This window comes from Miniopterus schreibersii (genome assembly GCF_964146895.1).
Source record: "Miniopterus schreibersii genome assembly, chromosome: 18".
In the NCBI taxonomy this organism is placed as follows: Eukaryota; Metazoa; Chordata; class Mammalia; order Chiroptera; family Miniopteridae; genus Miniopterus; species Miniopterus schreibersii.
Genome location: NC_138121.1, coordinates 19,406,853 through 19,477,010, shown reverse-complemented (window position 1 = coordinate 19,477,010; position 70,158 = coordinate 19,406,853). Strand labels below are relative to the sequence as shown.

General features: G+C 43.3%; 5 protein-coding genes across 8 annotated transcripts; 3 read left to right on the top strand and 2 right to left on the bottom strand.

Annotated features, from left to right (window-relative positions):
- Positions 1–4,209: 4,209 nt before the first annotated feature.
- Positions 4,210–15,819, bottom strand: GABARAPL2 (GABA type A receptor associated protein like 2). Its single transcript, XM_081119381.1, has 4 exons — positions 15,662–15,819; positions 15,278–15,333; positions 13,702–13,874; positions 4,210–4,821 (listed from the first exon to the last, which is right to left on the bottom strand). Exons 1-4 carry the CDS (start codon positions 15,693–15,695, stop codon positions 4,731–4,733), a joined length of 354 nt encoding a protein of 117 aa, XP_080975507.1. The 5' UTR covers positions 15,696–15,819; the 3' UTR covers positions 4,210–4,730.
- Positions 15,820–20,362: 4,543 nt separating this feature from the next.
- TMEM231 (transmembrane protein 231) lies at positions 20,363–40,205 on the top strand. Its single transcript, XM_081119379.1, has 7 exons — positions 20,363–20,594; positions 20,707–20,876; positions 28,579–28,707; positions 29,337–29,480; positions 36,331–36,412; positions 37,855–37,960; positions 38,350–40,205. Exons 1-7 carry the CDS (start codon positions 20,456–20,458, stop codon positions 38,528–38,530), a joined length of 951 nt encoding a protein of 316 aa, XP_080975505.1. The 5' UTR covers positions 20,363–20,455; the 3' UTR covers positions 38,531–40,205.
- On the bottom strand, positions 33,139–35,296 carry LOC308548207 (protein phosphatase inhibitor 2-like; the record flags this gene model as incomplete). The annotated part of the gene is made up of 2 exons (XM_081119380.1): positions 33,462–35,296; positions 33,139–33,350 (listed from the first exon to the last, which is right to left on the bottom strand). Exons 1-2 carry the CDS (start codon positions 33,874–33,876, stop codon positions 33,139–33,141), a joined length of 627 nt encoding a protein of 208 aa, XP_080975506.1. The 5' UTR covers positions 33,877–35,296.
- A 1,042-nt stretch (positions 40,206–41,247) lies between the features above and the next one.
- CHST6 (carbohydrate sulfotransferase 6) lies at positions 41,248–56,941 on the top strand. 3 transcript variants are annotated; one of them, XM_081119377.1, is made up of 4 exons: positions 41,248–41,330; positions 42,036–42,228; positions 52,002–52,077; positions 52,775–56,941. In XM_081119377.1, the coding sequence occupies exon 4, from the start codon at positions 52,790–52,792 to the stop codon at positions 53,975–53,977; it is 1,188 nt and encodes a 395-aa protein (XP_080975503.1). In that variant the 5' UTR covers positions 41,248–41,330; positions 42,036–42,228; positions 52,002–52,077; positions 52,775–52,789; the 3' UTR covers positions 53,978–56,941. The 3 variants fall into 3 exon arrangements, with proteins under 3 accessions (XP_080975503.1, XP_080975502.1, XP_080975504.1); XM_081119376.1 differs by lacking the exon at positions 41,248–41,330 and adding an exon at positions 41,793–41,891; XM_081119378.1 differs by lacking the exon at positions 41,248–41,330 and having other exon boundaries at positions 42,136–42,254.
- Positions 56,942–57,489: 548 nt separating this feature from the next.
- TMEM170A (transmembrane protein 170A) lies at positions 57,490–69,550 on the top strand. Of its 2 annotated transcripts, none has more exons than XM_081119248.1 (3): positions 57,490–57,777; positions 64,106–64,276; positions 66,364–69,550. In XM_081119248.1, exons 1-3 carry the CDS (start codon positions 57,645–57,647, stop codon positions 66,492–66,494), a joined length of 435 nt encoding a protein of 144 aa, XP_080975374.1. In that variant the 5' UTR covers positions 57,490–57,644; the 3' UTR covers positions 66,495–69,550. The 2 variants fall into 2 exon arrangements, with proteins under 2 accessions (XP_080975374.1, XP_080975375.1); XM_081119249.1 differs by having other exon boundaries at positions 57,497–57,777; positions 64,106–64,207.
- The last annotated feature ends 608 nt before the right edge of the window (positions 69,551–70,158 follow it).

Here is a 70,158-nt window from a genome sequence, read left to right as displayed (position 1 = left end):
CAATTTAATGAGTGTGAAATGATATCCCGTAGTTTTATTTCCTTGGCATTTTCTCAGGGCCACCAACTATATAGTGTTTGTATCTTTTAGTGTAGAGTTTGTGCACTGCACAACTTTAGAGGGCACTGTTCATAATGTAGTGTTTGTGAACCACACACTAGAGTTGGTACAATGTACAGCATATACAGTGGCTTTGAGTGAAGTTAAAGATTTTGTGTTATCTTTTGCCCATTGTTCTCTTGGGTTGTCTTATTGGAAGAGTTATTTATTCTGGATATTCTTTTTTTTAAATATCTGTTACATTTCTGCCCAATCTGTGGCTTTCAATAATTTTGTTTATAGCACTTTTTTAATGTAATTTTTTACTTTTAACATTTTTAAATTTTAATGTACTTAAATTTATCAATCTTTTCCTTTACCTTTTGTATTTTTTATCTCTTTTGTATTTTTGTATTTTTTGTCTTTTTTAAGAACTCCCCGCTACTCCAAGGTCACAGATATTCTAATTCTTTAAAATTTTATTTTGAGAGTACATTTGTTAAAGCTGGGACAGTGAAACAAGGAAGGGCCTAGGATAGAAGAAACAACACGAGAGAGCCTAGACTGGTGGGCTCTCTAGAAATGTTATGGGAAAGAAATGAGCCAAGGTGGGGCTGCTGTCAGCTCACTGGAAAGTCAGAGTAAAGCGGGTGTTTGGATACAGGTTTAAGGGGTTAGCCCCAAACGAGCTGCCACTGCCCATTGCTCCCCTGGTTGCAAGTCTCATGGGGACCCTTAGAGTTTAAGAGAAAGAAAATTCACTTGAAAAGGAAATTCAAGTGGGCATACCCGAAGGAGGGTGCATCTTTCTAGATTTTTTTAAGTTTTGCTTTTCCACATTTGGACTTTAATTCACCTTGAATTTATTTTAGGCATGATGTAATATAGGAATTTTTTTTTCATATATATATCCAATTACAGAATCATGGATTAACTAGTTCATCATTTCCCCTTTGATTTTCACTGTTATATTTTAGCATGGGTCTGTTTCTGGGTTTCTGTCGTGTTCCCCAGTTTATTTATCTCTATGCCATATGGCACAGTCTTAATTACTGCAAATACATGTCTCTCCAGCTCGTTTTTCTTAACACTTGGTTATTCTTGGTCTTTTGCTCTTCTAGATGGATTTTAGCATCATCGGATCCTTGCATTAAATTCTGATTAATCTGAGCAATATGCCATCTTTCCAATATTGGTTGTTCTCATCCCTGAATATAGCATATTAGTATATCTCTCCTTTTATCTAGGTCTTCTTTTATGTCCTTCAACGTTTTGTTATTTTCTCCTTTAGCGTCTTGCATATCTTATATTAAATTTATTCCTATATGCTTCTAGACTTTTATCCTATTAAGAATGAGATCTATGGCTGTGACCCGGTAGCTCAGTTGGTTGGAGCATCGTCCTGATTCGCCAAGGTTCTGGGTTCGATCCCATGTCAGGACACATACAAGAATTAACCAGTGAATGCATAAGTAAGTGGACCAACAAATTGATGTTTCTCTCTCTCTAAAATCAATTTTTTAAAAAATGAGATCTTTATTCTTATTATATTCCCCAGTTGATTACAACTGGTATGTAGAAACATCAGTATTTGTAACTGATTTGGTATCCAGCAACCATGCTGAACTTAATCTAATTTTTACAGATTATCTTGGATTTTTTCTATGTAGACTATCACTGTCTGCATATAAGTACATTTACTCTTCCTTTCTGATTTTTATGCTTCTTACTTTTGCTATTTTATTGTATTGGTTTTATTCCAGAAATGTTAAGTAAAAACAGTGCTAGATTTTAACAGCTTTATTGAGATATAATTCACACACAGTAAACTTTACCCTTCAGACTTCCTTCTTTAGTTCCTATTTTAAAAATAGGAAACTAATGGGAATGCCTCTAAAATTTTACTGTAGAAGTAACCAATTGTCACAGTACCATTTATATTTGTTGACTGGTTCATTATTTCCCTACTGATTTGTCATGCCACCTCTGACTTTTTTTAAGTAGATTTTTTTTTTTAATTTAGAAGAAAGGTGGGAGGGAAGGGAGGGGAGAGAGAGACTTGTTCTTATTCATGCATTCATTGGTTGATTCTTGTGTGCGCCCTGACCAAGGGTCAAATCCACAACCTTGCCATTTCCAGATGATGCTCTAACAGAGCTACCTGGCCAGGGCTCTCCTCTGTGATGTTTTATACACAGGTTTATTTCTGGATTTTGTTCCATTAGTGGATTTGTCTGTCCCAATGTCAGTACCACACTGCCTATTAACCATAGCTTTATATAATAATGTATATATTTGCTGTAGATTTTAAAATGAATTCCCTTTATGAAGTTAAAGAAGTTCTACTCTTGATTTGTTGAGGTGTTTTAAAAATTATGAATGGGTTTTGAGTTATTTCAGGTACTTTTCCTTCATCTATGATATCATATATACTCCTTTGTTAATTTGGTATAGTGTATTAATAGACATAATGATGAACTATATAACCCACTCTTGGTCGAAAGTCTAGCTGGGGCTGATTGTTTAAGTATACTGCTGAATTTTACTTACTAATATAACTTTTAAAACCATTACTCAGATGTTGCATTTTAAAGGCAAGGTTGACAAATCCATTTTTATTGATTGACGTTACAGACAAGGCTGCTTTCTTCAGTAGTTTCTATAGGTAATAGTTATTCTGTCCTCTGTTCCAGTATTTTCCACTGTAGCACTTACAGCATTGCTTTGTAATTATTGATGTATTGGTTTACCACCAGACCATAAGTTCCTGGAGGAGGGGGTAATACTCAAGCTATGCCTGAAGCCAGTGAACCATCCTTTTTTGATAGTTGAAATAATAAATTGCTTTTAGAGTTTAAGCCAGTCTGAGTTGGGTGTTATGTCACTGCCAACAAGATTCCTTATAACACAGAACTTGTTCCTTCCCCTGTACCTTGCTCACTCAGACATCAGGTTGTTTCTAGTTTGATATTACCAGCAAAGAGGACCTCAGATTTTATTGGGTCAGATTTGGGAAAGACCAACAAAATGCTTATGACAAGAATGTTTCTTCTGATCCTAATTGGGAAGCTGACATCAATGCGGAGCTTTGACAGGTTGCTTATATAATTTGGTAAAGATGAAGTTAAAGATCTTTGTTTCTTACCCAGTAGAAACCTGACAGCCATTTTAATACATGTTCTTAGATTGCTGGGTGATGCCTGGTTTCTTTATTCTAATGATCTATGTAGGGCTCTAGCCTCCAACAGTCTGTCTGAGGAAGATTTAGGAACTAAGTAAGCATTTCCTTAGTAAATCATGAAACTCACAGGCCTGGAAAAAACTAAATCTTGATTTTTAGAAAGAAGGGTTTGAAGAGCAGCACCTTAACAAGCACAGGTACATATAAAGGCTTTATATGTATAGTTATCATTCCAACACTGTATGTAACAGTAAAAGATTGCAAACAACCCAAATGTCATTCATAGCAAACTAGTTAATAACCATATATCCACACAGTGCAATACTATTTGCTGTAAAAATGAATAAAAGGCTATGGACTGATATGGAAAGATCACCAGGATATATTGTTAAGTGAAAAAAGCAACATATATAGTGTTTTCTTTTGTATAAGAAAAAGAAAATAAGGATATATGTTCATATTTAATTATAATTCCTAAAACAAATACAAAAAAGAAGCAAGAGGCCAATAAAAGAAGTTTCCGATAGGCAGAGGATTAGAGTAGTCAGAAGACAGTAGTAGGAGCTCTCAATGTATATATATATATTTTAAATATGTTTTTATTGATTTGAGAAGAGAGGAAGGGAAAGGGATAGAGACAGAAACATCGATGGCAGAGAGAAACATCGACCAGCTGCTGCTTGCATGAACCTGCAACCTGGGCATGTGCCCTAACCGGAATCAAACCAGCAACCTCTTGATTCGTGGGTTGACGCTTAACCACTGAGCCAGCCAGGCTCAATGTATACCTTTTTATACAGGCTTGATATCTGAACCATGTGAACACATTAACCACTTCAAAAAGTCCCTCCTTATGACACAGGCCACTGCTTCCTGTTCCCAGCTATGCTGCCATGGCCCCACAAACCCTCCCCCGGCCCAGCAGATGTAGGAGCTACTTCTCTGACCCATCTAAAAGACGCTGAATAAAGGACATGGTCACACCACAATGCCTTTATAACAGGAAGTTTTATTGTTAATTATTTACCTTAATAGTTTCAGAAAGAGGAACAGATTAGCTTAGTCCACCATGATTGGCAGTTGGCAAAATCTAGTAAAGCAAGTGTTCTGATTGCTAAGGATTTAATTTGGACGCTTTTAATACTTAGCCATCTAACACTTCAAATACAATCCAGAATAAATGCATCATCATCTCCCTCCCTTTCACTTTAATGCCCCACCTACCTCACTTCAATATGGAATATCTTCATTAAATATGATCCCCAGAAGAACAAGTTCTCTGGAGAGTATAGCCATCAGGACAGTGCACAAAAAAAAAAACCTCAAAATAAAAACTCTGTATAATTTACTAATCTAAGGAAACAAAACCCTTCCAATATATTAAGAAATCAATCCAGTTACAAATGCACTAAAAGGTCTATGTGAAGAGGTTCTGGTAGAGTAACTGAAAACGGCCGGCTATTTACAAGATACACAAGCAGGTACGGTGCACCTAGCCCAGCGCTGGCCCTTAGAAGCCAAACGTGTTCTCTCCACTGTAGGCCACGTACAAGAATCCATCTTCATCTTTTTCCTTCTCATAAAGTTGTCCCATAGTTAGGCTTGAAAGACAAAAACAAAAACCAACATTGATCATGTATACATAGGCTCTCCCCATCTTTTCAGCATGCGTTAATGAACTTTGCATTGAAACATTACAACACTGTTTTGCTGCACCAACTTTATAAACTTTAACAGTACAATGAGTGATATTTTTCAAAGGTTAATTTCTCAAGGTTCCTGCTGCCTGCTTTAGCAGCATTTGATGGAGGATCTTTTATATACATTTGTAATAGATGAAAAGTAAACCAGATTGCAAATACTTTCTTTTTAAATGCTTAAACCATGTATCAAACTTTTGGTCCAAATTATGTAAAATAAGTTAAACTGCATTCTATTAACCACTATGAGTGTACTTCTGTCAGCTTACTTGTGTTGAAATAAAGTTTTAAAACAACACTGAAAATTGGGTTTGCTTATTGAGTCTAGGTGTTGGAAGAAAGATAACTTGTGGATAAGGAACTTGACTACTTAAACTAGCTACTCTCTCCCACACCTTTGGTGGTAGGTGGTAAAAAGAAATTCAGATCCCAGCAGTGCTACATTCCTGTTGTAAAGAAGGTAAATGGAGCCACAAAAGATGAAGGTAAATTAGGCCTCTGGGAATTACAAGACTAGAATCAAATCTCCATTCTCCTGCTCCAAGGCAAGGCCATTTGCACTCCTCCTCACACAAAGTAAATCCTTCAGAAGCCAGCTCTATCTAGCTCCTTGAGTGGGCTTGGCAGGTTAGTACTAGTTAATACATTTAGAATGCTTTCTGAAAGCATGGAACAGACTGAGGGGTCTCAGAGGGAAGGCGGGGGCAGGAGAGTGGGTGGGGAGAGATTAATCAAAGAACTTATATGCATAAATGCATAACCCATGGACACTGACAATGGTATGGGGAAGGCCTGGGGGTGGGGTGGATGTGGGGTGGAGGGGGTCAACGGGGGGAAAAAGGGGACATCTTTCAACAATACTTTCAACAATAAAGATACATTTAAAAAAACAATTTAATGGGGGAAAAAAAGAATGCTTTCTGAATGCCTAGGGCAAGGGGAGAAACTAAGCAAAATCAAGAGCCCACGAGGCCCGTTCCTGTAAGGAAAGAAGACGACATGGAGCTCGCTTCTGCTTTCGGCTGGCTTATTGGGGATTTCTAATTTTACCTAACATGCAAGTACAAGTGGGTTCATTCTCGTTGAAGCTCTCCCACCAAAAACCCTGTGCCCCAGAGACCTGTGTCAGTGTCATCAAAGAGAAGTTATTTTCCTTACATGTAATGTAAACACCTCTCAGACTGTATCTGGGATCCAAAGAAGCCCTGCCTGACCTTCCTAAGAATCCTCCAGAAATAGATACTGCTCAAACATGTGGGTGGCAAAGCTGGCTTTCCCTAAGCCATAAACCAGACTGCAGTAGAGGAGGCTGAATCTAGTTCTCTGCCATGAAACCGAGCTGTACCAGCTCCAGAGTAAGACTAGAAACAGCTGGAACCCCAGAGGAGCTCTGGCCACGTGACTGTACTATTAGAGATGAGCAATAGTTGAAGACATGTACTAAACATCAGTGCAACGATGAGTGGTGAGGTCAGCCACAACCAGCAGCACGGTAGCAGTCAGAGCCAGCTGGAGGCATTAGGGGTCACTAGCCTGGACAGGTCACAACAGATGCTAAATGCAGGACACAGTAAAACAAGGGCCACTGGGGTGGGTAATGAGGGGTCCAGGGCCTCAAGCTGGTGAAGCAGTGGCTGCCACATTCTGCTGCTGTGCTCCTGGCGGGCCGTGTGGGACCTCCACGTAAAGAGGGACATGGGCTATGTTTGTTAAAGGGAGTTTTTTCCTTTCTTATTCTTCCTACCCATTTTCAAGCTCAGCCTGTTTGGCTGTGTGGGTGGATGAGAATCATTGAGGAACAAAGTGGGAGTGGATGAGTATGAACACAAAATGGCCTGTTACCAGCATGTTGTGCAATGGAACAGTGCTCCTTGTGAGGATCTCTTAACCTGGAATTTGTAAAATAAGGACTCCCTGGAACAGCAACATCTGCTAGAAATTTCTGCTATGATAGAAATGCCCTATATTTTTACTGTCCAATATAGTAGCCACTAACTACATTCAGCACTTGAAATGTGGCTCGTCTGAACTGGGCTGTTGCCCTGGCTGGGTAGCTCAGTTGGTTAGAGCGTTGTCCCAATACGCCAAGGTTGCAGATTCGATCCCCGATGAGGGCACATACAAGAATCTACCAGTGAATGCATAAATAAGTGAAACAACAAATTGATGCCTCTCCCTCCCCATCCCCTTCCTCTCTCCCCTAAAATCAATTTTTAAAAAAAAAGCTGCCTCTGAACTGGAATGTGCTGTTAGTATATAAAACATACGCAAGATTTCAAAGACCTAGTATGAAAAAAAGGATGTAAAATATCTCAATTTTGATTACATGTTGAAATGTGACATTTTGGATATACTGGATAAATAAGATATATTATTAAAATTAATTTCACATGTTTCTTTTTCTTTGTTAATGTAACTTTTAGAAAATTTAAAATTACAAATGTAGCTCACATGCCACTCCTATCTGACAATACTGCCCTGGAACATGTGAGGACTTGGGGAGCAGTGGATAGAGGGAGGAAGCTCTGCTTATGAGAACACCCAGAGTGGTGGGTCTCAACCTTGGCTGCACATCAGAAACAATGGAGAGCTTTAAAAACATCTCCATGCATAAGCCCCACCCAGGACCAATTAAATCAGAAGAACCTCTGGGGGTGCAGGACCCAGGCATCAATAGGAACATCAATGTTTTAAAATGCCAAAGATGATCGCCTGGGCGACCGTGGCTCAGAGGTTGAGCATCGACCTAGGAGACCTAGGATCCAGGCGATCGGGGTTCAACTCCCGGTCAGGGCACATGCCCGGGTTGTGGGCTCGATCCCCAGTCGGGGGCGTGCAGGAGGCAGCCGATCAATGACTCTCTCATCACTGATGTTTCTATCTCTCTCTCTCCCTCTCCTTTCCTCTCTCTGAAATCAATGAAGATATATATTTTTAAAAAATAATAAAATAAAATGCCAAAGATGATTCCATGTGCATCCAGGTTGAGAATGAGGCCCTCTGCCAAAGGAAGACAGATGTGCGTCCTTTTTTTTTTTTAGATGCTTAAAAGCCATGTGATCTTTAAGAGCCATGTGATCAGGAAGCAGAGTGACAGAACAGGAAGTGGAGAAAGGAGCCAGCAGCTAGCTAGCAAAGGGCTTGAGCAAGTAGCTGAGTCTCTCAAGGCCTTTACACTGGTGGTTGAATGCCCCAAGGAACTCTGCTTTTCTCTGAGCCTCCTCAGAATGAGGCTAAGGGGAAAACAGCTACAGCTATTGCCACAACTCCCTTTGCCCCATTTGGTCCAAGTGTCCAGGGTGACCTTGATGAGAACTGTCTCTACCATCTCCCCACTACTGTTACCACAGGAGTTTAGACACAGAAGTAACAGACATTGTGTGGAACACTCAAAGGCAGCCACCCCATGGTGCCTTTGTCAAGTTTGCTTCCATCTGACAGACTAAGTTCTGCTCTTTTCCTAGGAAGTTGGAAGCCCTGCTGAATTAGAAATATTTGAGTAGCTTTATAAACATCAGTGTCCCACCCTAGACTCTCTGCATACTGTCTACAGTGAATGATGACCACTGGAACCACTACTGTCTAAGGCAGGCTCTGAGACTCTAAGGTGGGGATACCATGGGGCTTTCTGTTTTTAGATTCCATTGTCTTTTAAGTAAAACTTGGTTTTTTAATTTGCTTAACCAGTGCTCTAGCAGCTACAGAGGCTAATCATAAACATCCTAACTATAACAGCAAACACTTACATGCCAAGCACTGTTCTAAATCCATTACATACATTAACTCTATCCTCACAACAACCTTATGAGGCAGGTACTATCATAATCCATAGTTCATAGGTAAATTTACCCCAGGTCACAAAGCCAAGAGACACTCTTACCACCAAACTGTGCTGCCTCCAAGTGCACACAGAGCTAGATCTAATGCCCCAATGTCAGCATCCCTGTACCTTCCTTAGCACAGCACTTCTCACACAAACATGCCTACAAATCACCAGAAGGTCAGGGTGGGGCCTGTGACTCTTCATGTCTAATAAGTTCCCAAGTAAGACCACTGCTGCCAGCCTCTGCCTCACACACTGAGTAGCCCGGTCTCGGCGCTCTCTCCTTCAGATCCTGTAATTTGACAACAAGATGGCTATGCCTAATGGCTTTAAGAGTCCTCTCACTGTTCACCTTTTCTGCCATGCAGCCTCGTGTGGAAACTTTATTTAGTTGGCAGTAGCACTGTATCCTTATACTCAGAGTACCCACTGGGCAGGAACTTGAAAACTGACAATGCTCAACACTAGGAGCTAAACACTCCGTTCAGGAGCCCGTGACTGAACGCCTGATTTCAAGGCTTCCCTGGGTACCTGGGAAAGAAGACTGGCACGTCTGTACAGCATGATTTGAAAACAGCACTGTAGTACCAGGCCACAGAGTCAGAGTAACTTGGGATGGAGCCAAAAAGAACTGGGCCACAAATACAGTTTTTAAAAAAAAAAAATGTTTGTAAGTCCCATTAAAAGAATAGTCAGATGGAAGTGCAGGATGCAAAACATGACCGTAGTCAGTAGGCAATCTATGGCAGAAGGCAGCTGTGTCAGTTAAGACAACTTCTGTAAGTCTCCAAGAAGATGACCTTCCTCCTAAGAATTCGAGGAGCCAAGCCACACAGCACTGAGCAACCCACTGCTGGAACACCTGAGGATCCTAACATAGAGGCAGCTCCGATGTGTGCGTCTGGCTAAGCTGCACAGGCTTGCTGGATGACCCGACAACTCACAAACAGCACAACTCCAAGGCTTCCTGCCTAAGTTACTGGTTGCAGAAAACACCCAAAAGTGGCCTCCAGTCTAGCAAGTATTATGTGCACTCATCCAAGAAGGATGCTGTTGAGGACAAGGGGTACTGTCACCTTCCAAACTCTGAGTCTGACGAGGAAAGACATGGGAAAAACCAATGGCAGATTTAAGCTATGGAGCCAATCTAAGGTATGGTGAGACTCTGAATTACTGAATGGAATGAGCCTAAACTGCCCCCTAAAACCTCATCTCCCATTGCTCCATTCAGGGTACCAGACCCAAATAAAATAACTAACAGCCTTTTAGAAGGATCCATATCCAGAAATGGCCATGCTGCTGACAGCAAACACTAGTTTTAAGCTACTCAACAGCCTATGAATCAGGAGGCTGACCTACAATTGTGTGGATGCTCATTCCCTGCAGAACCTCCCCTTGTCCCTGAACCAAGGTCAGGTCACAGAGGCTGTGGGATCCAGCCTGACTCATGAATTAGCTGGACTGATCGACACACCTGGCCACCCATCTGCTTTGAAGCACACATGCTTCCACTGGACCTGCGTTTATCTCTTTTCTAGCAGGGAGTGGGTGGGTGGGGTGAGGTGGGAGGACAATGGCCACTGCTGTGGATCCTGGAAAGACACTGGCCTCAAAGTGAAAGACTCTGAGGGTTCCCCGAGATTCTAAAAAAATAAAAATTAACTACTGCTTGTTCCTTTTATCAGATTTTTCTCTGATATAAATAAACCTTGTTCAGTGGCTGAAATAAACCCCGTTATTGAAGATTTATTTACCCAGAAATTATCAAAAGTGCTTGATTTAAGCAGGTTTCTAAGTAAAGTTTGAATGGACTATATGACATCACAACTTTCTTTTACTTAACACCTCATTTAAGATCCAGAAGCAACTAAGCACCATAATCTTAAACAGCACAGGTTTACCAATGTAACACTCCCAAATTATCACATTTTGGAGACATTTTATTTAATAATATAATCCTATTTGTATTTAAAACATGGGATTAACAAGACTCTTGTCTGGGTTCTGAACACAGACCAAAAGGTAGACACCACTGCCAGGTCTGGGTTCTCCTCCAATGCCATGACTGGGAATTTGTACACTGACGTGCTTTCTCAGGTCCTGTCTGCACCAACCCACAGTTCTCTTTTCATTTTTGGCCTGATTGTGATGCAGGCACCTAGGCAGAGAGTTCAGCTTTCCAATGCTAAATGCAAGAAGGCAACTGAGATCTCCCTTTTTTAAAAACTGAACTCAAAAAGAATTTAGGAAGTAAAACTCTTAGGGATTTGTCTCTGTCTCTCTTTCTAGAATCAACACTTAATACTAACTGCTCTAAATAATCATGACATTCTACACAGTGATAGACTGTTTAGAAGACTCTCCCAAAGTTCTGCTCCTAGGCAGGTATATGAGTCACTATTGCTCAGCCTCAGGCATAAGTAAGTGATCCTTGTGCAGACCAGTCTGTTACTGGATGGGGGAGGGCTCCTGTAGGGTTGGATTCATCTTTCTCAACTCATTTCCCCAGCCTCTCAGAAGGCAACAAGCACTGGCTGAAGGTTAAGAGAGGCTCTGGGCTTCCCTAAGGAGTCTGGAAAGAGCTGAGAAAAAGGCTCTTAACTGCCTTGGGGAAGGAGATGGAGGAGCTGAGTCACACACCAGCTTTTAGGAAGGAGACCCTGTGACAATTTTGTTTGTGCTATCAGGTGATTAGCATTTGCATAAAGCCCCATGAAGTCACATACCTCTTATTTGTAAACAAATGTGTTTTTAAGAACAAAAACCCCAAACAAACAAAACACTGTCACTTTAAGTGTGGGGCAGGAACTGGGGCCAAAGGCACTGAGGGCATGGGCAAAGGGGCCCTCATTAGTGACTCTCAAATCCTCACTTGGACCACGGTATAAATCTGCTTTAGGGTAGAATCTCACCAGGTTGGAAACACAAATGAGACTCGAGAGAAAATGGCCCTGAAACAGCCTCTGCTGCCCTGAGAATCACTTTTCATTTCCAATTCTATTTATATCTCAGGGATAATGGGGGGAGGATGGGTAATTGCTAAAATTTGCAGCCATTTTAATTGTGAGATTAAGATGGAGCCACCAGAGTAATCTTAATGGCCTCAGAAGCCTGCTTCATTTCCTTTAAGTATCAGAGGATCAGAATTCCAGGAAATAAACTCAATGTCATAGTCACCTACTTCCTTCCACTAAGAAGCCACCCAGAGGAAGGAGGAAACGGAGTGGCCAAGGTTCAGAAGCTGCAGGTGAAATGAAGATTTACCCCCCTTACCACCTTAAGGGAAGCTGAGTAACCACCATGGGTGGGGCTTCCTCCCCTGATGAACAGTGTCCCGATCACCACACTGCCCAGAGGCCTATGAAGGCAGGCTGGAAGAGCCCAACTCTGGCTTGACACCCCTGGCAAAACAACAGCTCCCTGAGCAATAGCTGCAGCAGACCAAGGGCATGGCCTTCTCCTCAGGCAGGACATAGGCCTCTGGACAAAAAAGAGGTTCTATGGAAAGCAACTTCACAGGATGTCTGATCACAAATTCTTAACTAGGCAGGTCATGAAGGCTAGTCACACCCCAGGCATATAACTTTTTTAGTAAAAGGTTTATTTTTGCCTTAAACAAGCCCTGTCCATAGTTCTTGTGCATCTAGGTTAATATACATTTGAAGTAAGTATAACACTCCCCCCCTCCCCAAGAAAGTACATCATCTTGGTAACTATCCTATAATCCCCACCTTGCTTCCTCCCACCTTCATGTAATCTTCCTTATGTTACTTCCTTAATTTCAAATGCATAAAAGAAACTGCAAAACATCACTCTCCCAAGCATTTGCGATTTTGCCTCCCAGCAATTGTGTCGTCAGTTCAGGTACAAATAAACTTATAAAAATTCTCTACATATTTGGGCATTTATGTTGACAAACCTTAGGGAAGAACCTTACATTTCTCCCCTATCCTGCTTCCCTGCCTAACACCAGGAAGTGGAGGTGGTGAAGATTGTGAAAGAGCAAATCAGACCAAAAAATACCATTTCTGCATTCTGGTTTTTAAGACCAAATAAGAGCTTTCTACCTTTCATGGGAAAAGGACTAGAATATGGCCAAGGTCTCTTCTGGAGCTTTCAAGGATTTTCAAAAGGAACATATTTTTGGCCACACTGGGCTTGTTTTACCAGGGCTTCTGAAAACCTTAGCTTTTAGAAGTACTACTTTGGGGTGGGGTGGGGGGGTGGTCAACGAATGAAACTTAGTTTAGGTTGCAAAGATGAGATGCAGCCAGGAACTCACACTCAAGGGGAGAGGGGGCCAGCATCTGGCACAGGGCCTAGAAATATTCAATCAGTAACAAGAAAGGACTAACTAGGGAATTAGACGGAGCCAGTCCATTTTCCTCTATCCATAGTCAGACTCTGACAGTGAGAACAGGTGGTAGTAAGGGAGGCTTAAGTGTGTATTGAGACCTCAGAGCCCTTTGCTGGACAGCAGCCATTTTAGCAAACTGAAGATTGGGTACAGCTAGAGACTCTCACAGTTGCAGAGTTGACTGAGTTTGGAGAGCAAGCGAGCAGGGTGATTAACTAAAGCTGAGCCTCAGCAAGGCCCGCAAGCTCCTAGTGTAGAATGACAGGACTTCTTTCACGAATCATTTGGAAAAAAACATTTCACGCTTCAGTCCTACTGGTGGCTTAAGCCTAAGAAAGTTCTCAACTGTTTCAAAGAATTCTTGGGGGCCTAAGGCTGGATTTTGGATTTCATCTTTTTAAAAAAAGCCCAGGTCTTGTTTTATTTTCTTAACCCAAAGTACACTCCCATGTATTGTAGCCCATATTTTCCTTGAGTTCCTGATGTCAGGAAGCACAAAATCCAGATTTCCAGTCAGGACCTCTATGAGTTTTCAGACCTCCAAAATTCTGAGTTCTGTAAGCAGCCAAGCAAGTGGCCAGTACCAGTAAACATCTCTCACCTGGACTGTGGGACTGTCTTATCCACAAACAGGAAGATTGCCTTTTCAGAAGGAAGCTGGATCCTTTTCCTGACGATCCACATGAACTGAGCCACAGTGATGTCAGATGGAACCAGATACTTCCGTTTGTCAATGTCAACAATCTGAGAGCCTGAGACTTTTTCCACAATCACCTGGGAAAGCAAAGGGAGGTCAGGACTAGATTTCTCACGTGAGGCTCTGGCCCTGCATTGTCAGGAAGCTGATGAATAACAGTGTGTGGGCAAGGAGGTGGGTGGGGAACTGTATAACATGAAGAAATATGCCCCTGACTTAATAAACCACACACTCTGGAGGTTAAGAACCGACATAAATGTGTTATAGAGAAACAGTAAGTGCTTTCCTGTGGTCAATTATTATATTTCTCATTCCTGATCTCTGCATGCATAAAAGAAACACAGCCTTTAATACAAAGCTTTTCAACATTTTGTCTGGGCAGATCCAAGAATATCTGGTGGGAGTTTCATCTGCAGCCTGTTATTCCAGGACCCCAGAACAGATCTGCCTTCACACTACAGGGGAATCAAGATCTCAAAGAACACAGGAAATGAGAATGGATGGACTAATGGGCAATCCCAGGCAGCCAAGAACCAAGCTCTTCATTTGGCCTGTTGCTTCTCTCTGAACTAGGTTTCAAATCTGTCCCCCTGCCCCCTCTCCAAAGGAAGTGTTCACAAGCAATGAGCTACAATAAAAGGCCTGATGTCCTTTAAAAATCAATAAGGATTACAGAAACCATCTCCCCTACCATGGAAGAAATATAGGATCATATGTATTATTGATTAAGGGAAAATCACGGGAAAAAGGGTTTTTAGCATGGCTTCTCGGGTTTTTAAATTTTTTTTTAATCCTCACTCAAGGATATTTTTTTCATTGCTTTTCAGAGAGAGTGGAAGGGAGAGAGAGATAGAAACATCGATGTGAGAAAGACACATCCATTGGTTGCCTTCCACACACACCCACAACCAGGACCAGAGATGGAGCCTGCAACCCAGATAGGTGCTCTTGACCTGAATCCAACCGGAGACACTCTACCCAGAGTCAAACTGGCTAGGGCTCATTTTTTTTTTTTTGGTCAGGAAAGGGTGACAAGGTCAGGATGAGAAAAGGGAGCTAGAAGTCAGGTGAAGGAAGCTAGAAGATGAGGGCTCAGAGTTAAAGATGAGAATGTCCTGAAACTAAAGTACCACTTCCAAGGCCAAAGTGACAGTCTTCCTCTACCACCGTTCCCCAAAGTGGCAGTGACCTGTTGCCCTGTCCTAGAATATCGTTCCTTACATAATTGGCGAGGGAGCCCAGAGACTGCAGGCAGCTCACTGGCCTAGATCGGGAGATTCAGCACTGAAGCACCCCTAAACAGCATCAGCTGGAGCCCCCTCACGCTCGGGCCCCGGAAGGCCCCTAACCCATCTGGCCTGTCGGCTACAGTATGCGGGAATGGAACCTCAACTTGTCAACTGCTGAATGGTCTGGGACCCATCACGAGTCCTAGAAGACAGAGGTGACAATGAGGTGAAGGGGCGGGGAGTCCACTCACCGGAACCCGGTCGGGATATTTCGCTCGGATCTTCGCGGATTCCACGCATCTGTGTTCTGTGGGAGAAACACACTAGGCTGACTGTCGCGCCTGCCAGCCCGCCAGTTCCAGGGCCCCCAGCCCTCCTCCCCCGCGACCTACGCAAGCCCCGAGCCCTCGTTCGGGCGTCTCGGCGGCCTCGATCCTTGCCCTCCTGGCTCCCGGGAGGGTCTCCCGAAGGCGGCACAGATCGGTGGGCAGCCGGTCTGGGGACCGGGGCCTCGGAGTCACTAGCCCAAAGAGCGACTACCGCCCATCCCGGCCCAGCCCAGGGCGGCCCGAGTGGGGGAGGGGGCCCACCCGCCGCGCCGGCCCCCACGGCCGGGCCAGCGTCCCGACGCTTACCCAGCGAGTGGTCCTCCTTAAACATCCACTTCATGGCGGCGGCGGGGAAGGGACGCAGCGGGCTCTCGCAGCCGCGGAGCTCAAAGTACCAACCACAACAACGACAGCGGCGGCGGCGGCGGCTGTGACTACACGACAGGCGGGACTTCCGGCTGCCGAAGCCTAGCAACCGGCCGGGTAGGGGCTTCCGGCAGGGAAAGCGGTGACGCCAAGCCAAGGGGCGGGGCCGTACGCCAAGGGGCGGGGCAGGGGAGGGCGCGGGCGGCGGGGGGGCGGTAAGCCCCGGAGTGGAGTTGAGGACATTGGCGCCAGGGACTTAGGTGAGGGGCGTTGGCGACGTGGGAGGAGATGTTCGGGAATTGGTAACAGGACTAGGTCTCGGTGGACGCTGCTAACCCGAAGGAGAATTTGATGGTCTGGCTGATAAGATAGGGCTCTTATAGAGGACTGTTCATGACGGACGCCTGGGGCGTTAGTGACGAGCGGGATTTTGGACGTGTGAATGACAGGAGTCTGGTGGTTAGTGATGGCGGGGAGGGGGCTTCTGCTTAGGGCTTTGACAGTTTGGGGAGTATTGTGTGGAGTAACAGGTTGGGGGCTCCATACGGGACTGTGTGCGGAGGAATACTGATGACAGCCCAGGGGTTCAGTATTAAGGACAGCCATAATAGGTTGTCTCGGACCTAGAAATGGAATTTAAACAAATCCAATTTCCTTCCTTTATTCATGCACAAGTGTTTGAATGAATAAACACTTAAGAAAAGTTATCAAAAATATGCATCCGAGGACTGTAACGTCACACTAATCACAAAGAGACCCCTTAACCTTAACAGGCAGAGGAGTTAGAGGTGACTATCAGACACTGAGAATTCCCCTGATAGCTGATCATGAGATGGGTTTCTTTGGCAGTCAGCATGAGATTCGGCAATCACAGCACAAGCTCTATGTGCATGTGTCATCTGCCTGAGCCTTCAGGATCTCCAGTGATGTCATCCCTTTTTTCCTTGCAAAGTCATCAGGGCAGTCTACTCTAGATCGTCGTATGTTTATGAGCTGGTGAATATGCAACAAGAATACTTGCTTAATTGGGCAGATGATCCTTGCCACATGCCTATAATTCTGATGCATCTGAAAGGCCTATATGTTTGAACATTGTCATTCATCATTTCCTACCGTTGAAATTCCTGATGGATGCTGTGGAATCTAACTTCATTCTAAAATTATTTTTGTTATTTTTAAATTGTGTGAGCAACCCAAATAGTTTTTTGTTTGCATGCTTGTTTTTAATGAAGTGAAAAATCCTTTGAATTTCATACCAAAAATTATTGTTGTTGTGTATAAGAACATGTTCTAGATGCTGGGAAAAACAGTGAACAGAACAGACACCTCTGCTCTCATGGAGTTTGTATTCTAGTGAAACAAGACAAAAAATAAATGTCAGGTATGATAGGTGCTGTTCAGAACAATAAAACAGGGTTGTGACTAGAGAGTGATGGCATGATAGAATGCTAATTAGATAAAATGGTTGCCAGATCTAGGAGCAGGAAAGAAACCCTTATGACTGGAGCTGAATAAACAAGGGGGAGTGTGTTAGGAGATGAGATAAAATAGACCTAGACTATAACAGTTTTGACTTTTGAATTCCATGTTAAGCAGAGGTGTGATGTGATATGACTTTCCTTTTTAAGTGACCAGGCTAGCTTCAGTGTAGACAGTAGACTATAGGGGCTTTGAGGATGGGAGCAAGGGGAAGAGTTAAGAGGCTATTGTGATAATCCAGGTGAAAGACGATAGCTTAGACCAAGATGGTGCCTGTGCAGTTGTACTCTAAATATATTTTGAAGATAACTGACAAAAGTTGCTGATAGAGCAGATATGATCTGTGACGGACAAGTCAAAGTCAAGACTTTTGGAAGGATGGAATTGCCATTTACTGAAATAGGTGGCTTCAGCTTGGGGGATGAGAATGAAGAGTTTTGTTTTTGCTATATTAAGATGTCCAAGAGACACATCCAAGTGAAGATGTAGAATAGGTGAATGGATCTATGAGTCTCAAATTCAGGAGAGAAGTATTTAAAGCTATTGAACTAGATGAAATTAGCTAGAGAATGAGTGAAATATGTAAATATCTGTTTTTAAAATATATCTTTGTTGATTTCAGAGAGAGGGAGAGAGAGAAAGAGAAGCATCAATGGTGAGTCATGGATTGGCTGCCTCCTGCATGGCCCCTGATGGGGATCCAGCTGGAAACCCCGGCATGTGCCCTGACCAGGAATTAAACCTCGATCTTCTGAGTCATAGGTCCATGCTCAACAGCTGAGCCACACCAGCTGAGCTGTAAATATCTTTTTTGCACATAGAATCAAACACTGAGGAATGAAGATGGTTGTTCACCATCTGATTGTGAGGCAGTGGAGGAGTTAAAAATTGGACTTGAAAACCCTGCTTCCCTTTACAGAGCTGGTCATTGTGTCCTAGTTGAAGGCACTTGTATGCCTCCTTTCACATGGAAGAGCTTAGTACACTTCTCAAGGGAACGATCCACCACCCACTAATCCATAGGCATGACACCTGATGATCTCAGTGATGTGCAATGTCTTTCTGTTTTCTATCTTTACCTGTTTTCATGATGTCTCTTTCCAATTCACCATTCTAAATGACTAATCTGCCTTGATGATATACACCACCTTATTTACCTATTGGGCAATTATATTTGGCCTATTGAATGCTGTATGGACACTGGATGCCTTCCTTGAGGGGGTGGTTAGTTGAAGAGGTGAGTCAGAAGAAGAAATAGGATACTGAGTATATGCAATTATACATTAGCAGACATTTAAAACAGACTAAATTTCAAATGTTGGAGAGGTGTGTGAACATGGATACTGAGGGATGGCTTAGGGCACTGGGGCTGACACAAAGCCAAGTGAGGCTTATCCAGAAAGATTTCAGAGAAAATGTGAATCTTATGTTTTTGGAATGGTACATTTTTAAAGGATAAACTTTCCTTAACACATAGAAACAAAACCTGTAGTTGGAAGAGGAAACTGAAAAGCTAAAGTTTCAGTGATATAGGTAAATACCGAGGTGAAAGAGTTGGAAAGCCTTGAAGCAAACATTCAGGAGTTCTAAACTGATTCAAAAGATCCTGAATGGGAGCTTCTAGAAAGGAACAGAACATAACTAAAATGTGTAGTTTTAAGAGAATGACTCTTTTTTTTTTTATCCTTGGAGGTGTCCTTGCAGTTATGGATATGGAAACCGAAAAGTTTGAATGCGTGAAAATGACACAATATACACAGATCTTTAGCATTAAAAAAAAAATCTAATGTTTTGTCTTAAAGAATTGAAATAGAAGCACAAAAACTAGCTTCCTCAAATCATGGCATCAAAAAGTAAATATTCGTATCCATTATTGTTAAGTAGTTTTGCAAAGCTCATGGCATCTCAGGGGAGGCTAAAGCACTTCATACACCTAAATTCTTAGCAGTCACCTCCCTGTTTAAGCAGTAACTAAGCTAACACTAGCTACAATATGTGTTTCCTTCTGCTGAAAGAAGGAGCTTTGAGGCAAACACCTCCTTCCTCAGAGCAGAGCCACCCTCCGAAGATGACACTGAAACCATCTATTCTAGAATCTTATTTTAAAGGTTATTTAAATAAAGGAAAGTCATCTACTTAATGCATAGATACAACATAATGTCAGAATGGTAAGATTTAAGAAATACAATTACTGTATTTAAGAGTTGTGTGGCCACCCCAGAAAAGCTTTAAAGCAAGAATGAGTAGTACTGGACCCGATGCCTAATGACACTGCCATCCTGGACTGTGGTAAGGACCCTGGATAGTTCTTCCAGATGGGCAGGTCTTGACCTCTCTCTGTTTGTGTTAGAATCTTGGCTGTTCTCTTCATCTAAAAGCCAGTTTTAGGTTGCCTTCAAAATATGGGCATCAACTACTGGACTCCATTATGAGCACAAACCTCACACCGTCTTGGCACTGTAATGTGATCCTTCAAGGCCTTTTGATGAACTTGGATGTGAACCATGCTTTAAAAAAAGAGAGAGAAAATCCATCTGCCATGTTGGAAATACTGGTTTGGGGCAGGGGGTGGGAGCATTCAATTCAGTGATAAGCCAATGTTACCTTTGGGGAGGACCAGAGCTTCCCCTAAAACCGGCAGACCAGCTTGTACCCAATACAGGATAACAATAACAGAGAACTGTGTAATAATTATTCTTTATCCCACTAAGAACCAGTAGATTTGTGTCCTGTTTCCGTGTCTATGCTGCTATGGAGTATAGTGAAAGCAATAGAAAATCTGGAGACCAAGGGACCTGAGTTTGGTCTTAGCCCAGGACCAGATCCAAGACCACGTACACATATATGTTGTGTATTTTCCTTCAATGTAGGATGTGCTGGGACTGGTTGGACATAAAAACTGTTGATTCATACTTAACGAAAGACACAGAAATATCTACTTTGAGTCAACTTTCGTGAAAATCTTACTTTACACAAATATTAACACAACAGCTACGATTTGGGCGCTCAGAAACCTAATACCTACCCCTCCGCCTTCTGGAAAACATGGAGAGCGAGGTCGACCGTCCCCGTGGACACCGCCCCTCCTTAGCTCCACCCCTACCAAGGCCGCGCGTCCTTGTTATTGGTTCCCTTCCTTGCGCCGTCGGTTGCCCTGGAGACCAAGGCTATGGCAACCAGGAGAAGCCAAACTTGCTCATCCCTACCCAACCGCGAAGGGGTCGGGGGCGTGCGGACGCCCTCCGCGCAGTGCTCATGGCGCTTTACGAGCTCTTCTCTCAACCAGTCGAGCGTGGCTACCGCGCGGGGCTCTGCTCCAAGGCCGCGCTGTTCCTGCTGCTGGCCACCGCGCTCACGTACATCCCGCCGCTGCTGGTGGCCTTCCGGAGCCACGGTGAGCCTTCCCCCGGTCGGTGCGCGCCACAGGCCCCCTCACCCGCTGCTGCCGCATCTCAGCCGGCCTCCCTGACCTCTTCCCCTCCACCTTCCCGCCTTTTTTACCTCAGGGTTTTGGCTGAAGCGGAGCAGCTACGAGGAGCAGCCGACCGTGCGCTTCCAGCACCAGGTGCTGCTCCTGGCCCTGCTGGGACCCGAGCGCGGCGGGTTCCTCGCCTGGAGCACGTTCCCCGCCTTCAACCGGCTGCAGGGGGATCACCTGCGCATCCCGCTCGTCTCGGTGCGTGGTTCCTGACGGGGCCTCGCTGCCCACCGGCCGGGGCGCGGGGAGGGGCATGGGGGAGGGGGCGAGCGGCACGGCCCCGGGGGAGCCCAGCTTCGGTCTCAAGGGTTCTCGAACCCACGGTGAGTTGTGTACACAGGCTCAGCGGCCTGAACGTATGTTTAACTTCCTGGGGAATAAATCTTGTTTCATTCGACTTCCCCAGACTGCCCACATCCCCGAGAAAGTTAGCCGCTGCCGTCCGCGTGCTCCCGGACCCGGAGTCCAGAAGCCCGCGGCGGCCTGTTTCTAGCCCCGTCATTTCCGTGGGCCTGGCCTGATGGAAGGTGGTCGCCAAAGTCCCTTTATGAGTCATGAAGGACGAGCGGTGTTCTCGTTACCACCCCGTCGTGTAGCAGCGATTGTGCACCCGAACACTAGGGACGGGAAGAGCGGGCATTTTTACGCAGACTCGGCCGCGGGAAGCCGGGACCCTGATTGGTAAGCGGCCCGCCCAGACCGGCCCTCCCGCCTCCCGGGGCTTGTCTCAGATGCCGCTCCATCCTGCAGCTTCCAGGATGAAAATGAAGCATTTACTGCCAGTAACTTCGTGTTTGGTTCAGGTTCCTTTACAGGCACCCCCTTTCCGCTCATTTTATGAAAACATTTTCCTTTAGAAGCATTGAAAATTCTGGTTGTCCTTCTCCCAAAGTTGAATCTCTGTAAACATTTCTGAGGTGATTGGTCTGCAAGCCAAACGTCTGTAGCTGAAAAAAAATTCAGACTTTTTTCCAGCAACTAAATAAAATGGGGGGAAACATTAAATCTGATTAGTTATATGAAAAACTACAGACAAAATAGGATTCAGATTACTTTTTTTCTGATTACTTTAAATTTTCTTTTATATTTCCGGTTATAAAAATGCATGCTTATTGTAAAATATTAAAGAGCTACCGTTATATATAATGATATAAAATTAAAGGCTCAGTTTCCTACATGTATCAATACTTGTTAATCAGCCTTATTTATTCTTTTGAAGATCTGCAAGGTCTTTCATGATATAGAACAACTGTAATGGATTTAACCAGTTCCCTGTTGGTGGATAGGTGATCCGTTTTCACCTTTTCACTGTTACAGTATTGCAGTGAACAAGATTTTGAATAAATATCAAATTGTGAGGGATTTCAATAGAATATTAAAAGCGTGTAGGTACGTAGAAAACTAAGCACGCAAATAAAATAATTATTAACTCCAGAGAAATAAAAAGTAAGGAAAAAGTGAGAAAGGTCATCAGAGTTGTGAATAGGATTTACATAGTCAAATGAGAGTAACTATTGGTGGGATGGGAAGAGGTGTGTGTGTGTGAGTCTGCTCACATGTGTGCATCCCGTGCTGGTGGGTGATGGGTGGAAGAAAACAAAATCTCTATCACTTCTCTTGGGAAGTCAACAGAGAATGCCTGAAATGAGATGAAACCATTTGCCATGGGGGTGGAAGCCCACTGGGTTTTGTAAGAAACATTGTTGAAGTCTTTGAGTCTTTAAATAACAAGGACTTTTAAATTGGTTTTAAAAATAGAACTGGAGTAGGAGACAAATGTCTTTCAACAGCTCCTCACTAATTATGACATGTCTACTTTTATTCTTATTTGAGATTATAATGCTTCTGAGGAAGGGTGTCTGTCTGTTGATGAGAGGCTAGTATGGAGATATGCTTACCTCCCATGTGCAGGTTTCCTTTCTGGAAGTGAAAACAAAAGGTGTGTTTTTTCCAAACAAACATTTAACTTGTTAGTTGTACTTCAGATTAGCATTCCCTGTCTCTTAAATTTTGAGTAGCAGTTTTGTTTTTTACATTTGTATGTTCCTCTCTATCATACTCTTCTGGTTACTTAAGTCTAAGAAGTAATCATGAAAAACGGAAAATAATCCTGAAAACAAGTATGTAGCATTAGGTTTCCTTTACTTGTTCTTTTCACTTGTTCATCTGCCACAACTGGTTGACTCCCCAGTTGGACCGCTAGATAGCCTCTTATCTCTGTAACCAGAAACTACTCCCTTGAGAGCACTGCCCGTATTCCCCCTGCTTCTGTTGTGTGTGAATGTATTCCAATTTTACGCCTGCAAAACTACCTCTTATTTCTATGGTGCCCAGAAATATTAATCCTCTTCAGTATTGGGTAATTTTTATGCTGTAAAACACAAAACCAAAGCTGCTAATTTTTCTGTCTTGCCCCGCCCCCCTCCATTCTAGGCCAGTGTCCATAAGTAATTTATGACCTTGTCCTCTACAGTCTTTCTCAGTAACTGATTTGCTTCCTTCCTGGCTGAGCTTAAGGATTTCTTATTCCATATCTTATACCCTTAACCCTTATTGCAACAAAATACTTTACTTTTCTAGCTCTGAACATAAACCTAGACTGACTACAGCCCATCCAAGAAGCTGCCCAGGAAGCCAAGGAAGCAGTGGTTTTAGATGAAGGTTTGATCAAAGTCTGGGAGGTGATTTTTCCCTTGCTCATTTGGGAAAATGCCTCAGAAGTCAGAAATGACCTTGTTTCTTGTTTTGGACAGCGTCTCTCAAGTTTCTATGTGTGTTTTTTTATTTGTTTGCTTGCTCGTTTTTGTTTTTAACTATTTCCTGAAAGTCCGTGTTTTTAATGCTTTAAAAGTTGAGTTTCTTGTTTCAAATGAAAGAAAAAAAAGCACAGATAGACCTTTTCCCTCACTGAGCCTGATGTGGCTCTTCAAGGCATCTGTAGACCCAGAGAATGTGGGGGCTGAAGGCTATAGGAGGACTCAGGAAGATGAGTGGAGAATCCATGCATCTGAGGCACCTTATTTTTTTACATATCCGAAATCAGAGCGTGTCTTCCTGTCTGTGGTATCATACAGTGGCTGTTGGCCAGGGAACAGGCTTGATGTAGTCCTCATTGCCTACGCATGTGCAAACGTCAAAAATGCCAGCGCTGAACGTTGCAGAATGGACATCGGCAATGTGAAAGAAAACCCAAGAAGCAGTAGTAAAACACTGTTGTTGTTGTTTTCAGCTTTATTGAGATATAAATGACAAAATAGGAAGATAGTAAAACATTTTTTTAACCCCTAAGAGCCACATGGAGTGGGTAGAGGGAAGATTCAAGAGGCATTTCAAAATAGGCTAGGTCCATGGGATTTTAAAGCTTATGCAAGAGCCCAGACCAATGGATTTTAGTTCCCTATATGAGTTGTTTTTAAAGTGCTTTATCACCATTGTGCGTGATGGTGCAAAGGATGAAATTGCATAGGAAAGTATCATTGAGTCAATAGTGATTCGAAAGAATCATGACATGAAGTTTTAGGAATTCCTAGATCAATTTATTTTGCTTATAATTTTCTGTGTGCATAAGTATGATATCTGATGTAAATATGTCTAAGTCTAAAAGCTCTTTCAGCCTGACCAGTGTGGTTTAGTGGTTGAGCGTCCGCCCATGAACCAAGAGATCACCAGTTCGATTCCCAGTCAGGGCACATGGCCAGGTTTCAGGCTCGATTCCTAGTAGGGGGAGTGCAGGAGGCAGCTGATCAATGATGTTTCCTTTCTTACTGGTACATAAAGTAATGGTGTATTTTATAATTGATGGTATCTTAGATTCACTGAAATACAGGTAGCAAGGATTTTTGTTGTTGTTGTTGTTAGTCCACACCCAAGGATATTTTTCCCATTGATTTTTTTAAAGACAGTGGAAGAGGAAGGGAGAGAGAGACATTGATGTGAGAGAGACACATCGATTTGTTGCCTCCCACATGCGCCCGGACCAGGGCAGGGAATCAAACCTGCAACCCAGGTACCTGCCCTTGACCGGGAATCAAACCTGTGACCCTTCCGTGAGTGGGCAGATGCTCTAACCACTGAGAAACACCAGCCAGGGTAGGTAGTAAGGATTTGATGAGTCTAGGAGCCCTGAAGTAGTGATCCCTACTTTGCAGGAGACCCAAAGACTGATGCCAAAGAGTATCTTCAACACAAAGAAGAAAAAAAGGAGCACAGTGATGACAAATATATGGTAATATGAACACTGGTATAAAGTAGGAAATTAACCTTTAATAAAAGAATATGCTTCGAAAGAATGAAAACAAACCATGAGATACTGTAGAATCCTTGATGGGGAAAATATTGCAAGTCAGGGCATTTGGAAACAATTTCACTCCTTAAATTTATAACAGCTCTTACAGTCAGATGATGTGTTGTTTTTAGGTCTTGTCTCAGCTCCAAATCCACCCTCTTATCCTCTGCTTTGTGATGATTACACTGAGATTCTGAAAACCACAGTCTCCTCTGCCCACTGACTCCCTGTTAGGTTCTGCCAGTAGGAGGCATGATGAACCTTGTTCTGGGAGTAGGAAAAAACTGGAAACTCAACCAGTTGCCACTGCCAAGGTGAAGAACCATTGCTGGGGTGATACACACACCCCAGGAGTAAGTCTTTCACCCAGCCTTATTGATTGATTCCCTCTAGTGGGTTCCTTCTCCAAGCTCTGGAGGTACCAGTGCCAGCTGGGCAGCACTCCCCTCTTTAGGTCTAAGTCTCAGCTCCTTGAGGTAATGCCAGTCTCTTCCCTTCCTTCTCCAGCTCCAGGCATGGGAGCTGCTTTCTACAGTTACCCTCTCTGTGTTATCACAGCATTCCCTTTTTGCTTTTTTAGTTCTCTAATACCTATGTTACTAATTATCCCCTATGCTAAATTCCCTCTGTTAAAATAACTGTTTAGATTCTGTTTTCCTGATTGATACAGGTAGACTGATATGCACTGACTAAGTCCAGTGATGCCTATATTTATCCTATCTAGTATATTAGTATTGATTTCACATATATCTGGAAAGGATTACCTTCCTTTAACCACCAGAAATCTTTGAAGTTAGGGTTCTTGTGAGCTATTATAGAAGGAGCACTGAATCAGGAGTCAGCAAACCTAAATGCTAGTCCCAATTCTGTCATTGGGTTCCATAGCCTCTCTCAGCCTCAGTGTAACTATATAAAGAACATGATAGTACCTACCTCTCTAATTACTACTGTTATTAATAAGAATATCCCTTGGGTATGCAGTGGGATCAAGTGGAACAATAAATCAGTGGATATAAGCATTGTTCCAAATTGTACATATAGAAATAAGATGATTTGATGTATGAATTATCTTAGTCACACAATTTGGTTTAGATAATAACCTTGAACTTGTGTTAAAGAAGTATTAGTTCTTTGAATGCCTGCCTTTATAGCTGTTGCACATGTGTAAAGATTGATTTTAACTAAATGGAATTAAATAATTCATTTCATTATTGTTCCAAGTGGTAGCATAGAAATGTAGCCTACCTTGCCAGTCTTAGGGGAGTGAGATTCTAACTTGGTGACAGGTCATTGTGGGAGATGCACCATTTGCATCATCTCTTATCCCCATGGCTTTCTCTTGGCTCTCTTCATCCATGACTCTCCATCTCTCTCCTCTGCTCAGCTGCATTGGCCTGGTAACACTCCCTTGAACACTGCCCCACTTTTACTCAGTGCATGTTCACTTTGTTAGCCTGGATCACTTCCCACAGATATTTCCGTGCCTTTTCACCTCACTTCATTCAGGTTTCCAGCAGCCAGGTCTTCCTGATTTTTTTCTGTAAAAAAATTTACCCTGGTGATTCTCTAATTTTAGATTGCTTCATTTTCTTTGTGGCACTTATCATTACCTAATATTGATATGTATTTACTTGTTTATTGATTTATTGTCTGCCTTCCTGGCTGGGAATGTAAGCTCCATTGTGGGGGGTGGGCTCTTGGTCTATATTGTTTGCCATTATATTCCTCACATCTGAAATAGTGCCTGACACATAGTAAGCCCTCAAAAATACTTGACAGATTAATGAGTGAACTTAACAAGTAGACATTAATTATGGTACTATGCCAGATAGCTGTCCTCTCTGAACCTGGAGTAAAAGTGTGTGCACAAACAAATATACAGACTTACACTCATACTTTCAGTACTGGCTTTTGCAAAAATATTTGTCCTACCCAACATCTTCTTGAGTTGTTTTGGGTTTTTGTTTTTGTTTTGTCTGGACATTTTAGCCCTGGAAAGAACCAGATTTGAAGTCAGAGATGTCGTTTCAAATGCTGTCTTTACCATTACTAGCTGTACCCAATAAATCCCTTCACCTCCCTGAGCCTTTTCTCATCTATACAATGGAGATAATACTTGCTCTGCTTACCTAGACTTATTTTAAAGATCAAATGAATTGCTTTTCTCTCCCTCCCACACTGTGTTGGAGTGTGTATTCTGGCAATTCCCTCCTGGCCACTATCCTCCCTTGCAAGTTGAGACATTTGGTCTTTGTCTTCCTGTTTAATCCTAAGGACCCAGAAGGCATAGATCCACTCCAGAGAGTTAACCCGACTTTGTCTTCCAAGTTTTCCCAGATACCAACTGAAGAAGATTCAGAGAAAGACAAGGCAGCCTCTTTTCTATCCTAATCATAATAACTAATACATAATTGCCTCAGTAACTTGATCGTCAGTGCTGGTAACAGATATCCCTCTGCTGCACCTGTGAAGCTGATAGAACAAGACAGTATCCAACAGAAAACAGAGGGCAGGTTTCTCTATAACAAGGCCTAGGATAAGGACATTATTGTCTAGGAGGAAAGAAACAATTGAAAGTTTCTGAAAACTGAGATATCTCCATCTCTAACGACCTTATTAGCCTGAAAAAGAACAAAGAATCTCTTCCTTGCATAATGGTATTGGTGGAAAGAAAAATGAGTCAGTAGATGGAGAATTCAGATGGGAATGTTGATACAACATAGTAAAACCTTCTGGGAACCTACACTGGGAAAGGATCAGTTGTAGCAACAAGATTAAGTTGTGCCAAGGAATCATGTCAGCAGTGATCACATTTCGGTAACCATCCTTTCCTCCTAGTCTTTTTAGGATCACTATGAGGCAAGACTGTGGATGGCAAGACTGGATACCAGTGTTTTTTTATGAGCTGTAATTTGTCTTTTTCCCTCCTAAGATCTGTTTTCCATACTTTCATGTTCATAATTTATAAAGTATCTGTGTAGTTTTAACGACTTACTGATTTTCCAGAGCTTCCTTTTTCATTTTATTGATTGGTACTAAAAGATGCACTCAGCTCTAAAGTCCTGACAATAATGAGATGTGGTCCAACATTGAAAATCTGCAGCAAAGACATTTGTGGTTAAAGGATGTATATATAGAGCTTGATGTTTTTCTGCTGACTCTGGGGAATGCATAATAATTAGTATTAGTCTCTTTTCTAGACAAGTAGAAGATAATTCTGATGTGCTATTTAAATTTTCCATACAAACTCAGGCATGTATATAAAAATGAAAAAAGAAAGATGCCAGCAACAAAACAAACAAAAAGATCAAATGAGACAACCGAAAAAGAAAAATGCCATCCAGATGTTTATTGTTATTGCTACTTCAAATTCCTGTTTAGTTTGGCCCTTCAGTATTTGAGAAGCACAAGTATGAAGTTCAGGGGCCATGCACATTGCATCTCTTTCTCCAGTTTTCATCCCTTATACCTATTTATTTTTCTCTTTTTCTTTTGGTGAGGAAGGTAATACCTGTGTATAGCAGAACAGTGGGTCATTGTGTATGTACAACAGTGATATGGATTCTTCCTGACTTAATAAGGACCAAGGTCACTGGATCTCTTTGGGTTTCCTAGGCTAGAGAAGAAGACAAGAACCAGGATGGGAAAATGGACATGTTACATTTTAAACTGGAGCTTCCCCTGCAGTCTACGGAGCATGTTGTCGGTGTGCAACTCATCTTGACTTTCTCCTACCAATTGCACGTGAGTCAATTCCCGAGGGAAGCCTGTCCTCTCCCTTTTGTATTTTAATGGAACAGAGACCTCTTTCTGGTTTCTAAGAAAACTCACACTAGAAAAAGGCTCTTTTCTGAGGTGTAGTTTGGAATTTAACTTAGGCAGATCAAATGTTTTTCCCTTTTTTTTTTGTTTTGTTAATCCTTACCCAAGGATTTCCCCCCCCCCCCCCCCGCCATTGATTTTAGAGAGTGGAAGGGAGAGGGTGGGAGGGAGAGAGAGAGAAACATCGATGTGACAGAGACACATCCACTGGTTGCCTCCCATATGCAACCCAACTGGGGGCAGGGATTTGACCTGCAACCCAGGTACACGCCCTTGACCGGTAATGGAAGCTACAACCCTCAGTTGTGCAGGCCGACACTCTAACCATTGAGCCATGCCAGGCAGGGCCAGATCAAATGTTTTTCATTAGGGCCATATTAATTTATACAAGCTATTAGCAGCTCAAAGGGTTCTGGGCAGAGTTCTTCCTGCATGGCTAAGCCATGATATGAGGGACCATCAGACTTCAACTATAGACGGGTGATGTTTAGAACCCAGAGCCCTTAAGATCTGAATGAAGCTGGTATTGTCTCTCCCTCTAATTATTTCAGAGGATGTCAACATTTGTGATGCAGAGCATGGCATTTCTTCAGTCGTCCTTCGCTATTCCTGGGTCCCAGCTATATGTGAATGGAGACCTGAGGCTTCAGCAGAAGCAGCCCCTAAGCTACGATGGCCTAGATGTTCGATACAATGTAAGGATGCTTTTCCTTGTCCATCTCCTTTGTTTGTATATATTAGTATTTACCAGTTCTTTGAAGAGGGAAAAGAGGAAGTGTAGGGGCATGGAAGAGGATTTCTGAGGAATTCCTGCCATGAATTCTTTCAAAATATGGAGATAGATTTGCCTGTATTTACATCTAGAAAGGGAGAAAAAAATCTGTTTTCAACCTAAGAAACAAATTCTTTATTGCGTTTGAATACACACATACACACACATCATATTCTAAGTGATTTTTTTCAGTTCATGTAAAACATTTCAAAAATAATAATAGCTGATTCTTGAGCACATAATATATATCAGCCCTGAGTTAAGAGGTTTAAATATATCATCTTGTTTAATCATCACAGCGTCCTTGGGAGATGCCTACCCAGCCATTTCCCAGCTCTCCAGCTGCTTGCTCAATCATTGTTCCCCTTGCTCCTTTCTAGCCATACTGGTCTTTGTGCAATTCTTCAAACCTATAACGCTGCTTCTGCCTCAGGGCTTTTGCACTTGCCTTTCCCTCTGCCAAATATGCACATAGCCTATTCTACCACTCCATTCAGTTTCCTGTTCAAATGTCTCTGAACACAGTCCTTCCCTGACACTTTTTTTTTTTCTTTTTCTTTTTTTAAGTATATTTCTATTGATTTCAGAAAGAAAGGGAGAGGGCAACAGAGAAACATCAATGATGAGAGAGAGTCATTGATTGGCTGCCTCCTGCATGTCCCCTGCTTGGGATCAAGCCCATAACAGGGGCATGTGCCCTGACTGGGAATGAACCGAGATCTCCTGGATCATAGGTTGATGCTCAACTGCTGAGCCAGGCTGGCTGGGCAAAACTTTTATTTTATTTTATTTTATTTTATTTTATTTTATTTTATTTTATTTTATTTTATTATTTTATTTTATTTTATTTCATTTCATTTCATTTTATTTTATTTATTTTTATTTTATTTTATTTATTTATTTATTTATTCATTTATTTTTAAAAATATATCTTTATTGATTTCAGAGAGAGGAAAGGAGAGGGAGAGAGAGATGGAAACATCAATGATGAGAGAGTCATTGATCGGCTGCAGCCCGCAACCCGGGCATGTGCCCTGACTGGGAATCCAACCCTGATTGCCTGGATCCTAGGTCGACGCTTAACCACTGAGCCACACCCGGCCAGGCTAATTTAATTAATTTAATTTCATTGAATTTTATGCTCACATGAGGATATTTTTTCCATTACTTTTCAGAGAGAGTAGAAGGGAGAGAGTGATTGACACATCGATTGGTTGCCTCCCACACGCACCTCGACCAGTGCAGGGGATCAAGCCTGCAACCAAGGTCTGTGCCTTTGGCAGGAATTGAACCCGGGACCCTTCAGTCTGTGGGCTGATGCTCTAACCACTGAGACAACTGACTAGGGCCCTGACACTTTTTTCTAAAATAGCATTCCCCTCTCTCTCCATCATCCCTCACCTAGGTTTACTTCCACCTGAAATGTTAAAGATATGTTTTCTGTTTATTTGCTGTCTCCAATAGTAAAAGCACTAACATCTGTACTTTCACTGTAGTGCCTAAAACAGTGTCTGCCACATTGTAAGAACTCATATTTGTTGAAAGAATGAACTCATTTTACACTTGAGGAAACTGGGACTTACAGGGATTAATTAATTTTTTCCAAAGTCCCACAGCATGAAAGTAACAGAGCCATGAATTGTCTGTCTGAGGCCAGAACTCATTCATGTAAACACTCATTACTACTAACCTTTATTATATCCCAAGGGGGGGCATATAAGTTGGGCTAGGCTACTTTTGAAAAGGAAAGAGGGACATTATCAGTTATTATAGGACTGTTCCAGACAAACTAGGATTTATGGTCACCCTAGCTATAATCAATGCAAGTTAAAAAAAAAAAAAAAAAGGGAGGACTATAAAATATAAACTTAATATGGCACTTTTTTTGGCTTGGAAATGGTCTTTGCTGGGTTTTTTTTCAGCTTTATTGAAGTATAATTGACAAAACTGTAAGCTATTTAAAGTATATATCATGACAGATGTACACATTGTGAAAGGATTCCTATCAGTTAACACATCCATCACCACACATATTTATCTTTTTTGTGTATGTATGTGAACATTTAAGTTCTACCCTCTTAGCAAATTTCAATTACACAGTATAGTATTATTAACTATAGTCATCATGTTATACGTTAGATCCTCAGACTCTGTTCATTTTATAGCTAAAACTTTGTATTTTTACCCTCTCCCTATTGCCCCCAGCTCCCAGTCCCTGGCAACCAATTTTCTACTCTGTTTCTATGAGTTTGATTTTTTAATTTAGATTCCACATATAAGTGATACCATGCAGTATTTATCTTTATCTGGTTTATTTCACTTAGCATACTGCTTTTAAGGCCCATCCATGTTGCTGCAAATGACAGGGTCTCCTTTTTCATGTCTGAATAATTTTACTTATATATCACATCTTCTTTATCCATTTATCCATCGACAGACACTTAGGTTGTTTCCATATCTTGGCTATTGTAAATGATGCTGCAGTGAACATGGGAATACAGATATCTCTTCAATATCCTGTTTTCCTTTCCTTTGGATATATGCCCAGAAGTGGGATTTCAGGATCGTATGGTAGTTTTATTTTTAATTTTTTTTTTTTTTTAATATAACTTTATTGATTTCAGAGAGAGGAAAGGAGGGGAGAGAGAGACATAGAAACATCAATGATGAGTCATTGATCGAGCCCATAACTGGGCATGTGCCCTGTCCGGGAATCGAACCCCGATCGCCTAGGATCCTAGGTTGATGCTCAACCGCTGATCCACGCCCGGCCAGGCCAGAGACTGTGTTCTTAACTACCACTGTACAGAATTTTAAAGATAGTAGGCCAGCCCTAGCCAGTTTGTTCAGTGGTTAGAACCTCTACCCCAGGACTGAAGGGTCCCAGGTTCCATTCCTGACAAGGGCGCCTACCTCGGTTGCAGGCTTAATCCCTCGCCTTGTGCATGCAGGAGGCAACCAATCTATGTGTCTCTCTCACATTGATGTTTCTCTCTCTCTCTCCCTCTCTCCTCCCCTTCCACTCTCTCTGAAAAAGCAATGGAAAAAAAAGGTGTAGTAGGCCATAAAAGGCCACAGTGACTCCTATAATAATCCTTTTCAATTAAACAGATAAATCAAGTTGAGACGTGTTAAAATACTTTTCAGACTGAATATTTATCAGCCTATGTAATCTGTTGTTCCAATTGGATTTTGATTTTAAAAAAAATTTTTATAAGAGCTATTACATCTGGAAGTCAAGAAAATAAATTAGATCCCCTCCTTTCCCCAAGATATTGTTTAACCTCTAAAACATAAAATGCTATATAATATCTTATACAAATTAACCAGTGTTCTTACAAAAGTAATGCAGTTTTGGACAGATGATACTATGCTGTATTTGTGGTGAAGTACTAGGCACAAGAATATATGTATCAATTAGGCATTTTCAGTCTAATTAGTCTCTAAAGTTATTTAATTCTTGGCAACATATAATAACTGGTATGCATTTGGGTACTTAAGTTAGGAACTGTAGAGAACAAGAAGCAGTATAATACAGTCACAGGTTTGTATCAGACAATTAGTGTTGAACCAGACCTCTTCTATGAACTCGGTGATTTGTTTTGCAGTTGGTCACCTGCAGATCCTTGATTCGATTCTTCCATATTCATACTTTCTCCATCTGCAGTCTTTGAAACTTCTTCCTCTTCCTCTTCCTCGTTTAGGTCTTTGGAAATTAATTGCTTAGCTAGCTTAATATGCAGTCCTTCATTGTCATAAAGCTTCCTTTTCATTTCAAACTGTCGCTTTTTTCCTTCAGCCCGTCTGGAAGTTCCCTGAAGCTGGGACTTTTCTTCCCCCTGCCCACTTCCTACAGAGCACTTGAAAAAGAATAAACAGCAGGCACTCAGTAAAGACTGTTTACCTTGTTCTTCAGTTGAGAGATCATTGTCTTCATCTACAGCGCTCACTTTTTCACAAACCCCGTAGTTTGGCTTCGCGCCTTCAGCAACTAATTCCGTAGTTAACATGTCTGGGGTCAGGCCTTCAATGGTTTCTGAATCACTCAATGCATCTTCATCGTCACCTACCCTACTGTGGTCCGGAGTGCTTGGTTCTTGTACATTAATTAAACCATAGTCTTCTTCGGTTGGATAATATGTCACCAGGATATTCATTTCATCCCACCTCTGGGATTTTTTATTCATCTCGTCGACACTCCTGGACGGCTGCTGTTCTGCCGAGGCTGCCGGAGAGGAAACTGTAGAGCTCTTGTTCTTCAGGATCCCCTTTATGGGCCGTTGCGAGCTCTGAGAAACCGAGGCCAGTGAGGCTGCCATTGCCCGCAGCGGTGGTTGGCTCAGTGTTGCTGCTTGGTGTCAGGTCCAGGGAGGAAAGGGCTAGGCATGAACCGAGACTAGCCAGGCAGCCAGTGAGCCCACCTGGGGCTAAAGCGTTTACCTGCTGTCAGGGAGACGGCTCCCAGCGTTGTTTTCACGACACAACGACCCCCCCACCCCACCCCCGACGCGACGTGTTGGCGTCTAGCTCACGCTCCTGGCGCCTGGCGCTACTATGTAGCTCTTGGCCCCCGGTACACTTTATCCGCTGCTAGCGGAGAAAAGCCGGCCTATCGCCCCAGCAGCCTGTAATAGTTTCAGTCCGGAAGTTTGACGCCTTCAGCTCTGTTCTTTCTCAAGATTGCTTTGGCTGTTTGGGGTCTTTTGTGATTCCGTACAAACTTTAGGATTGTTTTTTCTACATCTGTGAAAAATGCCACTGGAATTTTGATAGGGATTCCACAGAGTCTGTAGATAGCTTTGGGTAGTATGGACTTTTTAACAGCATTAATTCTTTTTAACACATGAACACAGAATACCTTTCCATTAATTTGTGCCTTCAGTTTCTTTTATCAATGTCATAGTTTTCAGTGTGCAGATCTTTCACCTCCTTGGTTAAATTTATTTCTACATATTTTATATACTTTTTGATGCAGTGTAATGGGATTGTTTTTGTAATTTCTCTTTCTAATATTTCATTGTTAGTGTACAGAAATGCAAATGATTTTTGTATATTGATTTTGTATCCTGCAACTTTACCGATTCATTTATAAGTTCTAACAGTTTTTTGTGTGGAATCTTTAGAGTGTTCTATATTGTGTCATATGCCAATAGAGACAATTCTACTTCTTCCTTTCCAATTTGGATGACTTATTTCTTTTTCCTGCCTAATTGCTCTGGCTGGGACTTCCTGTACGGTGTTGAATAAGAGCGGTGAGTGTGGACATCCTGGTCTTTTTCCTGATCTTAGAGGAAAAACTTTCAGCTTTTCACCATTGAGGATGATGTTAGCTGTGGGTCTGTCATATATGTGCTTTATTATATTGAGGTATGTTCCCTCTGTACCCACTTTGTTGAGAGTTTTTTTTCTTTCTCCATGAATGGATGTTGCATTTTGTCAAATGCTTTTTCTGCATTTACTGAGATGATTTTTATCATTCATTTTGTTAATGTGGTGTATCACATCTATTGATTTGTGGATGTTGAACCATCCTTACATCCTTGGAATAAATCCCACTTGACCATGTTGTCTGATCCTTTTAATGTACTATTGAATTTGGTTAGCTAATGTTTTGTTGAGGATTTTTGCATCTGTGTTCATCAGGAATGTTTGCTTGTGATTTCCTTATAGTGTCCTTTTTTACTTTGTTCATGTCTTGTTCTCCTGACCTCTGAGCATCTTTGTGACTGATATTTTGAACTTTTGCAGATAAGTCATTTATCAACATTTTATTAAAGTCTATCTCTGGAGTTTTATCTTCTTCTTTTGTTTGAAACATATTCCTCTACTTCTTTATTTTCCTTGACTGTGTTGGTTTCTGTGCATTAGATAAAACATCCCCTTTCCTAATCTTGACGGACTCATGTAGGAAATGAATCTTATCAATCAGCCAAGCCAGAGTTCTTCGTTGCTGTCAAACCTTTGTCATTGTCCAAGCTGCCTGCTTTGTTCTTAGTGGCTCCCAGTAGTTGAGGCTGTGCTAAGATTGTTTCAGTGTGGGTGATGTGGGTATTTTCTCATTTGCTCAATGTGTAATAGTCACTCAACTAGTTTCTGGATTTCTTTCAGAGGGAATTGCTCCACGTGTAAGCTGTAGATTCAGTGTGTCAGTGGGAGGTCAGTTCAGGAAGTTTCTTTGTTGCCATGTTGATAAGGAATTTTTTTTTTTACATTTTTTAATACCTCCCCTAAGTCTTCAGCATTTGGGTCCTGCCTTCACCTAGAAACCTATAGCACATTTTATTTGAAGGTTTATATCAATATGATACTAGAGGAATATGATACTAGAAGGCAAGAAGCCATTTCCTTGCCTTCAGGGGATATGCTTACTATTTGCACTTTTTCCAAATCTACATTTGAAAGAGATAAACTAGAAATCATCCAGAGAGGAGCAAGAAAAAACAAAGGAGTTGAAGGTATGATCTATTTTTAAAAATTAAAGGAATTATTTCTCCCATTGGAGTAGAGAGAGGTATTTTATAAATAGCTTTAAAACCAATAAAAGGTGGATGTTGACCCCTTGTTTCCATCACATAAGGGGAAAGATTGAGAGTAAATAAATTATTGCAAGAGAGTTCATTCATCCTTGAAGAAAAGATTACTGATACTGGAATAGGCCACCAGGAACTAGGTAGAAGGTGGTCTCTGAGATCAGCCTGGGTGGGCAGGATAACTGAAAGACCAGAGAAGAAGCTGTTCCAGTGCTCACACCAGGCCCTCCTGCTGTTTCCCAGGTGTCTGTCATCAACGGGACCAGCCCTTTTGCCTATGACTATGACCTCACCCACATTGTTGCTGCGTATCAGGAAAGGAACAGTGAGTACATTTCACTAAGGTGCCTCTCAAGGGCTTTCCAGGTTAGCGGGGGCTTTGGAGAGAAAGAGAATTGGAGCCCTTGTCATGATGAGAATGTGAAAACCAGTGAATGCTCAGTGACGGAGGCCAACAGGCCACCCAGGATTTGTCCTTTTAGTCCTGACCTAAAGACCCACAACCTACCTCCCCCCACGCACTTCTGTGACCCATCAGGTTAGTACCGACTAATTGCCATATTTATCCCACCACCGGTTTGATGGGTTTCTTTTTTCAAAATGTAAGTTTAATTGAGGTGCTCTATTTACCACACTTGTAAAATAAGCCAAAGACAAATTACTGTCAGTAGTTTTCAGATGGAAATAGGGAATGTGAGTGACTTACCCCATATCAGCAATTGAATTAGGAGAATTAGATGCAGTATGCCCAAGGTATTGGCTATAAGGCAGAGTGTGTCTGTTTCTTACAGAGGTGAGACTCTTAGGCCATCCCATGTGCTTGACTTGGCATGTTTGGCTGGTTGGTGGTATGAGGTTTTCTCTCAAAGCACCTGAAGTATTGCTTGGCAACCAGACATAATGGATACTACACGCAGACATTTAACAAGTTGTGGTGGAGGAGACATCTGTAATACTTCCAACAATAAAGATAAATTAAAAAAAACAAGTAGGGGGACTGCAATTCCAGTATTCCTTCCTGATTTTATGTAGTACACTAATGGCATTATTCTAAAAATAAAGAAAATTTAAAACTAAAAAACATTGAAACTAAACTGAAAAACTACAAATCAAGTTTTTGCGTTTTTTATTCCTTCCAGTCTTTGTCTATATGCAACCTTTTCATATAGTTGCTGTCATAGTTTAGAGACACTTTAGGATCTGGTTTATTTCTATTTACTTTGTAATATAAGTATTTTCCCATGCAGTAACAGAGTTTTGTTTTTTTAAGATATGTTTTTATTGATTTTTTTTAGAGAGAGAGGAAGAGAGAGGGAAAGAGAGATAGAAACACCAATGACAGAGAATCAGCTGCCTCCTGCACTCCCCCTACTGGGGATTGAGCCGTCAACCTGGGCTTGTGCCCTGACTGGGGATCAAACCAGCAACCTCCTGGTGTGTGGGACAGTGCTCAACCAGCTGAGCTTCACTACAGAGTTTTAATTGGTGTTATTTTTCATGGTACCTTAGTATTCCTTTGCTTAGCCACTCAACAACTATGGAAGAGCACACAGACTGTTATCACATTTTTTAACATAAGTGTTTTGACAAGTATTTTAACAAAGTGTGAGCAACTTTGCACATTCAATTTCACTTTCCTTTTGAATCATTTCTTTGAGATAATTCTGAAGTACAGAATTTGCCTGAGAAGTCAAAAGAGTATTTTCATAGCCCTCAATATTTTATTGCCAAAAAGCATTCATGGATTAATTCTTCATTGTATTGCAGTAACCACCATCCTGACCGACCCCAACCCCATCTGGCTGGTAGGAAGGGCTGCCGAAGCTCCATTTGTGATTAATGCTGTCATCCGATACCCTGTGGAAGTCATTTCATATCCTTTCTGTTAAGGAGCCAACTGTAGCTCAGTTTCTTTCTTTTATATATATATATAGCTCAGTTTCAAAAAAGAAAAAGGATTCCTTACTCGTGTCAAGAAATAACAGATGTGGGAAGCCTTAGACTGGAAATTGCTGCAGTATTTGTAGCCCCACACAAACAACTCTGCCTGCTGTTCATGGTGGTGGGGGGGAATTCATTTCCTGTTTTTATTTCTTTATGAGCAATTCTTCTAGGTCAGAATCATCCATATTTATGTCCTAATAATCTTTTATTATCCCTTTTATCTTAAAGGTATTTGAAATATTTTTTCCATATCCTGTCTAAACTTTAGCTTAACATTTACTTAGAAAATGTCATCTGAGATTCCTTAACTGTGTATACTTATCTACCAGGATTCTGGGAAATTATAAAGTTTGCCTGGATCCAGTATGTCAGTATCCTACTTATCTTCCTCTGGGTATTTGAAAGAATCAAAAGATTTGTGTTTCAAAATCAGGTGTTCACCACAATCCCTGTGACAGCAATGCCCCAGGGAGAACTCTATAAGGAGCACTTATCATAAAGAAGACCATGACTGAAAACTCTAAGCAGGACCCTGGCTACCTCATATTGTCTTCTGAGAACTGCTATCTTAGGACACTTCTGAAAAGGGCCCATGGACACGTGTCAGCATGTGTGTTTTTCCAACCAGTGACAAAGAAGAGTTCTTTCTAATTTTTCTCTACACAAATTCCGTATCTTCTAAGTGCCTACCAAAGTCATCAGAGAATAGTCTGTGGAAAGGTCTGAGGGTTCCTGAAGGCTATAATTTGCTACCCCCTTTTTTCCTTTGCCTCAGACTTGAATTTCAGGAGAAAACTACAATCAGTTTGGAAAGAGTTCCAACTCTAGTCAAGCAAAGACTTTTGCTCCCTTGAACTGAGAAACATGCTATGCATTTCTTCCCCCTATTGTAAACCACTTTTTGCTCTCTTCAGGGCTCTCATGACAGATATGCAAGTCACTAGCACTTTCCACTCTTGGGCACCTAAATTTCTCATTCAGAACTTTGATTTCCAGAACTGAGAGACCTTTAACTGGAGAATTGGGGGAGGGGGGAAAGAGTGCATGCTCAAGAACACGTGTGTGCATGCACGTGAGGGTAGGCAACTTGAGGACACTAGGAGCGTCCACCTGCCCTCAGTCTTAACAGACATCGACTGTCATCAGCTCAGCTGAAAAGCCCTTTGTCCTGCCCTAATGTGGCTGGCTCTTTGCCCTGCCTTTTGCCCTCTGTCTGTACCCCTGGAACAGCAGGCTGAAGTCAGAAGTGCTGTTTTCATTCACAATCCTCTCAGCAACAGTGGAGGGAGTAAGGATTGTAACAACAGAGTTTTTTTTCCTCTCTGGTCCTCACCCAAAAGCCTGGACACTTGCCACTCCTTCTCGACAGCCTCTCCCCCTTCCTGAAAAGGACATGGGTGACAGAGGACCTGTTGTTGGTCTTGGCTCCCTGCCCGACAACCACAGAGTTTATTTGGAGGGCTAGCGGGAAGCCCAGCTGCTTGTATTTCCCTTGACTAAGGGAACAAGGGTGCCCATCAGAGCAGACAGCCTTGGGGAGCACACACAGGAGACGTGAGAGGGGAGTGAGGGTGCTAGGCCGGGCCGCCCGTCCAGCTTGGCCAATAGCAGAGTGGCAAGCAGTCCAGCCAGATTACCCTCGTGACCAAGCGAGTGTCTGCAGGGGAAGAGTGCCGGAGCAGGTCTTTGTTACAAACAGAAGACTGATTCTCTGTTTCATCCTGAGAAAACATGCAGTTTCCTCAAAGGACAGATGGATCTGCTTTATGATCCAGAGACATCATTGGTACTGGAAGGATGGGTCCATTGTGACCCATGCTCAAACATACTCTTTGGCGTGTGCCTCAGCTTACCTTAGAGATTCAGTTCTTATTTCCAAAGCACCTTTTCTTTCAGGCTGACCAAAATAAAGGTTTTGGAAACAAAGCTGTTTTGCAGTATTCAGATATCCTAACACTGGCCCCTCTGGTTTTTCTTTTAAAATTTAGGGCTGCTTATTTATATGCCTAAATGAAAATTTGTTGCTGAATTTTCTGAATTACAAAAAGGTAATGAGATATGGAAAGACAGCTAAAGGTGTATAAACATTGCATTTTATTAAATTGCTTTAATGCAAAATTTGTATAAAAAACCATGATGTTTTATAACTTTCTAATTAAAATGTTCAAAATGGAGGCTGCATGTGGCTTTTTAGAGGGGAAGGGTTTGGAAAGGGAAAGAATGGGGAGGGCAGAGGTGGCACACATTTCTCCAAGTTACTCACCAGCAGCCTTGCTTTGCCAGGGCTCTGCTCAAAGACCTTGGAGCTTTTGTTAGCTCTTTGGCAAAAGTCCCCTGGTCCAGCCCCAAGTAAATGTGAGTTTTTGGTGGAATCCACATGGCATGTGGAAACCACAGGCTGGAAAATTACAACTGTGTCTGGTGAACATCATATTTACAGATCAGATGTTGTTAGCTTCTGAACCTGAATCAGTGTAGTTGCAAGAGAAAAAGGTGAGGAATATACAGGATTTTATCAACTGAGCTGTAACCAGTTGCTAAGTCAGGGTTTGAGACTATTTGGAGGGGGCAATCCCTAATTTTGGGAAGTGATTATCCAGTTTCTGTTTCAATCAGGTGAGACCCTTAAAGCCCCACTTAGGTCTCATCGTGTAAGGTTAATAAAGCAATTCTATATCTTTTCCCCTTTCAAGTTCATGCTTTTAAAAAGAAGTTTCTGACCAGAGAGGTTCTAAATGCTTATTGGAGGAAATGTGTAATTACAGAAACCTAAAGAAAATAAGTTGTAACTTCGCTACCCAGAAGTTACCCCTGTTGGCATTCTGGTACACATCTTTCTAATCTTTTGTATTGTTTCTAAATTTTTTTTGCTGTCATAAACACTTCTATGAACCCCATGTACAAATCCTTGTTGCTGGTTTATTTCCTTAAGAAAGATCCTAGAAAGGAATTACTAATTCAAAAAGCTTATGACCGTTCTTAAGGATTTTAACTCATTTTGCCAAACCGCATCCTGGAAAGAATGCACTAATCTATATACTCCAACAGCCGAGGCTTCCTTTAGAACCCACCACGGATGACCAGAGGCCAGAATTGTCTATCATTTTCCAGATGCCTGGACTCTGCTCTGTTATCTGTAGCGGGGGAAATCTGTTTTATTGAAACCTATCCTGTATTTATCCGAACTTGCTGCCCTCTTGGCTAGAGCAGGGGAGGGACTAGAGGAGACAGCCAGCCCGCTGCAGACCTAGCCCCTGCGGGGCCACCTGACTCTGGGCCCCTCGCAGCTCCACTACTTTGTGGGTTCACTTGGCATCAGGGTGCTTTGTACTTGGCTTAGGGCTGAAGGCTGGGGCCTTGGGAAGCCGGTTTGGATTCCAAGTCACTTCGCTGCGAGGATGCCACCGAGAGCGAGGAAGGGCAAAATTAAGATTTTTCTTTTTTTTTTTTCTTCACAAGGGCCTTTTGTGCTCCCGGGAGTCTCCCTTCTCGGGACTGGAGAAGGAAACAACTGTTTTGGTCCCTTAGTGAGATGAGAGGTGACTCTGCTAGCACCCTTTGACATCCTCGTGCAAACAGTGCGCGTCCTGCAGCCCCCGAGAGCCTACCTGTGCCCCCAGTTATCCGGGGTCCTCCTGCGCCCGCCCCTGGGCAGCTGCCCCTCCCCCGAGGCGTGGCCCCTCGGACCGTGGCGGGCTGGGTAGCCGGAGCCGGGGGCCAACCGGCTTCTTCCTTCTCTCCCGCCCTGGCTCCCGCCTGCCGGCTCCGGGACCGCAGCCACGTCTGAAAGCTGCGCATTGTGTGCGCTCCGCTCCGAGCGGGCTGCGCCGAACCGCGCGCAGGCCGCCGGCGGCGCACAGGTAGCGCGGGGCCCCGGGACCGGCACGGGTGGGGACCCTGGGTCAGGAGGAACCTGGTCCTTGTAGTTCCAGCACTCACCCCACCCCAACATGCCATTCTTGTGACGCCTCTCTCTTTCCCCGGAACTCCTGCCCTGTTTCCAGGTTCCCTCCGCGTTGGGTCCCCAGGTGCCTCCAATATCTTGTATCCGTAAATCCCATCCCTGGTATCACCGGCTGCCCCTTAGTAATCTTGAGCCCGGCCCCTGCGGACTCGCTGCGAAGAGACAGCAGGCTGTGGAGCGCAACTTGGACGAGACGACGAGAAGCCTCTGCGGAGCCTCGGGAGCCGCGCCAGGTCAGCTAAGGTCCCCGAGCTTTGGGGTGTGTTGGTTCGTCCGCTCTCCGCGCGGGTGCCCCCGCCTCGGCGGGCTGGGGGCTGGGCCAGGGGCACAGTTGGAGCGGGGGGTGGAGGGGTGGGCATTGATTTTGCACCTGGGGGTCGGGTTGGGGCGGGGAGAGGAGCGGAGGGTGGCTGTCCTATCAGACCGTGCGAAAGGCATCGCTGCCCCAGGCACTAGTTTGAAAGTGTCTTCCTGGGGCTTCAGCTGCCCAGGAAATCACTGCTGGGGTCCCCTTATCTCTTGAAACTTGAGTTTCAAAGGGTGGCTTTAATTTAGATAGCGCTCCAAGGGCTTTTTCCACGGAATCTTGAGGAAAAGCAGCTTGGTGAGTGGATTTGGAACCGGATCCAGCTGATTTGCGCCTGGCAGCCCCTGTTTGGGCAACAATAGAGACCTTTCTCGGCCTCAGCGGAGGTGGCCCAGCAAATGTTAACCCTCCTTTCTCTTCCCTCTTGTACCAGAAACATGAGGATGGGAACAGTGAGGCCTACAGAGCAGAAAGGATTTGGCTGCCCTGCAACCATGAGTGAGGGAGCCAGAGCTAACAGGAACAGTGTGCCGCGCGCCGCCCGCGGGGCTCGCTTGGCTGAGCGTCTCGCGCAGGAAGGTCCCGGTTAGATTCCCAGTCGGGGCCCATACCCAAGTTGCGGGTCTGGTCAGTGTTTCTCTCTCACATCGATGTTTCCCTCTTCTCTCTCTCTCCCTCCCTCTCTTTTCCTGCCTCTTTCTCTAAAATCAATCAACAATAATAATAATAATAAAAGAACAGTGTGTTCAGTGAGCGCTGGCCATGCTGAGGATTAGATTGTTCCATCGACTCCTCTCCAACCCCTACAGTAGGTGCTGTGATAGCCTCTTTACTAAGGAGTCAACTGAAGCCTAGAGAGCTTAGGAGTGACTTACTCAAAGTCACACCCTCACTGGTTATAGAGGCAGGATTGGAACCCAGTCTGGCTTCAGAAGCCAGGCTTCTGGCCTTTACTCGCTGTTTTATGTTTTGTATGTACATGCTCTGCCCCGACCTGGCTTTCCACATTCTGTTGCTAGGGCTCTAGGGTCACCTGAACCTGGTTAGACTGTTGTTTTCCGTGAGTTTTCCTTATGAAATCCAAGGATTCCCTTGGATTCATAGAATATAGTTGTAACCCAGGGTTTGGAACACTCCTGAATAAATACTTGTAAGTGTACTTTGTGCCAGACATTGATCTGAGTGCTTTATAAATATTAACTCATTTAATCATCAAATCCAGCCTATGCCTTGGATTCTGCAGGGATGGGCAAAAGTAGGTTTACAGTTGTGAGTATGTGAAACAGTTATTTGTGTTGTATTTATTTATTAATTATTGTATTATTTACTTGTATTATGTAAACCTACTTTTGCCCACCCCTGTATTATTTCCCCCATTTTATAGATTAGGAAAGAAAAGGAAAAAAAGCACAGAGAGATTAAGTAATTTGCCCAGGATCACAGTAAATGATCAAGTGTGGGTCACACTATTGGCCACTGTGCTACCTCCCACTCCCTGTGAGGAGACAGACTGGGTCCTGCCCCTGGTCTAGGAAGGGAAGGTAGGTACTGAAATGTATGAACAAGAGCATTCTGGGTAGTGATAATAGCATTAACAATAATTTCTCAATATCACCTAATACTCAGTTCATATTAAAATTTCTCTGCTTACTTTAAAGATACCTTCTTGCGGTTAATTAGTTTGGATCAGAATTCAAACAAGGTCCACAACCTGTTATGTGTTTTGACTTGTTTTCTTCTAAAACACTTCCTGTTTTTATGTCATTGACTTGTAAGAATTATTTACTTTTTAAAAATCAATCAATCAATCAGAAGAAAAGGTTACAAAAATAAACCGGAGAACATCGCAGATTATCTCTGTAATAAAAGGGCTCAGTCAGCACCTGGGGAAACATGGGAATGTGCTAAAAGTGCACTCCTTACCTCCATATTGCGTGCGTGTTGCTAGTGAGAACAGGTGGGAGCCCCAGACTGTAGGGCCCTCCAGCTGTCAGGGTCTATGATTTAGACCAAATTAGGTGCTATGCAAAGTGTACTTTAAAGATCCCCAAAGCTCAGAGCTAGGGAAAGGGGTTAATGTGTTATCTGCTCTAAAGTTCCCCCAGGGTGACCCTGAGCTGGGGGAGGGGGTCGCTCTCAGGGCTCTTTTTCCAGACTAATTTCCCAATAGGTTATTGCAGGCAAATCTATTTCCTCCAGCAGTATCTGGGCTGTGCAACTCCAGCCTCCCTGACTCTGGCTGATGCCATGCAGTTGCTCATAGGGCAGGTAGAGAGATGGCAGATGTGCTAGGGCTTGGGGCCAGCTCATGTTCTGCCATAGCCCAGCCCAGCTCACAGGGCTGAGGGTGGGCATGTGAGCCTTGACACCTATCACTGCATAGAAGGTAATTCATCCCATGCCCCTGTCCTCTGGGTACCACATCAGCTGGGAGGTACATTTGCAGGCACCTCTCTCCCTGCAATGAAAGCTGGAGCAGGCAAACTCCAGCCATGCCTCCTTTAACCAACTAAAAAGAACAAATTGATTTTATGATCACCAAAGTAATAAAAGTTTATTGTAGACTATCCGGAAAATGCAGCAAAACACTAACAAGAAAAATCATTACCTGTAATCTAGCCATAGAAAAATAACCACTAATATTCAGCGCTTATCCTTCCAGATTCCCTCCTATACATATTTGTGTATTTTTTATAACAGCTTTACTGAGAAATATTACACATACCTTAAAGTTCAACCTTTTAAAGTATACAGTTCACTGGTTTATAATATATTCAGTGTTGTGTGTTAGTCACCTCAAGTTTCATCCATGTTGTAGCATGTGTTGGTGCTTCAATTCTTTTTTATTGCCAGGTAATATTCAGTTATATGGATATATCACATTCACCAATTGCTGGACATTTGAAATTTTTCCACTTTGGGGCCATTATGAATAATGCTGCCATGACAGCTCATAAACAAGTTATTTATTTTTTTATTTAGTCTATTCCTAGAGCTCCAGTTGGCTTCAAAAGGCAAATAATCGCACCTTCTACTTAATTGGTAGGGCAACATTGTCCTTTTTCTTCACTAAATTGTATGACACTCCAAGTCTAGAATTAACTTATTGAGACATTCTTTCTTTGGCGCAATAATACAAAATGGTTGTGTTGTAGGCGACAAGAATGCACTGGGTGTTAGACCTGTGGGGTCAGACTGGACTTGGGTTCAACAACCTTGGTACTTGGGTTCTGGCTAGGAAAGAATTTGGAGCCAAGACCTGAACTATAAGAACATTTATTTAGAAAATCATAGAGGTAGAAGAAGCAATTCCTAGAAGAAATGGGCTTAGGAAACAAGTTCTAGAGGTAAAGGAAGGGCCCTTGGAGCTTGGGATGGAGGAAGCTAATGCTAACGCCCTTGGGGGGAGGGGGGAGGGACGGGAAAGGCACAGGGGTATGCTTCCAGGAGGGAGAGCCATAAACAAGTTTTTGGGTGGGCATATGTTTTCAGTTCTCTTGGATATATACAGAGTGCCCCAAAAATGTATTTGATTTAACTCATTTAATTCCAATGGGTTAAATCTGAAAAGAAACATCAGTTGAGCTATCAACTATTAAAGTGTGTATACATTTTTGGGGGACACCCTGTATTTTGGAGTGGAGTTGCTACATCACTTGGTCACTCTGTTTAAACGTTTTGGAGCTGCCAGTTTCCACAGCACCTGCTCCGTTTCCCATTCCCATGGGCAGTGTTGGAGGGGTCCACTTTCTCCTGGTTCTCGCGCTTGTTATTGTCTATCGTTTTCATTATAGCCAGCCTAGTGGATGGAAAGTGGGCTTGCATTGTAGTTTTGTTTTGCATTTCTCTAATGACTAAAAACGTCAGGCAACTTTTCATGTGCTTATAGGCTAGCTGTACATCCTTTTTGGAGAAGTTTCTACTCAAATCCTTTGCCCATTTTAAAATCAGGCTGTCTTTTATTGTGGAGTTGTAACAGCATTTTATATATTCCAGATATAAGTCTTTTGCTGTATATATGATTTGCAAACATTTTCTCCCTTCTGTCTGTGTCCTTTTATTTTCTTGATATTCATGTATTTTTAACACAATTGGTATCATACACAATTAACACACTTGGTATGTGTATCTGTGTATGTTTCGTTACTTGTGTTTCTCCACTTGATACTATATAGACAGAAGCTCTAACCTTAGACAACTAGGGTTCAAATTCTTGTCCTCTAGGCAAGTTCCTTAATCTTTCTAAACCTCAGTTTCTTCATCTGTAAAATAGGGAGAAGCATCAGGTCCACTTCATAGGGTGTTGTGAAGATTAAATTGGTTGTTGGGTGGAAAAGTCCCGGCATATAGTAAGCCCTAAATAGATGGTATTTACTGATGGCCCTTGTTCCCACCCCACCATAAACGCTCATCTTCCTCCTCTTCTCTCTTTCCTCCCTCTCTGTTTTATTTTCTTTTTCTCGTATTTTCCTCTCCTTTTCTTTTTTCAATGTCTTAATTGATTTCGGAGAGAGGAAGGGAGAGGGGGAGAGAGAGATAGAAACATCAATGATGAGAGTCATTGATCTGTTGCCTCCCTCAGGGCCCCCACTGGGGATTGAGCCTGAAACCCAGGCATGTGCCCTGACCAGGAATCAAACCACCATCTCCCGGATCATAGGTAATGCTCAACTGCTGAGTGATGCCGGCCAGACACGTATTTTACTTTTCTCTTTTTCTCCTTTTCAGCCTTCTTCCTAATGGATGCCCCTCCCCCACTGCCTTGGCCCTGGGGTGACCCTTGATTACCTAGAATCCACTGATCCCGCATCCAGAACCCATTTTCTCTGACCTTTGGGATTCCTGAACAGGGATGGCCTCCAGCTGACGCCAAACTGAGAGAAATCTGAGCCAGGGATTTGTACCTACTATTACATTTCAGTCCCTTAGATTCTTTGCCAGGGCTGGGAGAGGCTGGTGACAGGAGCTGCCGCTGAGTTAAGGGCAGGCAGAGTTGGGCTACAAGTCAGTGCTGCCCAGAGAGGTAGATTCCTGGATTCCAGCTCAGACCCTACCACAGCAAACCATTCCCTGCCCTTACTCAGTTTACCTGTCTGCAAATCCGGCAGAACAATAGCTCCTTCCTATACCTCTCAGGCAAAGAAATAGCCAGGGATGTGTAGGTGCAGAAGGTACTGTAATTTTAAGATGCTCAGCAGAAAGAAATGTGGGATAAGTGGGGAATGACTCCCTTTGGATTTGGATCACAGAGTAATTGATTGCGATCAGCAAATATTATCCTTTACTCGTTCAGTCTTCAGCACCTTCCCCGATATGACACTTACTGTCTTAGTCAGGACTTTGAACTTTTTATTGAAACATATATACAGAAAAGAGTACAGATCATGTAAGTATAGCCCTTTGACTTTTCACAAATCAAGCACGCACGTGTAGTTAGCATGCTCATCAAGAACCAGAGCATGACCAGCCCTCCAGAAGCTCTGCCCCCGCTCCTTTATAGTTCTACCCTCACCCCACCTCACGCCACCCCACCCCACCCAGGGGATCCACTACCTACTCAGAACTCTTGGTAGGAAGTGACAGAAACTCACAGTGTCTTAAGCAAAAACAATATATTTCCCAACTGAGAGGTCCGTGGTGAGTCCTGCACAGCTGTATCCAGATGCTGTCAGCTTGTATGGACTCTTCCTCTTCCTCTGTCTGCTCAGTCTCTTCTGTGTTGGCTTTTCACCCGGGCCAGATCTACGGAAGTCCTCAGATTGGACTCGGGGCTGATATCCATTCCTTAAGCCAATCACTGTGGTGCGTGGAGAGTGTGTGGAATATATAGATAAGCCAGGGGGTGGAGGGTCAGCCCCATGCATAGCGCATGCACTTTATGTGGGTGAAGGGTGGATCCTCAAAGAGAAATCTAGAGGCTGTTATCAGAAGGAAGGGGAACAGGTCCTGAGTAGACACAAGCAACCCTGTCTAGTGCACCTCTGCAGGGTCAAGCCCCATACTAGATGCCTTGGAATGGATGCCCACTGGGGAAAAACACAACCCCAGCCTCGGGTTGCTCACGGACACGAAGGGGAGGCCTTGTCGTGCAGGACACTGTGGGGCGTGCCTTGAGGGAGGCACGGATGAGGCGTCTTCGGAGGAAGCTGCGAGGACTCTGGGTGGGAGCCAGGGCTGGGTCCTCACAGTGGCCGAGTAGGGGAGCATGGAACTTGCCCAAGGAGCAGATCATCTGAGGCATAGGATGCTGTTTAGGAATCATGGGAAGGGAGGTTGGAAAGCAGAAGGCGCCTGGGTAGGAGAATGACATGATGAAATGTGTGGTGTCGGCAGCTCTGGTGGCTCTGTGCTGTATGGATTGGAGGGAGGCCAGGTGGGGGTTTTTGCCAGAATCCAGGAGGGACATATGCATGCCAGGACCATCATGACGCCTCCCATGGCGCTGGGTGACGGCCACTCACTCAGACCACCATCCAGTCCCTTCACCTTCTCATGGTTGTGTCTTTAATGTTCCCGACTAGATTTGTCAGCTCTACCATGACAGGGACCCTGGACATTGAACCCCCTGATTGCCTCTTGCTTTTTTCTTTTTTCTCTGTTTCCATCTTTTACCCATCTTTTTTGTCCTACTTTCTCCATTTCTTCAATTTTATCTTTCAACCCTTCTATTAGAGTTTTAACCTCTAAGGCAGTTTAACTCTGATGGAAACACAGGGTTATTCAAGAAAGGAAATGTACTCTTAGTGCATTATGTACTTCCGCTGTGAACTGTTTTATAAAGTGATAAAACGTAAATTTTGAATATTGACTTAACCAAAACTTATCCTAGGAGGTGAGAGGGGGAAGAAAAGTATATGGGCACCTCTCTTTCTGTGTGTGTGTACGTGTATAGAGAAGACAAATCCTTACCTTTCATTATAATAACGGACTATAAAATGCCATAAATTGTAACAGTCATAATTGATGCTTAAAAAAAAAAAGAAATAGAAAGAAAGAATTAGCAGAAGAAACAGCTAACAAACTTGAAAGCTTTTGTTAAGTGGGATTCTGGAGCAAGAAAATGACTTGTAACTATTTGTCTTTTTAAACTATGTACATTTAAAAGTCTTTTAATATGGTTATTTAAAAATAGGTAATATGTTCTTATGTTCAATTCAGAAGGTACAAAAAAGGATTTACTATAAAATGTCTTTCCCCAGCTTTTTCATTCCCCTTTCAAGGGGAACTGATATGGTCACTCTCTTGTGTAAACTTAAGCCTAACTTATGCTTATTCAAGCTATGTGGATTATTATTATTATTATCATTACTATTTTAATGCTCACCCAAGGATATGTTTTTATTGATTTTTTTTTAGAGAGAGAGAGCGAGACATCAATGTGAGAAACGTTGACTGGTTGCCTCTGATGTATTCACCCCGACCAGGGATCAAACCTGCAACCTGGGGATGTGCCCTGACCGGGACTCAAACCTTTTGGTGCACAGGACAACGCTCCAACCAACAGAGCTGCCCAGCCAGGCAAGCTATGTGGATTATTTTGACAAAAATAAATTTCCCTAAGACTATCTTTACAAGACAGCTTCAGTCACTTGAGACAGTGGAAGGTGGTCCTGGGTGTCAGGGTAGAAGAGGGAGCTTTCTATTCTTTCTATGGCCTCTTGTACTTTACTCCCACCCTCCTCCCCTGAAATATAGGATTATTTTCACCATCATTATCAACACCATCAAAGACTTGGTGGGACTTGAAGGCAGGGTTGCCTCTGTTGGAGATGTAGGGGATGGAGAATGTCACTTCCTTTTGACTGAGTGGCTCTTGTGCTCCAGTGTGGGGCTGTGTCTGCCAGAGAATAGGACCCCTTATCTAATTTTTCACAAATAAAACACAAGCCCACAATGCCTTCATCTGTACATTTATTATTTTGTGCTACTTCTGTGTGATACCTTTTCCAAAAACTGAACATATAATAAATATATACCTCTAAAAGAAGACTTTAAAAAGGAAAGAATTCATAGGGAAAGGGATAGGCCTTCCAGGATGGGGAACTTCAGTGGGCAAAGGCTTAGGAATGGGACCCACTTCAGAGCCTTGTACTAGGGGTCTGGCACTTGGATTTAAACCTCTGCTCTGTGCCTTACTAGCTGAGTATTCATTTCTCTGAGCCCACTGCCTCAATTAAAACAGACAGTATTAATTTCCACCTCCTACAGACTCAGGAAGGGTAAAGTTCAATCACAAAGCTGAAGTACACATCACAGTGCCTGCCTAACAAGTTCTTCCTAACTTTGAACCCTGGGGCTGAACATAAGGCTCCTTATGGGGACCTGGACTTCTCTGGACACTTTGCTTGGCATAGGATGTTTCAACTCCCCTTCCTAGTTCTTGAGTTCCAATAACAGGATCGGATAGCAGTTCCTGTATTGTGAGTCACTTAAGAAGACCTCTGGCTTCCCTGGAGTGCAGGTAACAAACACCTTGGCCTGTGGTCAAGATCCTTCTCTCCAGGGGAGGGCTGGACTGTCCAGGGCAGCTGTGTTTGAGCCAAAACATCAGGATCCCACACTCTGCAGGGATCTCTCAGGGACTGGAGAGGTCAGAAGTCTGATCCGAAAGTGCCAGGAACTTAGCGATGGAAGTTCTGGGTTGGAGTGCTAGCTTTCTGCTGTCTCTCCAAGCCTTGGGTCCTTTACTTAAAAAACTGAGATCATAATGCCCACCTCAGGGGCTGTGGAGATAAATTGTAGAGTGAATGTAAAGCATCTCACACTTGAAATGATTTGTGTCAGCACATGAGTTATGAGTTCCCTTCCTCTCCTCCCCTGTTCTCAGGGGAAGCACACCCTCAAGGAGAGGAGATAACAAGTGCAGGGTGGATGGATGGCTACTCTCCTTGTCTTTCAGGTTTTCCAGGAGTGGGCATGGGATCCAGGAGGCAGCTCTGGAGTCAGCAGATGGCAGCTGTTGGGCTTCCGCCACCCACTCCTGCAGCCTCCCAATAAGGGAAAGGAGCAGAGATGGGATCTGCTCACAATCTAGACCCTGGGCTCTCTCAGTGGTGACATGGACAGGGAGGGTGTTATTAGGGAGCAAATGCGGTGCAAGCAAGGAGGAAACTCCCAAGCCTCTTCCTTCCAAAGCACCTCATCCTTGATCATTGTAGGAGCGACAGGTGCAAAGAGGAGAAAACTCGAGGACCTTGGGGTGTGGGAGGCTCACTGTTCCTTTCTGCAGCACAAGCATGACATTTTAAAGATTCACCAAAGGACTCAGGGGTGGTTGGGGGCTAGAGGTGGGCCTGGGAAGTGCTGGATTCCAAGCATAGGTGACTTTAGTGTATCTCATTTAGGTGATCTCCCATGGTTCCTCCCCTCCAGACAGCTCAACACTACAGCAGTAACATGGGGAATAAGTATGGCACCTTACCAAGCCAGCATTCCTCACAACTGTAAGAGGTTAAATGTTATCCCAAGTTTACAAAGGAGGAAATTGAGCCTTGGAGAAGTCAAGTCATTTATTTGCCTCAGGTCTCACAGCTCCTAAGTGGCATGGGAGGAACTCAAAGCCAGTCCTCTCTGCTGCACTTAGCCGGAGAGGCAGTCAGTTCACTCATTTGGAAAAATGTATCCAGCACCTGGTACAGCCAGGGGCCGGGTTCTCTTCCCCTGTGGGGCTCTGACCCAGCCTCCCTCCTGCTTTCTCAGGACCTGAAGCCCCTCCAGGCATCTCCCATGGATTTGTGATTGAGGTGGGCAGTTATCCCAGCAGCCCTGGACAGTGGTGAGTAACCTCAGCAGGGAAAGGGCAAGCAGCCGCCAGGGGCCGGACTCCGCTCTCACCTCCTGGCTTCTCTAGCTCCATCCTACCTCTCCCTGAACTTGTTTCTTCTGCAAACTCACAGGCTCCAGAAAGATACCCTCCCTCTGGAGTCCATGCATCCTGCAGCGCTTCCCTCCCCATGGGCGATGGCAGCAGTCGCTGTTCTTTGTCTTTTATTTATTTGTTTACTTTTAGTAACAAAAGTTGTATCAGCTGGTTAAAAAAAAAATTCAAACAATGAAGAAGCTCACCGTGTAGAAAATGCAAGTTAATCAGTTACAGGACATTCCCCCTGCCCCCATGCTCATTCCAGTACTCCAGGACCAGTGTTTGGCTAAACAACCTAAAACTGTCTCCCTAAAAGGAATTCTTAACTGAAAGGCAGGAGTATTTTAAATATATATATATATATATATATATATTTTTTTTTTCTTCAGATAGGGAGGGAGGGAGGAAGAGAGGAAGAAAAGAGAGGAAAAGAGGATTCCCCTTGTACTCTGCCACAGGTCTTTGGCTCTGCATAGACTAGATGGTGGCTTAGGTCTTAACATCACATTCCCAAGGCTGCTCCCTGCAATCACTGGGCAGAAGTCGGGGTGTGGGGTGTGGGATGGGCGAGCCAGCCGTGGTCCCTAACAGCTGAACTCCCCTCCGACAGGCTCCCTGCTGCAGCATGTGGCTGCCACGCGTCTCCAGCACGGCGGTGACCGCGCTCCTGCTGGCGCAGACTGGCCTCCTGCTCTTCCTGGTCTCCCGGCCCAGGCTGACCTCCCCCGCGGGGCGCGAGGACCGCGTGCACGTGCTGGTGCTGTCCTCCTGGCGCTCCGGCTCGTCCTTCGTGGGCCAGCTCTTCAGCCAGCACCCGGACGTCTTCTACCTGATGGAGCCCGCGTGGCACGTGTGGTCTGCCCTGTCGCAGGGCAGTGCGCCCGCGCTGCACATGGCCGTGCGTGACCTGGTGCGCTCGGTCTTCCTGTGCGACATGGACGTGTTCGATGCCTACCTGCCCTGGCGTCGCAACCTCTCGGACCTCTTCCAGTGGGCGGTGAGCCGCGCGCTGTGCTCGCCGCCCGCCTGCAGTGCCTTTCAGCGCGGAGCCATCAGCAGCGAGGCCGTGTGCAAGCCGCTGTGCGCACGGAGGCCCTTCGGCCTGGCCCGGGAGGCCTGCCGCTCCTACAGCCACGTGGTGCTCAAGGAGGTGCGCTTCTTCAACCTGCAGGTGCTCTACCCGCTGCTCGCCGACCCGGCGCTCAACCTCCATATCGTGCACCTGGTGCGCGACCCGCGGGCGGTGCTGCGCTCGCGCGAGCAGACGGCCAAGGCCCTGGCGCGCGACAACGGCATCGTGCTGGGCACCAACGGCACGTGGGTGGAGGCCGACCCAGGCCTGCGCGTGGTGCGGGAGGTGTGCCGCAGCCACGTGCGCATCGCGGAGGCCGCCACCCGCAAGCCGCCGCCCTTCTTGCGTGGCCGCTACCGCCTGGTGCGCTTCGAGGACCTGGCGCGAGCCCCGCTGCCCGAGATCCGCGCGCTCTACGCCTTCGCCGGCCTGAGCCTCACGCCCCAGCTGGAGGCCTGGATCCACAACATCACGCACGGGTCAGGGCCCGGCGCGCGCCGCGAGGCCTTCAAGACCACGTCCAGGGACGCGCTCAACGTCTCCCAGGCCTGGCGCCACGCGCTCTCCTTCGCCAAGATCCGCCGGGTGCAGGAGCTGTGCGCGGGCGCGCTGCAGCTGCTGGGCTACCGGCCCGTGTTTTCCGAGGACGAACAGCGGGACCTTGCCCTAGACCTGGTGTTGCCGCGCGGCCCCAGCAGCTTCAGCTGGGCGTCGTCCACCGACGCGCACCCGGGGGCTTAGCGGAGAGCCCCGGTTTGTGGCGGCGGCCGGGACCAGGAGGAAACTATGGTGGGGAGAGAGCCGGGGCACACCGGGCACAGGCCGGTACTGGAGGGGCCGGGAGTTTGGGAGTCCTGTTTTGTATTAGGAAAGGACTGCGCCCCCAAACTCATTGTTTCTTTATTGGCACTTTTTTTATTTTCCTTAAGTTCTTTTCTTGGAGCTGGGTTCCCATCAGGCACATTCTTCATGGAAAGCAAAGCGAGTGCCCCCCTTCCTCTGGGCACTAAGAATAGCTCAGACGACTTGGCTCGTACTCAAACTCTTTCTTTCCCCTCCTCTCTCACCTCCCTTGGGATGATGCATCTTCCAGCAGCTGAGAAGGGTGTCTCCTCCCTGCCTGGGAGTGGAGGGGCACTGTGGTGAGCTGGCCCCTGAAGTCTGCAGGTCTCCCCCCACACACCTCAGGCTCCATGCCCCCTCACCCTCCATGTCGCTGGCACCACACTCCATCAAAGCCGTTCACATTTATATCCACCTGTATGTTCAGCAAGAAATCATACTAGATGCCTCTTACCTTGTCTCTCCTTAGCCTCTCTGTGTCCCATTTCCCAGGAGCCCACAGAGCCCCCTCACCTGCCCAGGTAAGGGGAACCTTGGATTTGTCCTGACAGGAAAGATTCTACTACAGAAATAAACATAATTAACCTGTGTGATAGAGATTCGAGTTTACAGCCTGCAGAGTTTAACAAGCAAAATGCAAAAGTGAAGGGACTTGTCCAAGGTCACATCGTAAGAAGGAAGGTGAAAGGAGGAGGAAGGTTTTACTCTGGGGCTGCACTGGGGAGGAGAGAGTGACTGAGGCTTGCAGAGACCTGTCCTCTGGACAAAGATGGGTCAGGTTTTCCCATCTTTTTTGCCCTAGGGAAGAGCAAGCAGCCACGGCTGGAGCCAGAACTTAAGGATACAGGAAGTAGTGAGCTCTGGGCCCAGAGTGCGGAATCAAGAGAGCCACCTGGACAAGCCTAGAGGGAGGCAATGAGGAGGAAAGGTGGAGGGAGAGAAGGCTTGGAAGGTCTGGGAGGCAAGCCAGGTGGAGAGTGTGCTGGAGCAAGAGATTGGCAGCAGGATCAGTGCCTGGAGGGCAGGTTACAGGGTGAATGTAACTGATCAGGCTTGCTATGAGATTGTGGGGGTGTAGTGGTTCTTTCAGGCTGGGCCCTACAGGAAAGCAGAGGAAAATTCCTAACTGCAAACCACAACACCTAGCTCTGGAGCAAAGTTTTATTAAAAGGATGTTGGATGTGTAGAGGGCTTAGTATTGAGCTCAGAAAAATGACTAAGGGTTGGGGGGAGGGGGGAGAAGCTCACAAAACTTCTAGGAAGGTCAAGGCAGCAGATTTGAGATCACACAAATACAATATAGCAAATTCCACTGGGGCACAGAGTTGGTCTGGGAACTGACAATTGCCACCAGAACTACTGTGCTGATTACCTCTGGAAATGAGGGAGCAGCCCTCACTGTTGCCATCACGCACCATGAGGGGTTCTGGAGGGTGCTAACTTCTGATTCTCAGCCTGGGTGTGGTCTTAGATGGGTGGGACCTGGCTTGTGGACCCACATCTTTGTTGCAAAGCAGGCAGGGCAAAGGGCATGTGGCATTTTCTGCTTTTCTTGCAAGAGGCAGTGATAGATTGACCTTGAAGCTGAAGATTCAGGACTCCTCATTGGAGGATTCCATCAAGCTATAAGGCTTCAGGCTCTAGACTGGCCCCTGCTCACAATATCATGGAGAAGGTATTTAAAACCCTGGATTTATTAGCCCTGGCTGGTATTGCTCAGTTGGTTGGGTGACGTCCTGTGCACTGAAAAGTTGCTGGTTCAATTCCAGGTCAGGGCACATGCCCAGGTTGTTGGCTCAATCCCTGGTATGAGGCATGCAGGAGGCAACTGATCAATGTTTCTCTCTTACATTGATTTTTCTCTTTCTGTTTATCTCTGTCTGTCTCCCTCCCTCTCTCCCTCCCCTCCACTCTCTCTAAAACTCAATGGAAACACTATCCTCCAGTGAGGATTAACAACAAAAATTTGAGCTTCTTAACCACTTTCTCTATAGCTTGAAATCAGTTCCCTTCTTCCAGAGAGCACTCTTCGTTTGGTTCTAATCTGGCTAGGTGGCTGCCAGGACCACTGCACAGAAGTCAGTTTAACCCTCCTGGTTAAATCTATTTCTTGTACTGCACATCTTTCTCTTTCTTGGTTATTACTCTTTAACTTTACTGGAGTATATACTCAGCTCCCTTAGAAAGGGCACATCAAATATATATTTTCTAAGTCCTGAAAGTCTAAATGTTTGGGTGTTTTTTAATCTCTCAATTCACAATTTGACTGGGGATAGAATTCTAAATTCAAGATAACGTTTCTGTCCCTGCAAGTGTGGCTTAGTTGGTTGGGCGTTGTCCTGTATACAGAAAGGTTGCCACTTGGATTCACTCTCAGGGCATGTGACCAAGTTTCAGGGTCAATCCCCAGTAGGGGTCATGTAGGAGGCAGCTGATCCGTGTCTCGTTCTCACATGGATGTCTCCCTTCCTCTCTCTAAAAATCAATTAAATCTTTTAAAAAAAGATAATGTTTCCTAATGTGATACATGATTGATTGTTATATTACCTTAAAATAATTGGTTTCTTCCATTTCTTATACATTCTGTTAGTCTGGGAAATATACCAAAAGACAGCATTGTTAAATATTTCATGACTTTTTTTTATACTTACTATTTTTGTTTTAGAAAAGTTTCTTGATTTGATGCTAAATCCCAGTTGTAGTATTGGAGAAATGGTATTAAAAAGCTTCCAAAACAAAGGCTTTAAAGAGGGAACTCTAATAAATAATCTTGCTAAAGATCTTGAATTAAAAGGAAAATATTATGTATTTTCTATGCAATGCTTTTAAGTTTTAAAGGAAATTAAACTTTCAAAAAAATCATTTCCCATCCAATATTGAAGTATTTGCTGCATTGTCTTCCAGCTTCCTTCATTTTGTTGCTGAGCCATCTTATTCTTATTGCCAGATCCATTTTCAATCAACATCTTGGCCCTGGAGTGGCTCAGTGGTTGAGCATCGACTTATGATCCAGGAGAACGCAGTTTAATTCCCCGTCAGGGCACATGCCCTGGTTGTGGGCTCAATCTCCAGTAGGGGACATGAAGGAGGCAGCCTATCAATGACTCTCTCATCATTGATGTTTCTCTCTCTTTTTTCTCTCTGAAATTAATACTTTTTTAAAAATAATAAAAATAAAGCTACATCTTCGTCAGTTGGGGTGTATGCAGTTCCCCTACTTCCTTATAGGTGGCGCTGCAGGGAAGGGCAGAGCAGAGTGCGCCCTACTGGAGGAGGAGAGATTTTCCCAGTAGGGGGCGTATTCCTTGGGTGCTGTGTCTGTGTGAGCCTTACGCAACGTGAGGGGCGGGAACAGCTCTCTCCCCGCCCCTGCCCTCTGCGGCGCTCTCTGATTGGAGGAAGGGCCCGTCACTTGACGGAGCCGTTGGGGTAGGAGGAAGAGGGCCGGGGCGGAAGGTGAGGCTGAGGCGGCGGAGGTACCGGGAGCGGAGCGGGCTGTACCTGAGAGCGAGCCACAGCAACACCTCGGGCGCTCTCCCCCATCTCTGCGGTGAATGGCGGCGGGATGGAGCACGAGGGGAGCGGCGGCAGCGAGGGGTCTGCTGGGCTCCTGCAGCAGATCCTCAGCCTGAAGCTCGTTCCGCGAGTGGGCAACGGGACCCTGTGCCCCAACACCACTTCTCTCTGCTCCTTCCCAGGTACCGGCCCCGCGCCTGCGTCCTGTGCCCCCGCCGCCGCCGCGCGACGGTGGGGCAGGCGCCCTTTCCCCCCCGTGCAGACTGGGTCCCACCGCCTCGCCATCTGGGGGCTGTTTTCCTTCCCCAGGGAGGGTCCCGCTCCCTCGGCCGAGAGCTGGGAGCTCTCGCCCCTCCCCCCGTCGCTTCCTCGCCCGCCCCTTGGACCCGGTCCCCCCAGTCCCGCGCCCGTGGCGAGGTCGGAGGGAGCGGCCGTGGGTGTTCACATCAGTGAAGGGAGCTCGGCCACCACCCAAACTAGTCTTGCTCTTTGGACTTTCCAAACGCCCTAGTTCAGCCTTGAACTCGACAGAGCCCTGGAGGGGGCCATCCCCGCCTCGTTCAGCCCGCAGGATGCGCCTGGGCCCTTGCTTCCCCGCCGGCCTCTCGGCTTTCACCACTCGACGCCCAGTCGTCCCGGCCAGGCTGAGGGGCCGTCGCAACTCACACTTAACTTTGTTTCTAGTCTAGTCCGTGCCCTCTTCGCCAGGAGGTTGCCTGCTGGCTGCTCGCATCTCCGTCCAAAGGCACCCGCTCCACCAGCTCCTCTTTCTAGGAATCGTTTTCTGAGACTTGTTGCCGAGTCTCCCGCTCACGCGTTCGAGATCTTCGGCGCAGCTTCTTTTTAACTCTTCCTGCCCCCGCCGGAGCTTCTCCTCGGCTGATAGAAGGGGGTTTTCAGATTTATGATACAAGATAGAAAGCTATCTGTGCTCCAAAAGCCGAGAGGAGAAATTACGTGGGAAGGCTAATGAAAGGCTCCGCAGTTAAAGTGTGTTGGATCTCGGAAGGCAGGGGGACTGAGAGGCTGAGGTTGGGCTCTCCAGCTAGGCTGATACCTTGACTTAGTAAACAAAGCGAGCTCGGGGCCTGAGACCTGCGAAGGAGGAAGGATTGAATTACTGACTGCTGCTAGAAACCAGGCATCTGTGATTTTTTTCATCCACTGGGCAGCGGCTGCCAGGCGCCATTCAGTGGACACCGGGGACTTGCTCTGTATTACCTGTCTAGCATTTTCCCGGACAGGTCTGGGAAATAGGTGGTTATGGGGCAGATGCAGATTTAGCTTGAAATCATGCCCCAAGTGATAATCTGGCAGTTCACCTTGATTTGAAAGTCTTAAATACACGTTGACGGTGATAATAGGACATTCTGGAGACACTGTCCAAAAAATGAAATGTCCTTGCAGTCCTTATTTTACCCCCAACTCTTTGAGAATTTTCAAACTTACTGAAAAATTGAAGTGATAGTATAACAAATACCCATATACCTTTTACTTAGATTTGTTATTCATATTTAGATTCTTTTGCTTTCTCTCTATATATGTATACACATAACATTTTTACTTTCTGCAGAGCCATTTGAAACGAAGTTACAGAAATGATGGCTCATGATGCCTAATATGTTAGCATGGATCTTTTAAAACAAGGACATTTTATGTCATAGCCAAAAAACTATATCACACCCAATTGTTTCAACTTCTTGAGATTGACATTTTTGAAGACTCCAGGCTAATTGTGTCTCTGTTTGTCCCACAATCTAAATTTATCTAATGGTTTCTTCATGATTACATTCAGATTAAACATTTTTGGTCAGAATACTGTCTACATAGGTGGTGTTATCCACTTTCCAGTGTATCGTATCAGGAGGCATTTATCAGTTTTTAAGTGTAATCGTCTAGTGAAGATGGTGTTGTCAGATCTCTCCACTGTAAGGGCACTTTAATCCTTTTTAAATTAATAAGTCATACGAGGTGATACTTTGAAACTGCAAATATGCTGTGCAGTCTGTCTGGTTTTCAGTTGCCTTTTTTTTTTTTGGTTAGCGAAACAGTACTAATGTAGGTCTTTTGTAAAAACAAAGTGGCAGAAAATGAACTTTTTAAAAAGCAGGGGCTGGATGGGCCTAGTCAGTCTCAGATTCACAAATATTTAGAAGCCCAAGTGAAAACTACCAGTTTTCTTTTAAAACTTGCATTTATGACTTGCAGTGATGTAAAATTTCTTCCCAATTAAATGGCATTTTATAATACATGTATGAAAATTGTTATTATTTAAATAAAATAAGTAAATGAAAGGCAGGGGATACCTGTACACATTTGGCAAAGTGCAGGCTCTGGGCTGGGGGTATAAATATGCGTGAGATACAGCCCAGCACCTCAAGTTGGTCAGAATGTGATGAGTGAACACTTAAACTCCCTGCTATGTCTCATTTTTAGCTGGAATGATGGATACAATAGGTGCATGAAGTTTGAGCCTGCTGACAGTAAAATTCATTCATTGACCTGAATCTGGAATAGTTTCTATTTTGGCCCCCCTGAAAAGGTTACTTGTACTTTATGGTAACTCAATATGGCAAAATCATTGCTCTGAAATATTCTGTGGTTTATCACTATCAGGAAGCTTTGAATTGATTTTTTTGAACCTGCATTTGCAATTTAACCATTTAGATATCCGCTTAACCTTCCTTATTCCAAGTTGTTCAGATGTCTTTTGTTGTTGTTGTCATTTAAAAAATGTCTGACTGCCACCCTATCCGATTTGGCTCAGTGGTTAGCGCGTCTCCGGAGGATTAAAGGGTCCCGGGTTCGAATTTGGCCAAGGTCACGTACCTTGGTTGCAGGCTAGATCCTGGCCCCAGTCAGGGGCATGCAGGAGGCAACCAGTTGTGTCTCTTTCACATTGATGTTTCTCTCTTTCTCTCCCTTCCACTCTCTCTGAAAGGCAGTGGTAAAAATATCCTCCAGTGAGGATTAAAAAAAAAAAATTTGAATGCCAAGAAAGATGGATCTTTTCTTTGTATCAGGAATGACAATACTTTTCTGCAGGTATGAATTTCATTAAAATCAATGTCACAGTGTGTCTCGTGGTAGTTAAACTAAAATCCACTAATGTTTGGTAGTGTGGTTGCTGGAATCAAGAATGGGTCACACTTGGACCAGTTATTTCTTCGTTCACTAAACAAATATTTACTCAGTGTGCCTGTTGCATGCCTAGGCACCAAGTAAAGATCTGGTAGTGAACAAAACAAAGGAGTTTCACTCTAATTGGGAGAGAGAAAATAAACAAACAAAATTTAAAAGTGTGGAAAGGAACAGCTGGTGGTGAATGTGAGGTAGGGGAGAGGGATAGTGAGTGGCGGGTCTTGTGTGTCCAGATGGAGTATTATTTTACATAAGGTAGGAAGCCCTTTATGATGATGCCATGGAACCAAAAACTGAAGGAAGTGAGGAGTGAGCCCCATAGCTGCTAAGAGAAGAGTATTCTGGGCAAGGGGGCAGCAGGTTCAGAGGCCCTAGAACAGGAGCTTGCTTAAGAAACATAAAGGAGGCTAACACAAAGGATGGAACAGTGTGGGCAAAGCGGGAAGGGGAGATGAGGTCAGAGCCCGGGGCATTGAATTGGAGGGTTTTGAGCAGAGGAGGGATATTCTGACATACTGTTTTTTAAGTGTGCAATTCAATGATTTTTAGTATATTTGCAGTTTGCAACCATCACCACAAGGAACTTGAGAATATTTTAATTACCCCAACCAGAAACCTCGTACTCTTTATCACTGACTCTCTGCCTTTGTGTGGAGAATGGATGGAAGGTCAGATCAGGACAAACAAGAACTAGCCATGCTAGAACCAAGACCACTGGGGTGAGTCAGGCCAGGGGGCACTCTCAGAAATCGGGTGAGAGGGCAGTCCGTCAGTAGTGTCAGGAGAGAGGTGGCTGCCTGCAGTCGGTAGGTAGTCCTGGGCAAGTCGTCATTGGTAGGGAGGAGTGGAAGAGTATCTAGAAAAAACTCACTATTTTCCTTCACTGTCACACTAATATCACACTCATACTTCTGACACCAGATGTGTGGATTTTCCACACATGAGGCAATTCTGTGACATCAGTTGGGTGTCCTACAATTCAGTTCAGTTCTGACACTGTCTACCTGGAGTTAGCATCAGATCCCACAGATTAAGGCTCAATTCCACAAGACTGCTCCCACCCTGCACTTCAAACACCAATCAAAAGCCCAGGTTTTCCCTTGCGCTTCTGACCGACTGGCTATAAATCAGAGGTTCCCATCACCCGTTCCTTGTTTGATTAATTTTCTAGAGCAGCTTACAGAACTCAGGAAAATAGTTTACTACTAGCTCACTAGTTTATTACAAAGGATATTAAAGGGTACAAGTGAACACCAGATGAGGAGATATATAGGGTGAGATCTGGAAGAATCCAGAGAACAGGAACTTTTGTCCCTGTGGATTGGGGTGGGCCATCCTCCCAGCATGCAGATGTGTTTACCAACTCAGAAGCTCTCTGAACCCTGTACTTTGGGATTTTTACGGAGGCTTCGTCTCATGGGCATGATCGATTATTTATTCCACTTCCAACCCTTCTCCCCTCTCCAAAGAATGCATGCAGGGGGCAGGGGACTGCAAGTCAAGTTCTAATCTTATAATCGTGGCTTTCTGGTAACCAGCCCCCATCTGGGAGCCTACCAAGAGTCACTTTAAGGGAATAAAAGACGATTCTGGAAATTCCAAGGGATTTAGCAGCTCTGTGTCAGGCACCAGGAGCAGAGACCAATATAAATGTATTTCTTATTTCACAAGGGAACAGATGGATCCCCTGGCAGGTAGGTGGGATTCAGTAAGAGATGGGTCTCACAGTGGGCGGTGTGGAGAGATGCAGGATTTTGGGCAATTAGAATCAAGGCAGTCCATCAAGTTGCAGGACAGGGTAGGACTACAGTTCCCAGAAAGACTTATGTGGTCTGCTTAGAACCCCGGCTTCAGAGGACCTGGGTGTGTTCCTACAGTTGTTTGACCTGGAACATAAGGTAGAGTGGAGCCAGCTGAAAGGATGGCTGACTGCGGAGCCTCACTGCCCAGTTGGCTTAGGCTTCTTTCATTTCTGCTGATTGGGGCTGGTTGGCCTTGAGCCTTGCTTGGAATTTAGGTGACTCAGCTGTAGACATTAGAGGGCCAGGGAGCCAGCCATTATGAACCCCTTTAGTTAATGCAGAATTCAACTAGAGGATTCTAAAATCTATGTGGTTTTTGTCTTTAACTAAAACTTCTGTTTGAAAAATTGATTTTTAAAGATAAAAAGTTCCCTGTCAGCGGGAATCTTTGTCTTTTTATGGTGTTTGTTTGTTTATATTTTTTACTGAAGTGCCTGGCATTTGGAATGGGCTAAATAAATATTTGTTGAATGAATGAACTCTTAGTGTTGTTGCCATTGAAACAACTTATCACAGACTTAATCATCTTACAGTTCTGGAGATTAGATGTCCAAAATAGGTCAGCAGTGCTGTGTTCCTTCTGAAGGCTCTAGGAAGAATTGGTTTCTTTGCTTTCCATTTCTAGAGGTCACCTGCATTCCTTGGCTCTTGGCCTCTTCCTCCATCTTTCAAGCCTTAGCATCTTCAAATCTGACTCTGACCCTCCTGCCTCCCTCTTACACGGACCCTTGTGATTATATTAGGCCCACCTGGAAAATCCAAGATAATCTCTCAAGATGTGTAAGGTAATCACTCCTGTAAACTCCCTTTTGCCACACATTCACAGGCTCTGGGGATAAGTATGTGGACATCTTTGGGGCCCATTCTATCACCAGTGCTTAATCTGATTTCCCCTTATACGCTTTTATTACAGATTATCTGATCTATACTTCAACATCGGGAAGAGATGTGACTTTAGCTGCCACAATAAACAAAGCTGATGATAATGCACTTGATTTGAAACAGTGAACAAGGAAATACTATGAGATATGTAGACAAAGATTTTTGACAGTGTGTTGAGCCAGGAAATAAAAAGTACTGTATTATAATCAATAAATAGCTATTAAAGAGATAGGAAATTAAGGTGCAGTAGATTAAAGGGAGATCACTTAGGTGTTTTTTTTTAAAGTGTTTTATTGATTGGGGTTTGCCTTTGCTATTAGAGTCCTGTAATCCATCCATCTGAAAAGTGTTTTCTAAACTGTGCTACTCATCTAATGTAATAAAGCCTTTTTTCCTGCATGAAGTGATTTAAGTGGCGCTATATAAAATATGTAGGCACTGAGTAGCTAATGGATGTAACTCAGGGTTGCAGGAGGGTGCAGTGTGTTTCCCCCTCAGAAAACAGGTGGTGGCTGTAGTTTGCTGGTCCATCTAAAACCATCAGCATTTGGATACTTGACTGATGAACCTACATTGCAACTGGGTGGTTTTGAAAGTGAAGTAACTGGGTATAATGACCACCCCTTTGTAATGACCGCACTGGGTAAGGCGGTGATTTGTGACCTTTCTTTGCTTTCCCTTGTAGAGATGTGGTATGGTGTGTTCCTGTGGGCACTGGTATCCTCTCTCTTCTTTCATGCCCCCGCTGGATTACTGGCCCTCTTCACCCTCAGACATCACAAATATGGTAGGTTCATGTCTGTAAGCATCCTGTTGATGGGCATCGTGGGACCAATTACTGCTGGAATCTTGACAAGTATGTTAGACATTAAAATACCAGTCAAAATATTTCATATGACTTATCAGTCAATTTCAGGACTCACTTTAGAAACATGAAATAAAAGAGTGATCTTTATCCACAGGTCCCTTTTTTAAGTATTTTCCCCTCACCCTCAGACCCCTGTTATTTGGCTAACATCTTTGATTCCCTCAGTCCGATTTTCTCTTGCTGGCTTCAGGGAAGCCATGTTAAGCTTTGTGAGGTACATCTTCTGATATAGGTCACTAGCAAAAGAGAGATATTTGTCATTTTGGAAGAGACTGCTCCTTCCTCATCAGCTGTCACTTTACTGATAGCATCACAGGATGGTTGGTGAAAGGAATTGCTTCCACTCATTCAGGTGTGATTACTTTAAAGATGGAAGACTATTTCCAATGACAGGAATCCTTGTTTTAAAAAGTACTCGGTTAATTATTTCCTCTTAGGAGTTTCTGGATAAGAATTGGAGTAACATTCATATTATAAATTACTTTTACCGGTCTTTTTTTCTTGGCTTTTGCTCATGTCACAGGGATGAGAATAAGTTTAAATCTTTTTAAGCTTATAGCTAAAAAGAAATAATGTGTATTTTATATAAATTAAAAATTGTTAGAAAGCAAAAATAAAAATCCTCTATTGCCACCTCCCTAAATGATAACCACAGTTTGCATTTTGGTATATGCTTTCAGACTTTTTTCTAGGTATACATGTAAAAAGTATATTCTTAAAAAATAGAAACATAATATTCCTACTAATTTGTAACTTTATTTTTACCTTGAGCTTCAAGCAGAAATCTCCCTTTGTCTTTGACTTGAGAGGTTTTGGGAGGACAAAGTGGCCTCTTTCTCTGTGTTCTGTAAATGGTGAAACCTTTGCAATAACACAGGAAGGAGGCCAGTTTTCTCCTGTGTGTATAAAGGAGTTTCCATACCTGGCCTTATCCAATATTTTTAACTATATCAGCTATCTTCAGAGACCCTCTGCTCCAGTTTCCTGACTGGATTACTGGATCTGAAGACCTGTTTCAGATTTCTCATCAGTAAAGTAGAGATAATACTGCCCACCTCATATGCTGTGTGATAATTAAATGAAATAATGTATATGTAAAGTATTTAACATAATACTAGCACATAGTCATTGTGCAACAAATGTCATGTTTATTTCTGTCTTTAAGATTTTTTGCATAGAGTCTGTTCCCTACTCATATCGCTGCTCTTTGTGTAAGCTTTTTCCTTTCTCCCATTCTTCATCATCCAAATCCCACTTTAGGGACCAGTTCAAGTTGCTCTGGCTTTCTACCCAGCCCACTTTTTTGGAGCTAAATTATAGAGGGGCTCAATGAAACACGTGCCTCCCAGATGTTAGTAGCATAGCATGTATGCATTGTCATTGGAGTGGGCATTTCAAAGTCACAAATGTTCCAGGAAACGAACACAGGTATTAGTTAATATTGTTCTTCTTAAACTCTGTTAATGTACCTTCACATCACATTTTAAACTGTAGACATTTGCTTGAGACATTGTTCGTGTTGAGTCAGTAAAATCTGTTCATGCTTGTGCTCTCTGCCTTGTGTCCCCCCGCTGGGTTCTGTGTACTATGAAAATAGGGATCACACCGTACAAAACCCAGAAGTACATAAATATTTGAATGAATGAACGTACTGAGAATTTTGTTTGGTGAACTCGGGAAGGGGGGTCTTCTGGGAACTTTGGATCTTTACTATGTCCAGGAGGCTCTCAGTTTTAAGGAGTCACTTTTCAACACCTAAAAGTGCATCAGTAATTTGCAAACCTTGTAAGGAATGCTTAAAACCTACACTAGTCAGCAAAATAGGGAAAACAAAACATTTCTATAATATATATTTTTAAAAATTTATCTTTATTGTTGAAAGTATTACAGATGTCCCCCTTCCCCCCCATTGATCCCCTCCACCTGGCATCCACCCCTGACCCCCATTTCTATAATATTTACATTTTAATGTAAAAAATCAGGAACATTTTACTTATAGTAGAATTTTAAGTGCTATAGATTCCTGATTATATTAATCTTGGTTTTTCTTTTAACACGCTTGAATTTTTGAACAGGTGCAGCAATTGCTGGAGTATACCGAGCAGCTGGAAAAGAAATGATACCATTTGAAGCCCTTACCTTGGGCACTGGACAGACGTTTTGTGTAGTGGTGGTCTCCTTTTTACGGGTTTTAGCTACTCTATAGCATATACCCGTATGTAATGGCATTGAACATAAGTTTTATAGAATCCTCAAAAAGAATACAATGTTGGAGGTAGTGTTTTCTTAGTTCTTCAAATGGAAGCAACTTGGATGACAAAGTTTGTGAAGAACAGCATCTCAGCCTTTTCTTCAACTTGAAGCTCTAGGAATTGATGCTCTTTTTGGACTCCTGTTGTTCTCAACCGAAACAAATCAAGTTTTATTTTGTTTAGATATTTTTTTGAGCCGTTTTACAGGTGCACCTTTACCCAAAGCCAGGTCAAAAGTGCTTCTGGGTTAGCAGTCTTTGCACTGAAATTCACAATATTCTGTGAGAAAATGCAGTGTTGCATATTTCAGAAAAACTATGGAAAATATTGGTTTATTTATGAGCATATATACTGTACTAAAAAATCTTATTTGATCTAATCATGATTAAAATTTAGCAGACTCTCCTTTTGCTACATCTTCATGATAGTGCCAAATAGGTTTTGGCTGAGTATTTCATGAAATAAAACGGGGGGGGAAATCTATGACACAAGTAGTGGCTTTGATTCCACTGTGTTTTTTTTTTAAAGGAGATAATTACTGAATGATGTGACATTTCATGGATAACTATCTTGACCTCTGATTATTTAATATATTTTAAGAGATGTGAATTTGTTGTTTTATACATATTATCAAAATAAGCTAATTGAGACTTTTCTTCAGAATTCCAGTACCACCTTTTCCTATCACTTATATTCTATTTTATTAGGTTTAATTGGAAACATACCTTATTAAATAACTCGAGTTGAAAATTTTAAGCCAGATGGATTAAGATACTCTTTTGACATTAAGGCCCATTAAAAAGATACTTTAAACATTCTGTTATAGTTTTTCTTAGTGATTTTGGTTTATTACTGGCTCTTGAAAAATTGTATAAGTGCAGCTCAAACTAGTGTTAGGGTTATTGATTTTTTAGTTTTAATAGCTACTTGGTCTTCTTAGTTCCTTAGTGGTGGGTTTTCAGCCCACTTTTACAGTATTGGGTGTCACTCCCAGAAAGTGCCTAAAGTTTAATTTTCAGATCCACCTTTCACGATGTCCTTTACATTTTTCTTTAAGAGAATGTATGTCCTTAAAGAGAATTAAATACTGAGTTTTTTAAAACCCAATCTTAGCTATTTAAAATTTTCTTCTACTGCCTTTCTTTTTCATTAAAAAGCCTGAAGACTGTGACCTTCAAAACAGAAAGGATTGCAAAAATTAAGTATCTAACTTGATCCTTAACATTGAAACTGTTTTGTATGGAAAGCAATCAATGTTGTTATCTGTTTTAAAAATAGCTACCAGTAATTAAGTCTGGCATTTGTAAAGGAAAGTTTTCATTGTGAGAGTAGGGCTGATGGCCCAGGAGGTGATGTACACAGGAAGGCGTCTGTTTCACTTAAAGAAATATGCATTCTGACTTCTGATTAAAAATAGCTGGGAAGACCAATTTATTAAGGATAGTCAAAGAGAAAAATTACAAAGGACTCACAAAAAGTAACTGGGCATTTTCTTTTAACTAATAGGCCATTAGCCCACTTATCAAAATTACAGTGACATATACTCAGACTGGGTGGAAAATTACAAGTAGAGTTGGAATGCAGGCAAATGTCCTTACAAATGCCCCAACAAGATTACTCCCCAGTGCTTAAATCCTTTCAAGCAAATTTTAAGTCTTTAGTTAAAGACTCTAGTTTTCAGTTGAAGGAGCTATGATTTTGAAAAGTAGTCCTTCAGGCCAAGAAATTTGGGATGTCGTAGCTTTTATTATAAGAAATTATTTTGAGCATCTATCAAAGAATGCCTCTTAGCATTCTCACCTAAAGCATTCTTTTGGATAGAATTTCACAAATTGAACAAGGAGGCCAGTGGTTGGTGGGCCCCTTCCCCTGAATACTAATTTTTGAACATATTGATCTATGATTTAAATGTTTGGTTATTTTTCTTTTAGAGCAAAGACACAAAAATCAATGCATTTTGAAAGCTGTCTTCTGTTTCCTTCTCTTTCCTGTTTGCTATATTTTGATTATCTGCTTTTTAAAAACTTCAAATATAAAATATATCTTCAAATTGAGTGTTTCTTCCATCCCAGTATGTGAACATTCTTCTGTGAATATATGTATATATACTTAATATAAATTGAGCTTTGTAACTTGAAATGTTTTGGGGACAAAACTATTTGATAAAGAATATTCCTCCTCATTTTTAAATTTTTGTTTTTTAAAATTTCTCATCTCAAATACACAATTATTTGGGGGTAGTTGCTCAGATGAAAAAATACTGTCATTTGTGTTGAACATTTCATTTTATCATATATAGTTTTTGAGTTTTACCAACAACTGGCTTTCTGAAGAGACATATACAACCTCCCCATCCCCTAGCTGTACATCTACTTTTTTCTTTTTTAATGTGGGGGAGGGAGACAGCCCCCAACCATAAAAGCTGATTTCTGGATTCTTTAAAATGGGTATTTGGGAGTAAAGGCATTTCATGAAAACTTAAGTCCACATTTAAAAGCATAATGAATATTCCAAGAGAAATATGTCTCTTTGTGCTAGTTCTTTTTTTTTTTTTTTTTTTTGCAGCAAAACATTAGTTCTTAGGAGTTGTCTAAACTAATGAGAAAAAGTTCATGCAAATAATTACATTAAAACCCTTCCTTGTGTTTTTTAAATTTTAAAATTGTGTGTTGGCTTTTGATTCCAATGTCCTTTCTAACTGCTCTGGTTTGAATTAATTTCTTATTACAACTGCAATGCATATAACCTTCCCTAAGAAACCATTTCCTGAAATGTGAAGCCCAGGTGCCGTTAGCTATCCACACACAGAAAATTACCTGCATTTCCTTTTGTGCACTCTGTTAGGCTGGTTGTGACTAAAATCAGCTTAACTTTTGTATTAGGTTATTTCACTAACTGCTACAGTCAAAATGATCAAACCTTTGTACGATGGAAAATTATTTAAATTTTATTTTTCTACTGACATTTCTAATTCTGGTATAAATGTTTATCAATAAAGAATTACATTCAATTCTGTGAACTGGAATGACTATTTCTTTTTCAGTGGCCAATGAGTTTAATCTTTTGTAATAGAGTTGTCTATCTCAAGGTCTTGGGTTTTGGGTTTTTTTTATAACTTGGTACATAACATATGTTTAACAGTATTTCTTTTATGTTCAACTTCCTATTAATTTACAGTAAAATTCTTGTTCAAAGATGTGATTAAACTGTACTTATATGTGAACATGGGTCTTATTAACTCCACTTTGTGGGCTATATATTATCATCAACAAACTTTTGTATGGTTATACACTGGAATGGCAGAAAACTGATAGTGTGAAAAAATTTATTATTTCAATAGTAAGTCTACATGAAGAGAGGCTCCAAGTTTAGTTTAGTACTGTCTGTGACATCACAAATCTTTTCTTGCTCTGCCTGTTCAGCAAATTGGACTGTCCAATTTGGGTAGCTTACCCCATGGTCACAAGATGACTGCTACAGTTCCAGGCACTGCAGGCAGACGTACAATGTCTGGCAAGAAACTCCCCATCCATCCTCTTGTTTTTTGAGGTACAATATACAGTAAAGTACACAAATGTATAGATTGATGAATTTTTACATACTTACACACTTACGTGA

Coding starts and splice junctions, on each gene's coding strand:
- GABARAPL2 (XM_081119381.1), bottom strand. CDS start 15,695: ATGAAGTGGATGTTTAAGGAGGACCACTCGCTGG. Junction 13,875..15,277: donor AATATCCCGACCGGGTTCCG/GTGAGTGGACTC, acceptor TTGCTTTCCCAG/GTGATTGTGGAAAAAGTCTC. Junction 4,822..13,701: donor AAGACAGTCCCACAGTCCAG/GTGAGAGATGTT, acceptor TTGTCTTTCAAG/CCTAACTATGGGACAACTTT.
- TMEM231 (XM_081119379.1), top strand. CDS start 20,456: ATGGCGCTTTACGAGCTCTTCTCTCAACCAGTCGAGCGTGGCTACCGC. Junction 20,595..20,706: donor GGTGGCCTTCCGGAGCCACG/GTGAGCCTTCCC, acceptor TTTTTACCTCAG/GGTTTTGGCTGAAGCGGAGC. Junction 29,481..36,330: donor GCCTAGATGTTCGATACAAT/GTAAGGATGCTT, acceptor GCTGTTTCCCAG/GTGTCTGTCATCAACGGGAC.
- CHST6 (XM_081119377.1), top strand. CDS start 52,790: ATGTGGCTGCCACGCGTCTCCAGCACGGCGGTGACCGCGCTCCTGCTG.
- TMEM170A (XM_081119248.1), top strand. CDS start 57,645: ATGGAGCACGAGGGGAGCGGCGGCAGCGAGGGGTCTGCTGGGCTCCTG. Junction 57,778..64,105: donor TTCTCTCTGCTCCTTCCCAG/GTACCGGCCCCG, acceptor TTTCCCTTGTAG/AGATGTGGTATGGTGTGTTC. Junction 64,277..66,363: donor TACTGCTGGAATCTTGACAA/GTATGTTAGACA, acceptor ATTTTTGAACAG/GTGCAGCAATTGCTGGAGTA.